Raw genomic sequence first — 52,320 nt, forward strand, 5'->3', positions numbered from 1 at the left:
ATTTTGATAAAATAAACACTAGTGATACAAATAAATTATTAAAAAAAAAAAATCATTCGTTCTCATATTCCAAGATTTTGATATTTTAATTTCGCCCTACACAAATTCATTCAGCCTTCTAAATCCGTTAATAACCGTGTTTAAGAATCTAAACTTTTTCTATCTTATCTTGGTTTCTAGGCATCAAAATATTTGTGTGAAGGAAACAAATGCATGTATAAAGACTGTCAAAATCAATGATTGTGTAGAAAAAGAAAAAAAAAAAATATATATATATATATATATTCTTTTTTTGTTATACAAAATTAATAAAAATTTGTAGAGAAAGTGACGTTTATAAATAAATATTTTTAAGAGATTGTTTTGATCTTATATGATATGTTTCCATTAAAAAAATATATATATAACCCACTTAAATTAGATTCTACTTAACTATGGATGACTATGTGTAAGCAAATTAAATTAGAAAAAATTCAAGAAAACACAAGAAAACAAAAAAAAAAGTGTTTCTATTTTCTACTATATATTATATTCTCAAAACCATCTCCTCATGAAGAAATATAGCAGCCAATTTCAAACAAACACTCAATTTGGAGAAAGGGATTGCAAATTTGGAAATGATAACCTTACACTTTGGGGTGTAGATGGACATGTTCTACCAGTCTCATGCAATGTACTTTAAATTGGAACCATCAAATTTGAAATGAAAGATTCTAAATTGTTACTAAAAAAAGAATATTGAATGGAATGGATGATTTTGTAAGTATACATCTCATTTAATTAGGACAATGAACGTGGTACCTCACTCTTTTTTCATATAAATTTAATTTTTTTTAATATCGAACCTCTAACTCAAGGAAAAAAAAAGTAATATTAGTGTCTTATCTATTTAATTATACTCATAATGAAAACCTTGTTTTTTTTTAACTATGTTCGAGACATTCTTTTTATTAATTGAAATATTGTATTTTATCGATATGTTGGTAAGGGCATGGGGTCTTGTGGTATCACCTATTGGAGATTCAACTCGCGTAAGATACATCGCATTAATTCTAGGAAAAAAAAAAGTTTTCAACAGGAAAAGACGGCATTTATTTTTGTTAGAAATAAAATTTTTTTTTAAAATCTTGATCCAATTTAAAAACAAAAAATAATTAAGCCTTTCCAAAACTACATTTTTCTCCGTTTTAAAATTTGACTAAGATTCCAAAAACGTTTTTATACACTAAGGAAAAAAACAAACTTATATTAGTTCCAAAAATATATAATCATAAAATAATCAAAATGGTTGCCAAAAGGAACTTAAAAAAAAAAGACACTAATTTAATTTAACATAATACAACATGAAAAGACAAATCTCACTAATTAAATTAATATTAAAAGGGAGAGGTTTAGGGATTAAAAAAAAGCTACAATTTAAAACGTTTTTATACAGCTTAGAGTGAACTGTTATAGATGTTGACAAAATGGATTCATCAATTGAATGAGGACTGAATTAATGGTGACAAGAGAATCGCATCCCTACTACCAAATAGTATAGTCTTGGCCTATTCCATTCTTTTTTTTAGCGGTTCTTTTTCTTTTAGAATGAATAGAGAAAGAAAATTCAAATTTCTCCTAATAATATAATAATTTTGAAACAAACCCAACCATCTGTCTAGTTAACGTCTATCTTGTCTTGAGTCAAATCAACATCGAACTTGATTTAGATCAACTATAACTAGAGATCTATTAGTTTAGCCAACGTGAACATAGATCAACAATAATTGACATGTACTCCTTTTATACAAACTAAATCTATCGCTACACAAATTCAAATTTTATAGTCTAACACACAATTTATACGTACCCTCAATATAACACACAATTTATACAAAATCAATAATTTTTCTTTCCTTTTTGGTTGACCTTAAAAGTATTCATAAGTTCTTTTCAATTTAAAATCCTACTCTTTTATAACCACAAAATTCACTATACAAAGTATTTTCTAACATCCATCATACTTAGTACTTAAGATTTTTGGAATTAATTAGTATCTAGAAACGAAGCTATATATATTCAAAAGACTTGTTGGCAAGACAGCATTTATATATGAAATATTCCCACTGAATTATATGACCACCTATCACCCTATCTACCCTCAATAATAATGTAATTAACTAGCCACCCATTATTTTGGCTTTCTTAAATCCATGTTGGTTCAATCATATATACTTTGCCCACACATATGCATATGATATGATATAATTCAACAAATTTCGACATTATTTCATGAACAATATATATATATATATACGCGTGCAAACATTTTTCATGTATTATATAATATATCATATGGTATATTTTGGATAGTAAATGAAAGCGGCCAAATGAAACCAGCCTATAATAGGGATTGGATGGAGATAAACTTTGAAGTATTATTATTATTCATTTGTTTGGTACATATCCAATATGAGAGAGATTATTATTATTGTTGTTGTCGATTTCATTGTGGGGTTTTGAATTTAATGCCACACGTGCGTGGCCTAATTTCTTTCATTTTTTTTTCAAAAAGAGACATTGTGTTGATGGTTGGAAACATATATATGGATGTTCTTCTTCTTCTTCTTCTTTTTCTTTTTCTTTCTCATTATTGTTTTTTTGGCTCTTCATTTTTCTTTTCTCTACTTTTTTAATTTGCATTATTATTATTGTAGGTCATACCTCCAATGGCGACCTTGTGTGTTCACACTCTTTTCAACCATACATGGAATTTTCAAACTCACTTTTTTGGTTTCTTCCTCATATTATACTTATTTTTGTTTATTTATTTTCATTTCTTTAGGAAAATGTAAAATGGGTCCAATGATTTAGTTTGATCAAATTGTTGCATCTCGTTGAATTTAAAAGAAATGTCTAAATACATGATTTAGATTTGTATTACCTAAGTTATGATATTTGACTTTGTTTATCTCATAAACTATGTAAACTTAAATATATTAATATAAATTAAGTTTTACCGATCATAAAACCTAGAAGTTAACACGTACATATGTTATATGAACTCTAAATTCTTATAAACTTTTTCTTTTGTATCATCCAAAAACAAGTTATACAAAATCGATATTTCAAACATCATGATTTCATACCATCCGAACTTTATTAAAAACCATAAATCAAACATTTTCTTTGAAATTTAAATTGCAGGAGAGAAATTAGAGGGCTATTATGTATCTTATTTTTCTTATTTCTACCAGGGCTATTTTAGGTTTAAGGGTTCAAAGGAAAAAAAGATGAACACATCATGCTAGTCCATTTTTTATGATTTTGTTTTTGGTTTTTGGTTGTTAAAAATAATGCTTGTTCACTATCTTTGTTTATTTATTTATTTTTTTAGTTTTGTAATACACTTCTAATCTCTTTTAAAAAATCCGAGTCAATTTTGAAATCAATAAAAACAATTAAAAATACCTACCTTTCTTTTTTCAGATCCGGTTAAGATGTAAAAGTTGACTTTATAAAGTGAAAAGATGAGGTAATGAAAATGTAATTAGAAAATAAGTTTAGTCTTATAAAATAGAATAAAATCATTATCAAACAAATTTAAAAGGTTAGTTTCTCTCATTTTCTAAGAGCAGTATAATCCCTTCATATTAATTTGGTCGCTCTTAGACTACCATCTAATGTCATATATATTCTGAATTCTTTCCATCTATCACAAACATCTTTCTATTTTCGTCATAAATATTTTAAAGTTAAGCTCATTTAGTGAAATTTTGACCAAGAATATTTTTAAAATGCATTTTTAAACAGTGTATTATTCAAATAAAAATAATAAAAAGAAGAAGAAGAAGAAAAAACTAAATTGGTAGTCACTAAACTCATAGAAGTGGAAATTGAATTACCAATCAAATGAATAAACAAAAAATAATGGAACTTTCCTATATAATAAGTAATAACAAAGTGTTCGTCTATTTAAGGAAAGTGTAATTATTAGAAACGCAATTACATCACCAAGTTCTCTTGTTAATTTCTACTTTTTTTTTTGGGTCAAAGTCATTGATCTTATTTCCTCCAAAAAAAAAAAAGGAAAACCATGTTTATCTGTATTGATGCAAGAATTTAGTTTTCGTCTTCTGCATCAATAGCTCCGACAAACACCTGCACACAAAAAAATCTGTACATCGATCTGGTGTCAAGTGTAACACACTACAACACCTAAATTAACAATGAATTTCGTCGAAGTAAGTAAAAAGTTGAGTTAGGAGAGAGTACTAGACACTTATGTCTCTTCTCTTATTTATAGAGGGAGTCTCATCGGATCAGTTCAATTGAATCGACTCGATCAGATCCGATCAACTTAGGTATGATTTGATTGAGAAGTTTGATTCAAACAATTTGACCTAAGATATGGTTGGACCCATATCAATTCATGTGAGTTTGTTTTGATGATTTCACGCATAACCATCTCAAAATTCTGTGGTTTGGGAATGAATGAAAAAAGAAAGGAAAAGAAAAAAAAAAACTTTTGTTATCTGGTTTACCAAAAAAACAAAAAAAAATGGATGTGGATTGGCTTATCCCGTGTGGCTACAAGACACCAAGCCTACCATGGGAAGCCACGTGCGATGGGGTTTGGATGTTGTGAAAGTGGGCCCCCCACTTAGTCAACTAGTCAACATCATCAAATCATGATTAAACCATCAACGGTTGTGGTGGTGCCATGTCATTTATTTGGATATGTGGCCACGTGTGATTGGGTTGGGAGCATGTGAGCTGGGGGTACTAGGTATTATTCAAACCCATTTTGGACTCACAGAGGCAGCTGGTTTTTTCTTGTCTTCTTCTGAATTTCATATTTAACTTTCAACTTTAAAAAGGAAATAAAAATTTTATCAAAAACAAAAAAAGGGACAGAAAAAAAAAAGAGAGAAGATAAGGGAAAGAAGATGACTGAACTAGAGGAGAATAAAGTACTTTGGCTTTGAATAATAATCCATTCTTTCTAGTTCAATTATTATGGTGAGAAATGAGAAATAAAAAATGAAAAAAAAGAAGAAGAGAGATTAACTGAGAGAAGAAAAGTAAACCAAAATAAAAGTCAAACAAAGGTGCGATAAGATTAATGAATTTTGCCACATCGTTTAAAATTATATACCATATAATTAAGTATGGTTGCAGTCGATAATACAAAAATAATAATGTACCATACATATATTTTGACTTAATTTTAAATTTTTGGGTCTAGCGCTCGTTTAATATAGTAGTAGTTGGCGACTTTTTATTCTTTTACTTTGCACAGCTTTTCGTCTCCTTTATCGTTGAAAGTTTTCCAAAAAAATGAAGGGTTAAAATACTATTTCGATTTTGATATTCTTTTACTTTTTTTTTTTCATTTTGGTCAATGTACAACTTTTGTTTATTTTAATTGTTGTACTTCCAAAACAATCGTTTATTTGTTTTTGTACTTTTAAAAAGAGATCGTTTTGGTCTCTTCATTTTAGTTTTCATCTCAAATTTTTTATTATAATTTTAACACGACACTGCACTCAATATATTTTTTGAAATGTAACTATAACTTTTTATTAAAGAGTTTTCATTATACATAAATTTGTAATAAAATTTTGCAAATAGGAATTTTCTATCATCAACAATTCACATCTCTATAATTATTGAATCCAGTCGAACCAAAAGAAATGTCAATTTACAAATATTTTATTTAAGGTCTAAACACTATTTGACTTCATTAAAAAAACAAATACTTTTAAAAAGATCTCATTTCTTTCCATCATAATTTTAGCATTTATACTTCACTTATTAAATTTTTTGAAATATAGTCGTAAATTTATATTTAAGGGTTTCTATTAGGTATAAAATTTGTGTTTAAAATTTGCAAATAGATATCAAAATTGGTTACTTTTTTAGAGTAGTTAAAATCAACAAAAGATGAAAGAATCTAAAATGAACGTTTTAAAAATAAATTGACCAAAATAAGCCAAAGTCGAAAGTAGAATGATTAAAATAGTAGATAAATTTTTATTTAACTATATCTAATCTTTGTATTTTCAAAATGTCATAACGATCAAGTTCTTCATCATGTTATCCTTCTCGTTATAGTTGAGTTCATATGAATGGGAAAATAATTAAGTCACCTTTAATTTTTGATCGTATAGGAGGTGGTTAGTTTCATTCACTCGTACATATTTTATCCATAGTTAATTTCTAATTAACAAAATTTGGCTTAATAATACAAAATTTTCACTAACTTGTGTGGTTTGGTTTCAATTTTGCCTTCGATGTTATCATTTGTTCCCAAATTTTGGTTAAATGCCTAATGGAAAATAAAAAATTGAGGATAAAATTGAAACTTTCAAAATATTTACAGTAAAATTAAAACCAACCACATATATTAGATGCAGTTTGTATAATTTATTTGGTTTCAGTTTTGCTGCTAACTTATGTACTCAGATTTTAATTTTTCGAATAAAATTTTAAAAGGTTCAATTTTAACGGAGTTTTTCTATTAGTAACAAATTAAAAGATAGGGTTAAAGTTGAAAATTTATAAATATTGAGGATAAAAATTAAACCAGCTACAAAAAGACATTTTTGTACAATTTAACCTCTTTTTTTTTTTGTACTAAAAAAACCTAATTTTTTTTTATTGAAAACAAAATCTTGTAACTAATTTAATAGTATTATTTTTTATAGTATAAAGAATAAACTATTCTAAAATAAAATTGTGAGGATTAGAAAAGAAGAACTAATTTGCAAAAAAGAAAATATAGTATATGGTTGAACCAATGATTTTTATGCATACCATTTTTGTTTTTTTTTTTTTTTGAGTTCGCGTACCATGCATGTAATTAAAGGATAAGATTCTCTTTGTTTTGAATTATAATTCATGGGTCCCTTTGATAGTGATATATATACTTGTAAAAACCTTTTCATAAATTTTAATCAAGTAATTTTTTTTAATTTTTTATTTATTTTTATTTGAGTTATGACTTCACAAGTATTCTTTAAAATAAAACAATTGCTAAATATATAGGACCTATTTCATATATACTCATTCGATATAGTATATAGAATTTAAATTTTCTCATATTTCATTTTCTTGAGTGTAGGCTTCCATTTTGATTCCTAAACTAATTAATTAGTTAGTCGAATCATTTGATTAGATTTCCTAAAATTTTAGTTAAGGGAGGAAGACATTTGATTGATTTATAACGTATATATTTTGTTGTTATAACTTCTTTTCAAATATTATAATCTACGACATTATAGTCTAAACGCAATATTTGAAATATCTTTGACTTTTTGTTTTCGTTGGGACAACAACAAACATTTAAATGATTGACCTTACCTTCAAGATAAGATAACTCTCTAATTGTAGAGCGGTGAAATAATAGATAGTTAAAGATTGAGAAAGGAAATTTTACAATGTCTTTAAAATATTTAAAATCTCCCCCAAAATATTAGGTTGGTACAATGTAGTTTTCAAACTTTTAATTCGATTAATTTTAGAATTTTAGAATAATATTATTCTTCATCTCAATCCCTTTTTATATTCTCATTCTAATTAAGTAAACAAACTAAAGAAGGTAGTCCACCTATCGAGGTCTCTATTAGAGTCTTATTTATTTAACAATAAATAGTAATTATCAACTTGAACATAATTTAATTAGTTAAGACATGTCATTGAGATCAAAAAGTCCAAGGTTCATAACTTTATTCCATTTTTTTTATCAACTAAAATAATCAATACCATAAAAATAAGTCAAAGTAATTAAATTAAGGCCAATTGGAGCGCTGTTAAGGCATCTATGTCTGACAAAAGGTTGTGAGTTCGAATTCCCACACTCATGTGTTAGCACTAAAAAAATTGAGTTAAGACAATAATAAATCTTTATCGAGAGAAATATGTTAGATTGTTATTTTTTTTAGTATTAAAAATTCAAAGATGAAGTGAAGATTTAAACTTATAATTAAAGAAGAAGATTACAAATATCTTCAGTTGAATTATAATAGATGAAATGTTTTGTTATTTTGAATCATATAAATTGATTGAATTTTCTTCTTTAAGAAAAAATGAAAATAAAATTGAACATATTTGGTGGACTTGTTTTTGGTGGAAAAAAATCTAAACTAATTATAAACTAATTACTATATAAATATAGGTGCTATAAAAATATATATCTACCTTGCTTTTTAACAGAATATGTGGAGGTGGGGATCAAACTCACAACCTCTTCAAATATAGATCAATTACTCCGTGCACATGCATACATATACATACATATATATAGGTGCTAATCCGAGAATAGTCTAGTAGCTAAGGCATTAGTAACTTTTCGTATAGGTCAAAAGTTCCGATCTCGACCCTATAATGCTATATTATCTATATATATTTGGTATACAGGTCATGTGCAATTGGCATATAAGCCCAACTTGCAGCCCAATCTGGTTGAACTGATCCATGAGCCAACTTTGTTTATTGGGCTTTAATGGTCCAACCTCTCACTCTATATTGGGCCTCTCTCTCTAAGAATGAGAGAAGTTTAAGTTCTAAGAGACTTGATTTGATTGATTAATAAAAAAATTGGGGATAACAATAGATATAGTCCTTTAAGATAGGTAATTTTTAAAAATGGTCAAATAACTTTCAATTTTCAATAATAGTCAAACAACTCTCTCTCTATTATTGTAAAAATAGGGTGAACAGAGGAACAAATACGGTGAAGGTGAACGAAGGAACAAATACGGTGAAGGTGAATGAAGGAACAAATACGGTGAAGGTGAATGGAGGAACAAATACGGCAAGGGTGAACATAGGAACAAATACGGTGAAGGTGAAGGGTGAAACCAAGGCAGAACAAATTAATTTGAATATAGGTCAATTAGTTATGATATCATATCTATGTTAAGGTTAGATGTTTCAAATTTTCACCTAGCATATTGAACTATAAAAGATCCACCTTTCTTTTAGATAAGGTCATAGTAAACTTCTTAATTTAACAAAAAGATTCAAAATTTATTTGTTTCCAAATTTTTTTTTTTTTTTTAAGAAACAAACGTGTCCATTTTAGTTGTCTCTCAACTTTCAAATATTATTGCAGTCCCTCAATTTTCAAATGTTATCTTCTAGGTTATCAACTTTTTACAAAAATTACTATTTTAACCCTCATCGTTAAATGTTTATTAATCATCTAACAAAATCTCAACACGCAACTTATTACATAGAGATGGCTTGAAACATTTGTCCTTCCAAATATCTACCAATCGACTAATGAAAAAAATAATAATAATAAAAGAAAGAAAGACATGGCTATTTGAAGTTTATGTTAAATAGTTAATTAAAAAATTTAACTCCAATGACTAAAATAAATTTACGCAAAGTTTAGATATTAAAATAAAAGATTTAAAAATTCAACTACCAAAATAAGATTTAAATATTTAAAAAATATATAAAATTCAATAATACAAATGAAAACTCATTTAAACTCCAGGAGACCAAAAATTTATATATATTTTTTAAACAAAGAAACTTAAATAGTTATCAAACATATATAATTTTTTTTAATCAAGAGCTAAAAACATAAATGGTTATCAAACTGGTTGAAAACAACTCAACAATTAAGATTAAAACTTCCAAAAAAGTAAAACAAAAGAAAACAAAAAGTTGAAAAATAAAAAATTACAAAATCTACATGTTGTATCTTACTCTTTTATTTTCTTTTCTTTTTTCTAGAATGGCTTGGCTTTGCCTCAGCTGCTTCACAGTCTTCATCTTCTTCTTTCACTTTCCCTAAAGTACAATGTACAATCCAATAATTACACCCATGCCCCCAATAAACTGAAAAAAAAAATTATTAAAAAACTTATGAACAAAAAGAGGAATAATATATTCTTCACACAACTTATTTAATTCAAATTTGTCATTTTAATCATAAAGACTATGAGAGATAGGTGAGGTGAATCTTATATATTTACATTTTGATATTTTTCATGTAAGTTTGCATCTTTTCAAAATTTTGAGATGATAGTTAATTAGGTAGGGACAAGGTTGGGTTGGGGTCTAAATGAAAAATTCCTTCCTCAATTTCATCACAAAATGAATTTTTGTAAAGGTAACTTTTCATTATTCAAAGTGGACCTAAAGAAATCTCAATCCAATTAGGTACTGGAGAAAATTGGCCATCCTAATTGGTGGGTCAATGTCTAGAACTAAAAAAAAAGCTTCTAAATAAAGTATGTTATCTTTAAATTCAAATAGATTTGAAGATATAAAAGATCAAGTTCAATGAAAATTTGTCAATCTAAACATAACTTAGCAGATAAAGTCTCCAAATTAGAGCGAGCAGTGAAAAAAATTCTCGATCGTAGTTAAATGGAGAAATAATTTCCACCTTACTCAAATATCGGGAGAAAAACGCCTACCCCTAATTGGTGGCATGAGATTTATGATGTTGAAAATAAAAGGAAATGGCATCTATAAATGAAGTCAATTATGGTTTACCTTCCGGTATAAATCTCCTCATGAAGAAATATTGCACCCAAAATGGTCACAGTAATGGTAGAAAGAGGATTGAAGATTGCAGGGAAGACAGGACCTCTTTTTGAAATACACCAAAGAAGGAAATGCCTGACCCAACAATTCCCTAAAACCCAAACACAATTACAACTCAATTTCATTCTCAAAATACCAAAATCATCCTTTTAACTTTAAAATTGGGAACATGGGCAAAATAAATTATATATATATATATTCAAACTACTTACCGAGAAGAGATAACAAATCACTTCAATGCTTGAATGTATTTTCCATACTTCAAGATTGTTTTGTTCTACCAATAGAGCAACAATGACTGATTTGTATCGTGGTAAAGAAACACATTCATACTGTCAATGATAAGTTGTCGGGATAGCTTGTTGATGCTGGTACCTGTTTCATTATATATATATGTATGATCATTTCTCGGTTTTCGTTTATTTGTTATATCTAAGAAGCTATCATCTTTCAAATTTTGTGTCAATAATAATCCTTGATCTGGCTAATAGACAATTTATGTCTATTAAGTCTCTAAAGTTTAGAAAAATGTCAAATAGGTCAAAATTTATTAGACATAAAATTGAAAACTCGTAATCTTATTAGACTCTTTTGAAAGTTAAAACACATGCGTGAGACGTGATTTTGATAAAATTTGGAGACGAAACATGTAATTTAACGAAATATATACCTGCAAAATGAGCCAAATTGACCCGCAACACAGCTCGCAAAAAGATACAAGCAACCCAATAACCAGGTATCATCCCTTTCACTTTCCACACCAATTATTTCAGATTTCACCATAAAACTTTGTGTGCCATTGAGAAGCTTTGGACCCCTCAGAAACGCCATGCACATGGCCCCACTCACACATATCACTGTCCCTCCTATCTTCGCCACGCTCCTCAAGCTTCGTATCTTCACGCTCTCCATTCTGCATGATGAATTTATTAAATCGTCGCTAAATTCAAAAAGTTTAACTACTGTATGATATAATTCCACCAACTTACCTGACAATGATAGCCATCACAAATGTCACTGCTGGAATTAGGTTCGTCATCGCCGTCGCCATTGATGAGATCGCTAAGAAATTTCCTTCGATGTAAAAGTTTTGGTTCATTGTTGCCCTATCATGGTCCCCAAAATCAAAAGAAGAACAAAAAAAGAACCCTAAACATACAAAATGACCCTCATTTGGATAATTCTCAATTTCTACTTTCTATCTTTAAAATTCTCAATTTTATACACTTTAATGTATTAAAAATTCTTAATTAACCTCTTTTGCTAAAACAAATATTAAATTTTGTTAACAAAATTTCAATAATATTATTAAATTTTATTAACCTACGAATAATACTTTCCTATTGATTGGACAATTTAAATTTCTAGTGAGTGGCTCCGTATACTTTTTAAAATAGAAAAAGTCTCTTTTTTTCTCCCACTTGTGTAAAAAATTTCTTGCCTAAGCCACCATGGAAGTATTATTCTTTAACATGTATGATGCGTATATTTCTTATTGATAGACAAATTGGTTTCATGTGTCAAAAAAAAAAACCAATAGATTAACTAAAAATCTTTAATCCATAATAAAAATAAAATAGAGAATTAGGTACCATCCAACATACTTAGCCTAGATGAAAAGAAAGAAGAAGAGTCATCTCATAATCTTGTAAATCATGCCCGAAAAGAGCAACGAGAAATATGAGAGAAAAGCTTTTCAAGTCCATGGAGATCCTTCTAGATTTGGGCCTGCCATGGCCAAAGTATATAAGAGAGAAAGAGAAGAGAGAATGAGAAGTTTTGAGGACGAGAACCTAGAGAAATAAGCAATGGGTGCAGCAGCGACCGTAGCGATGGCCTGCCGATAAACGACGAAGACTCGAGGGCTCATGCCTTTCAAGAGAGTGGCGCGGGAGGTGAGAGCCATGACAGCATAACGGAGCTGAAGCCCCAACACATCGCCATTGTTGTCGTCAATGTACTCTTCCATGCCCATCGCCTACCCTTTTTCTCTCCTCTCCTAAACTATCACCAAATTTTCAAATTTATATGTTTACAAGAGAGAGAGGGAAAAAAAATCCTATTTTTGTGGTGAAAAATAAAAAGTGGCAAAGATAATAGATGGTTCTAACTGCCAACTGCTAAACCAAGAATTAAAATAAGAGGGATTTTTCTTGGTAGGGATAGGGATGGAGAAGGCAATCTTGTTGCCATCTATAAACAAATGGTAGAAAGAAGTAGAGATTCAATATAAAATAAGGTAAAATAAAATAGCATGTATGTAGACTTTTTTTTTTTTTTCTACATTCAACGATAGGAACCTTGGTTGAATGTAGGTGAGAAACATACCAAAGATGGAGCCTATCGCACTTATACCATCTTAAGGATGAATAAACCACCACTCAACCAAAAACTTAAGCGGATAAGTTTGATAAATTTAATTCATTTATGAGTATCTCAACAATAGTTGAAAAACGAGACCATGAGTTCTTTTTATTTGGTTTGTGTTTCAGATTTCATTTTGGAAATATGTTTGAATCCACACCCTAGAAGTTATTTGAAAATTTTGTTTGGCTAATCATTTGGAAAAAAAAAATTGAATGTTAATTATTATCGGGTAAAACCGAGGCATCAACCAAAGTGAGCATAGCTCAGCGGTAATTGACATATATGTCCAACCAAGAAGTTGTAAGTTCGATCTCCCACCCCCATATGGTTCTTAAAAAAAAAACGAGGCACCACATGTTGCTGACACTCTTTACCCAAATTGCAATACGCCTCACCGCGCCCAATTTATACTGTGATTTCTCTCTCAATTTAAGGAAAAAGATTTCTCTTTTGATTTGGCTACATAATCCCAAAAGGGCGGACACGGAGGTACGTTCCGTCCGAGGCATTAGCAAGGGAGCAATAAGTCGCGCTGGAGGTCTAGGAAGACCACCAACATCATCTTCTTTCTATGACCCGACCCATGTGACTGGACAATTTTAACGCGTGGCACTTCCAAAAAGTTGAATCAGTGACAAAAAAAAAACCATCTTAATTAAGATTAAAATGTGAGTTCACCAAAATAAAAAATTGCTTTTCTTAGTTATCACTTGTCAACAGGATGTATACATACATTATTTAAACAAAAATGGTTCCTCCAAATCAATCTTAGAGTGGCTTGTCTCTGCCTCAGCTGTCTCACAACCTTCCTCTTGATCTTCTTTATCTTCTTCTTCAACACTTAGCTTCTCTGAGGTTTCTTCCTTCGCATAATCTTTTGCTTTTCCCCAAAGGACAATGTACAATCCAATAATTACAACCACGCCCCCCAATAAACTGAAAACAAGTTATTCAAAAACTTATGAACAACAAGAGGAATAATATTCTTCACACAACTTCTAATTGAAAATTTTCATTTTAATCATAAATACTATGAAAGAAAGGTGAGGTGAATCTTGCATATTTACATTTTGATATCTTTCACGTGAGTTTGCATCTTTTAAAAAATTTGGGTTCAGATCTAATGTGAAATATCATGTTCAATTTCAACATAAAATTAATTTTCGAAAAGAAAAATTTTCATTCACAGCGAAGCTATGAAACCTCAATCCAATAGGATTCCGAAAAAATTGTCAAAATTAAAAAAGAAAAAAGGTGTCTAAATGAAAATGTTGGACAACTTAACATAGTTGAATTGATTAAGACATATATCCTCCGATCAAAAAGTCGTAACCTCAATTCTCCACGTCAAATGTTGTACTAAAAAAAGCACGTAAAAATGAAGTAAATATTTACCTTCCGGTAAAAATCTCGCTCACGAAGAAATATAGCAGCCAAAATAGTAACAATAATGGTGGCAAGAGGGTTGAAAGTTGCAGAGAAGACAGGGCCTCTTTTTGAAACACACCAAGCTTGAACAAAGAAGGCAGCACCTGACCCAACTATTCCCTAAGAACATATTGAAACACAATTAGAATTTACCAAAATATTCCTTTTAACTCCAAATTTAAGAGATGGGCAATTTACTAACCGAGAAGAGATAAGAAGTCACTTCAATACTTGAATGTATTTTCCATACTTCAAAATTGTTTCGCTCTACCAATAGAGCAACGATGATTGACTGTATCGTGGAAAAGAAACACACCCATGTTGAGAAAGATAAGTTGTCGGGATAGATTGCTAATGCTGGTACCTGGTTCATAATATTAACCCTTTCGTATTTAGTCTTTTGTTCTCGAGAAACAACAATTTCTTTGTTTTTTGTTTTGTAATCTATTTTGTATTGGGATCTTACCCAAAATCTAAATGTGCAAAAAGGAAAAGTTAATAAGAATTCCTTGTTCTATGAAATAATATTTGAGAGGGGTGATTGGAGTTTATTTAATTAGCAAAATTGTTTTTAAGAATTAAGAGTGATTATGATCAATCGATTTGTAATTTTTTCTTCTAGAAATTCAGGAAAAAAAACAAATTTTTAAGAAAACAACATTTCCAACATGGCTTTCACTAGATTTTTTTCTTTAAAACATGAAATTATTTTGAAAACAATTCCCAATCAAACCAACTATTTACAAAACCTTACTTTGGAAATTATGAAAAAACAAGTTCAGAAAATAGGCCAGTAACCGAAACAAATTAAGAAGGAAAAAGAAACGAAACCAAAACAAAAACAAAAACAAAAGAATAAAAAGTAGTTTTCAAAAACAACTTTCAAAACAGTCCCACGAACTTGAACAAAGCAACTTTTTTAAGTACAAAATCAACAATATTTGTTCCAAAAAAAAACACCATGAAACCAAGATTTTTTTTCCCTCCAATTTCGGCCAATCAATGAACTTTTTTTATATAGTTTAATGATATTCACAGTAACTAAACTTTCAATATCGTGTTTAAGAAGTTATTAAATTTTAAAAAGTGTAAAATAGGAAAAATTATTTAACGAGACAACTTCCTTCAAAAAAATAAATAAATAAATAAAAATTATTATTGAATGAGACCACACCACATTGTAGCTACCTCTAATGCATTTTTTTGTAAAAAAGTATTATAAAATTTTCATCCCTGGAAATTTTTTAATTCTTAATTTTATATCTAATAAATATGCAAAATAATTTTGCTCTAATAAATATCTAATTTTTAAAAAAAAAATCTAATAAATTCATTAATTATTAAATACAAAATTGAAAGTCGGTTGACTTATTATATTAAACTTTTTTTTTCTAGTTCACAAACGTATCCCATACAAAATTTAAAAGTTTAAAGTTTAGCGGTTAAACTCTTACACCCTTCTAAATATTTGAAGACTAAACATATAACATCAAAATATATATATATAATCTTCATATAACATCAACTATATATGTGTATATATGAATATATATGTGTGTATATATATATGTATCTTATATATATGTATGCATACCTGTAAAATCAGCCAAATTGACCAGCAGCAGCAACACACAAACAGAGACAAGCAACCCAATAACCAAGTGTCATCACTTTCACTTTTCACACTAAATATTATGGCAGATTTCACCACGTGATCACCACGTGTGCCATTGAGAAGCTTTGGACCCCTCAGAAGGGCCATGCAAATGGCCCCACCAACACAGATCACTGTCCCTCCCATCTTCGCTATGCTCCTCAAGCTTCTTATCTTCACACTCTCCATTCTACAAGCGCCCGTTAATTTGTTAAATTACTACTAACTCAAATGTTAAGTATGGTATAATGTAATCTCACCAACTTACCTGAAAATGGTAGCCATCACAAATGTAATGGCCGGAATTAGATTCATCATCGCTATCGCCAACGATGAGGTTGCTAACAAAATTCCTTCAAAGTAAGCGTTCTGATTTATTGTTGCCCTATCCAAATCTCTCAAAGATGAGAAGAAGAGGAATAATTATGAGAAATAAGGCTAAATATATACAAATTGGGTACTAATGGTCGTCTAGGGTAATTAATAATCTTTCAAAATTCTTTATTTTGAGTATTCTCAAATAAATCATGGTTCATTATTGTTTTATTAATATATTGCATCTGAAATGGGTTTTTACAAAAGTACTTAATGGATCTATTTTAATCCATTATTGAGAGTACATATATACAATTACTTAAAAGATCAAGAACCATTGGATAGACTTAATTTAGGAAGATTTTTGCGAGAGCATTATGAATCATACCCGATTAGAGCAGCGAGAAATATGAGAGAAAAGCTCTTCAAGTTCAAGGAGATCCTCGTGGATCTAGGCCTGCCATGGCCAAAAATATGTAAGAAAGAGAAGAGAGAAGAGAGAAGAGAAAAATAGGGAAAGAGAAGTTTTGAGAATGAAAACCTAGAGAAGTAAGCAATGGGTGCAAAGACGATGGTGGCAATGGCTTGACGATAGACGACCAAGACTCGAGGGCTCGTGCCTTGGAGGAGGGCGGCGCGGGAGATGAGAGTCATTACAGCGTAAGTGAGCTGAACACCAACCATGGCCATTTCTGGCAAGTACTCTTCCACCACACCCATGATCTTCCTTTTTCCTCTCTCCTCTCCGAACTTTCTTTAACTTATATGTTTACGAGCGAGAGAGTCAATTAAAATGTGTCATTAAATAATTGTTCTGTTGGCACATTTGAACTTGTGGACATGCTACTTGAAAAACTAGAAAAAATTGTTAATGAGTGAGTCGAATTTTGTTAATTGACGAATTGGGTTTTACGTATCAAGTAGCATTATCTATGTATCACGTACGTGTCCAAATGTATTAATAAAACAATAATTTAAATTTAAAGGTACACTAAACTCTTTAAAGAATGCTAATCATTTTTTTTCTGAGAAAAACCTAGAGTTTTTTATATATATTAGAGGTAAATTTGAAAATTTTAAAAGATTAAACACTAAAACGAGAATTATAGGTATCATTTATAATAGAACTCTTACGTTCTTGTAACGGTGTGTAACATCAGAAGATCTTAATTTTTAATGCTGACAAAGAAATTTCTTCATTTCATTTGCATTTCGAATTTCATTTTGAGAATTATTTGTTTTTTTGTCCATGCTTCAGAAGTTAGAATGAAACAAAAAATAATTCACTACCCGACAAGGATTCAATGTTTAATTATAGCGCCTTTTTTAATTAGAATAAAACTCTTCTTTTTAGTACGATTGGATCTACGATGGAAGAGTATATGATGAACAAAATTATTACCTCCTTGGCTAACAAGGGTGCATCATATTTGTTGGGTATTTCTAGATTATTTTTCATGGAACATTGGAAGATTTTAAATTTTAAGGTTCCGATGACAAAAAAAATTATTCAAAAAGACTACAACAATATGACGATTAAATTTTGTAACGATCAATATACGAGAGAAACTAAAAATTGTGATTTGATTTGACTAAGTGACTAGAGGTACCACATCATTCAAACATTCATAGCATTTCCATCCCATCGTACTTAGACTCTTCCTTTTAATATTATGAATTCTTTTTCATAAATAATATTTTATAATGTTATTGAATTCTACATCATTCAATTAGAATGCTGACGTGACAGACAATAACTATTATGAAAATAATATTCATGCTACACCGGTATATGAAATTTTCTAATTAATCATACATTGAATAATAATACTTTTATGTGTAGCATGATTTGGAGATGCACATAAAAGAGGAGTGAACTAGGTTTTTTTTAAAGACAGAAAATTGGGAGAGAACAAGGAGAGGGAAGAGATAAAAGAAGTTTTCCTTTTTGTTTTATTTGAGAGAGAGAGGTAGTTGGAAAAATGGAGAGAGGAGAGAGAGAGGTTTTTTATGGATCACATTCAATTATTTTTCAAATGGAGAAAAGTAACATAAATTTAATAAATTATTGTGATGGGATCACACCCGCGCCCCATTTATCTACTCGTAGTTGTAATGGGAATGAATTGGAATGAAAATCAATCCAAATAAAATCAATCCAAATTGATATATTTTTCAAATCATGATGATGACTCAACGTGTCTAAAATCTAAATTTACGAGCTTCAAATCTATCTTTATTTTAAGATTTTAAATATAGAGGTGGATAAAATGAGGCATCAATGAAAATATCGATATTTTTTGAAAGTTGATAAAAATAAATAAATGTATAACAAATATCTAAGGGCCCATTTGATAACCATTTGGTTTTTTGTTTTTGATTTTGGTTTTTCAAAAGATAACCAATTCAATTTTTTGTTTTTTGTTTTTCAAAATTCTATGTAAATTTTAAAAACAAGAAAAAGTAGTTTTCAAAAAAGGCTTTTGTTTTTCGATGTCTTATTTCTTCCTCTAATACTCAACTTTTTTTTTCTTTCTTATATTTATAATTTTCATATTTTGAATATTTATTGTTATTTATCTCTCTCGAACATTTTTTGTATTTTTGTTCTTTTTCTAATAGACCAGTTTCATTTCTCTCTTTAAAAAATTAATATTTTTCCTAACTTTTTTCTCCCGAAAATTTTATATTTTATAATTTTTCTGTCTCTCCATAATCTATTTTTTCTTCTAAAAATTATATTTTATTTTCTCATCCAATTCTTTTTCACTATAACTTTTATTTATCTTTGTTTTTATTTATTTTATATAAAAATTATATTTTGAATCTTGTTTTTATCTCTAAATTTGTTTTCGCTGTAATTTTTCTATTTCTTTATAAATTTTTTTTTCTTTAACATATCTTTTCCTCTCGACTTTATTTTTTTCTCCAAAATTTTTCTCTTTTTGTCTTTAAGTTTTCTCAACCTATTTTTTTTCTAAATATTTTTATTTATCTCTGTAAAATTTATCTTCCAAAAGTTTATTTACATCTCTATTTTCATGTTTGTACATGAGGGGAAGACAAAGATTTCCATAGGGTTGAGTCCCAAAAGTAGAAAATGCATGTCCCGAGCTTGTCCCCGTCCCTGATTCCATTTTTTAAATAATTAATATATATTTATTACACTTTTTTTATATTTAAATTCTAAAAATAATTAAAAACAATTATAAAACCGATAATTTTTCTCGAGAAGATCTCTCGAACCCAAGAACGAGGTGGAGACGGAGACTAAAAATTTTCACGAGCCCGATAATGGGGGAGATCATCCTCACTCGCACCCATACCATCTCTACTCTACATAAAATTTTCTCTCTCTAATATGTATGTTCAATTTTCTAACTTTTTAAAAATAAAAAACTAAAAATGGTTACCAAACATGTTTTGGTTTTTTGTTTTTTAAAAACAAGAAACAAAAAGGTTATCAAACATATGGTTAAAAACAAAAAACCAAAAACTAAAAACAAGAATACGCCAGAAAAAAATGGTATTTTTAGTGGCCCTAAATTAACAAATTAACATTATTTTACCTACTTAAAAAAAACATGATTTTATCATTTTTCAAATAAGTTAAAAATTGTTAATATTAAAGTTATGTCCATATTAGTGGTATTTTTTATATTTTTTAATTTTGCCATTTTTAGTGATACTATGAAAATATTGATTCACTCTTTGTATTGATTCACTCTTAGTATTAATGTTGAACCTGTGGACATATAGCTAAATATGTCAATGAAAATATTATGTCAATGGAAAATATTATCTTGGCAAAAATTTAATACCATAATGAAAATACTATTTTGAAACTATTTGTTAAAATTGTGGTAATTTTTATCCTCAAATCGTCCATAATTATAACCATACTTGCCACTTTTTCTTAAACTTTTCATGAATTGAATTTATATGCCCTATACAAATTACCCTTTTTTTTAAACAATACAAATTACCATATTACGAAAACTACCGTATTCTTTTTTATACTTTTACTAGTTTCTTTTTTATTTTTTTTGTAATTGATCTTTAAAATAAATTATTTTTATAAATTTTATAAATATTATAAATGTACAATATCAGTAATAAAAACAAAAAAAAGGCTGATCTCATTAATTACAATGTAATATTTAGAATAAATAACGTAAAATGAATACTTATTCTAAAGATGTTACAAATTTTCTTTTTCTAAAAAAATAGAGTATAAATGTGACTTTTTTTATTGGGTTTTATATTACATTTGATTGAGTTTGCTTTGGATTATACTTTCAAAATTTATGTTAGGTTTGAAAACACATACTTATTTTTTGTGTTTTTAGCTGTATTATTGCTTTTCTTGTTGATATTCCTTACGTCTTTTTCTAAATACTTTATTACATTCATGTCTTGATCTCATGGTGATAGATATGGGGTTCGAACATTCGATCTCAAAAGAAGAAGTAGATGTCAATTAATATCATGGATGAGCTATAGGGTGACGTTGGTCCATATTTTTCTTTTATATATTTAACATTTACAAAATATATACATATATTTTATATATATGAGCATCGTTGGAAAGGTTTATCGGAAAAGCCATGCAATTCACGTGCTGTTCACCCACTGGCCTTTGATCTAAGTAAAATAATGCAGGCCATGGCCCCATCCGATCATGTCACTCCATTATTATTATTTTTGTCCTTATGGGTTTAAGATGCAGAGCGGCCAATTTTCTTCTCGATACGAGAAAAATGACACCAATCTTGATCATCCAAATGCATGAATAAGTTAATATGCAAAAAAAAAAAAAATTGAATTCGAGAGTGTTTTGTGTATAGATAAGGTATTAACAATGATTTATTTTCCCATGTTAGTTTTAAAAAAATGGTATTCATAAAAAATTAATAATGATAAAAATATTTTAAATTGTTCCATGTTTTACTGATGATTATTTTTTAGTAAATAATGAGCAATAATCATGAGTGACATAAAATCATTAAAAATCTGTTTGAATTTAATTTGGCATTCGAAAATAAACTCATCACCTCAAAAATATTGGGAAATTCAACCTATTGAATCCCCAATTTTCAATTTTTATTATAGTATTTTTTTTCTGTTTTGAAAATATTAAAAAGAATTGGCTTGTTATGTCAAAATCACTTCTAAACATGCTCTAAATCAAAGTTTGATTTTATAAAATTGTAAAAGTGATTTTAGCTATGTCAAAATAATCACTTCTAAACATGCTCTAAATCAAAGTTTGAAATGCTCAGAAATATCGATGGAAATGATGATGTCAATGGGACTAGTGTGTAAAATAGTAACATGTTTCAAGAATACCATTAATATCTACTAGAGGAGCAATAATGCAATCAATTATAAATACAGAAGTTGCGGTCAATTTAAGGTATGAATTATATATCAAACCGTTCAATGTAAAGACGGTTTTCAATGCTAGAAACGACTCCCGTAGGCTTTCTTTCCACGTCTCTTTAAAATTGCAGTCAAGGTAAAATCTCTTTCTTTTTTTCTTTTAAAAAAGTTCGAAAAAAAAAAGAGACAAAAAAGGCTAAAAGGATAGAGAAATGTGTTAGGGAGTAGAAAATTATAAAGATACGTTAGGGAGGAAAATATAAGTTAAAAGAGACAAAGATAAGTTACAAGTGAAAAATAAAAGTTAGAAAGAGATATGTTTGAGAGAGGGAGATAAATTAGAAGAGTGAAAGAAAAGTTATATAGAGAGTCGAGATAGTCGAGGAAAAGAAAAAGAGAAAAAAAATTACTTAGACAAATAGAGCTATAGCGAGAATTGCATTTTAATGGACAAATATTAAGGAAATATATTTGGTAACCATTTTTAGTTTTGTGTTTTTAAAAAGTTAGAATATTGAAAATACATATTAGAGAGAGAAAATTTTATGTAGAGTAGAGATAGTGTGGGTGTGAGTGAGGATGCTCTCTCTCATTCTCAGGCTCGTGAAAATTTTTCGTCTCCGTCTCCACATCGTTCTTGGTTCCGAGAGATGTCCTCCAGAAAAATTATCGATTTTATAAATACTTTTAATTATTTTTAGAATTTAAATATAAAAAGAAGTGTAATATATATTGATTATTTAAAAAATGGAATCGGGGACGGGGTTGGGACGTGCATTTTCTATTTTTGAGACCCAACCCTACGGAAATTTTTGTCTATGAAAATAGAGATGTAAATAAACTTTTGGAAGATAAATTTTAGATAAATAAATAAAAATATTAAGAAAAAAATAGCTAAAGAAAAGTTAAAAGACAAAAAGAGAAAAATTTTGGAGAAAAAAATAAAGTCGGGAGGAAAAGATATGTTAAAGAAAAAAGAATTATAAAGGAGAAAAATTATAGTGGAAACAAATTTAGAGATAAAAACAAGATTAAAAATATAAGTTTTATATAAAATAAATAAATACAAAGATAAATAAAAGTTACAGTGAAAGAAAATTGAACAAGAAAATAAAATATAATTTTTAGAAGAAAAAATAGATTACGAAGAGAAATTTTCGAGAGAAAAAAATTAGAAAAAATATTAAATTCTAGAGAGAGAAATAAAACTGATTGGTTAGAAAAAAAACAAAAATACAGAAAATTCTTAGAGGGAAATTAAATCAAAAGGTTATCAAACGGGCCCTAAGGTATCTCATCCAAATTCTATTTAATAGTATTACAATAATATTTTGTCAAATATTAGTATTAGGGAGAGTGACTAAAATAAACGTTATATAATAAGATTTAGAATAAGCAAATTCAAGGCTTAGAGAGATTTGTAGAAATTTCTAAATAGACACCAGAAATTTGTAATATAACATGATTTTTAATAAATTATTTTACATGTATTATTAAGAAAGAAAAATACAATCATTTAAAAAACACAAGCAAAGAAATAATTAAAATGTACAAATACGGTATTCGTAGATTTTTCACTCGCTCACTTCAACCTCATTTAAAAAAGAGTGCTCAATTCATGCTCTACCTAAAGTCAACATTTGACTGGTTCATGCATTTCCGACCCACCCATACTTTAATCAAAATATATATATATGACTTAAAGAAAAGAGATAAGTTACATTTATAAATTTTTGATAAAAGTTGACGAATGGAACATTCAACACAACTTAAATTTTGCAAGACAGAGTATTAGTCAGGAAAAGACAGCATAAGCTACTGGTTTTTGGAGCTGTTTGATTCTAGGAGGTGATGTTCCATCGCGGTTTTAGGATAAGGGTCGGATTTTTTTGACGTGCAGCTTTTTTACTACATCAAACATTCATCTGGAGAGAAATAGGAAAATGTTTGAGGTCTTGAGAATCCTAGAGATAGGTGCGTAGGAATTTTCGGGTTCGGGCTTTCTTCTTTTTGTACTAGTCATTTAGAGTGTTTCAAAATCTAAGAACAAGACGCAAGAAAATATGTAAAAGCAAAAAACGACCTTAAAATTTAACAACAAAACTACATATATAGCTGTCGCAACATTATTGTGATGCGAAGATACCGACATCCTCCTCTAAAGGGTCTCTTTCGAGAGATGAGGTTTGGAGTCACTAAGTAAGTTGTCGTAAGGTTTCTATTTGTGTTCCAGGCATGAAATTCTGTGAGGGGGTGAAGGTATTTCTCCGAGACATTACAGACAGGAAAAAGGACTAAAGGGAGAGATTTAATAACTGCAAAATGTCATACCAAAAATTGATGTTACAATAGCCAGAAATCTAAGCAACATTCACAAAGTGGAAGAACATAATCAATATCAGCACTACAAATCATAATGAATATCTCCAAAGAGAACAGCAGATCAAAGTCGAAAAAAAATCACGATGCTCCGAAACGGGAGGGGGAAAACAATTTACAAAGAGGGGCATTCGGAATATAGGCAAACTAAACAATGAGAATGCTTACAGAACTATCGGTTCGGCTTGATATCACTTCCATTGCCGATGGTAGGCATTGTCCTCTCTGTTGTTCCGAAAAGCACAGCAGCCAACTGAGTAAACGATAATGAGGAACACGAGGAATACGATGTTCACGACAGCGACCTTCTTCCAGTTACTCTTGATGTTATCCAGCAAGCCAGCCTTGCAGGCCTGGCAGTTGAAGCACAGAATGTTGGGGTCATTTTCCCAAAAATTACAGTCGGGGTTGGGCGAGTTCGTAGCAGTCTTGTTCCAGAAAGTTGGGCTCACATAATCAAAATTGCAGTCATTTGAAGGCTTACAGCAACCAGACTGCACATAAGCAAGCAAATTAGAAGTCGATCTACATTCAACATATGAAGGACATGATCAAAGAGCTAGAACAGTCAAACTAGTCTAATTTGGCCCGAGACTAAACTTCACAAAAATGAAATGCCAAATCGTATATCTACTCAGAATGGAGAGAACTGGGAAAGAACTCGATATTTATGGAGTTTGATATTCAAAAACAACAAATAAAGCAAGAATATGCATCTGCACACTATCAAGCTGCCACTGGAATCCACCAATAGAAAGTTCCAAGTCACGAACGTTTGAATCCCAGTTGATTAGTCAATCTCAAATGCAAGAAAGTCAATGAACAGAAAGAACGATAGCATATCAATAACAGAACGATTAAGACAATATTGCAATAGTTAACAGCTTTCCTAACGGATTCAACTGTCAAGAACTTAAAATGGTGTCTCAGTAACAATATTGAGCAACCCAAATTCAGAAAAATCAAAAGCAAACTAACCCATCAAACATAATGCCATTACTAGAACTATAAATTTCACATGCATGAAACGACCAGTATCATAATCCCTCAATCTTGCTTACAAACAATTTTGTTGATGAGAGGCTGCACACAGACTAAACCCACAAATTTCTTGCAAAGTAGCAGCACTCCCAGAAGCACAGTTCCATGTCCAGAGGTAAAAATGCAAACTCAATTTTCTCAAACTATTATTGATCAAAAGGAGGCGCACAAATGACAGATCCATACCCAGAAAGTTCTAAAAAGTGGCAAATCAACAAACTAAAAAGTCAAGAAAGAATAAAGGTTATATGAGTATGACAGAAATAATTGGTGGCATAGAATAAATATAATGCAAGAGCCATTTTGCTTAAAGGATGCTCTAAAGATGATCAACTTTTTGAGAGAGAAAACAATAGTGATAATACTGTAGAAAACAGAGTTTCAAAAAACAGTGGCTGTTTATAAAAAAAATTAGCTCAACTAAAACCCCCAAATAAGAGAGAAAGGGCATTAGGAGAAGCTTGTGGATAAAGAATAAATGAAATATAGTACCAATCAGAAGAGGTTTTTAGATCCAGACATTTACATAAAGAATAAATGAAAGAAAAACAAAGAAATTCAAACAACAGAGATCCATATGTCCTCAAGATCCACAGAAGAGATCTCCAACAAATCATATCCAGGAGAAGAAACCAGACACAATCACCCAAAATCTAGATTCACAAATCACAACTAAGATTAAGACTCAAGCTGAAACGAAAACAAAACTAAATTCAACAACAGGGTTCTCAAATTAAGCCGATCCCCAATTGAAATCCAAGTTCAAACGTCCCATTTACATCATACCTGAAGAGCAGACAAGTGCTCCTTGTAGAAATCCTCAACAGTATCCTTAACATACTTATCCGCAAAGCTGGAACAGATCTTGCCATCAATCAAACAGCTCTTAATTTTGTTCCAATTTTTGGCATTACTAACCCTCTTCTGCAGCCAATCCGAGTAATCCCCAAGCCTGTACTCCTTATAACCCCTATTGGACAAAACCTCGCCCGCACCCTTGTTAGTGACCACAAAAGCGAAAATGGTGAAGGCAAAGAGGATGACAATGAGAACAAACATGACGAGAAGGTAAACCCAGAGAAGCCATGAGATTCTACAGCAGGCACCGAGAAGACCGGCGAGAGAAATGAGCATAAGAAAGACGCCGATGATGATCACAGGCTTATCCAAGTACTTCTCGCACTCGGTGCTTCCCTGTTTGCTGAGCCAAACGCCGGCCCAGAGGATGGGGATCGAGAGCAAGAAGGTGATGAAATTGAGGATTCCGACGAGGTTATTGCTGATGCGAGGCATTGTGGAGGATCGAAGATTTTGCCAGTGGCGAGATTTTGACGAAGGAAGAAGAAGAAGAAGAAGAAGAAGAAGCAGCAGCGAAAACGGTCCTCAGAGAGCGGCTATATAATATAATATAATAATAATATGTTCACGCGCTATTTACGTTTTGGAAACTCGCTGGGAATGGATGCCACGTGTGATGAAATAAGTTTGCCCTTTTTCTTCGCTTTTCAGGGAGGTTTGAATTTGGGGCAGCTCTTGTTACTTTGGGTCAAATCTTTTCTCTCTCTTACTTTAGAGAGAGAGGAAAATATAAAATGAAAAATAAAAAATAAAAAATAACAACAACAATCTCTCTCTCACTCTTTTGATTTTAAATATGTAAAAATTTATAAATGTAACTATCTTTTTAAGTCATATATATATATACATATATATATTTGGATTTTTAATATAAGGAGTCTTGATTTTGAAGGACCTGTAATTGATTACAAGTGATTTAATGAATAACATAATTGTAATTTTTTTTTTTAATATATTTTTGGAAATGGATTTGAATTGAATTATATTTCTATATATTTAGTAATATATTTCGAGTTACTAACTAAATTTTAGTTCAATCTAAAATATTAGTAATTTATTTATTAATAGATGTTATAAATTTTATAGTATTATTGTTTTAAAATATTGTATAATATATAATATATTATGTTTTGCTGCTTTAATTTTAATAAAAGTAAAATGAATTTATTGCCTAAAATAATATATTTATCAAATGAGTTTATAAAATATTTTAATTTCATACATATATTAAATAATCTATATCTAAACAAGTGAATTTGGAAACAAGAAATGTAATCTAAATTCATTTGATGTAGTTTTTTTTTTCTTTTTTCCTCTTTTAATATAATTTATTTAAACAAGTGAATTTGGAAACAAGAAATGTAATCTAGATTCATTTGATTTTTTTTTTATTTCCTCTTTATTAATAAATAAAAACAACATTTGACAATTGCTTCTTGATTCTATTCTTTTATTGAAAAAAAATTATAGTAACATATTTGGGAACAATTTTTGTTACTCATTCGCTAAAATTCTAAATTAAAAAATTAATTTTTTTAATATGAAACAAATAAAGAAATTGAAGGTCTCAATAAAGTTCTCATTTTTTGTTTTTTATTATTTTTTTCAATAAAAAATGTTATCACCATAATATCTTGCTTTTTTGGTAGATTATTAAGATGGTTGGTTTGAATTTCTCACCCACTTTTTTCCCCAATGATTTACCCTCTTGCCAAAAGAAAGAAAAAAAATTACCTTTTTGGTTTTTGTTTGTTATAATTTTTTTTACCTTTTTGTTTCTAATTATTATATTACCTAACCTATGGGACAGCAAATAGTTTTCTTATTGGCTCATCAAGATGTGATATTCAAGTAATTTAGGAAAGCCAAATCACTGCTTTAAAAAAATTAAAAATAATTTACATATTTGGATATATATTTATTTTCAATTAATTTAATACATTCACCAAGTGGAGTTTTTTTTTTTTCTTGTTTTTGAAAAAAGTAAATTAACTAGTGGGCATGATAGAATGTCCCAATTGCCCTTTTTTTAAGAATAATGTCCCAGTTGCTCTTGCATTTATTATAATATTTTTCTTATTATGAAGAGTGAATATAAATATAGAACTGCTCTGTCAAATATATATACACGCACACACAAAACAATTTGTTGATAAATTGACATCAATTTTTTTAAAATTTATTTTTTCTTTTATTATTTAAGAAATTGCTCTAATAGATGCATTCAATAATGTTTTCTAATTTTGTAGATTTTTTTATAAAATGGGATAATTAATCAAAAATCTCCGAGGAATTCCAAGAATTCTTGTTATACGCTCGTTCCAACCCTCAATTCTCTTTTCTAGGCTCATCGATATTGAATCAATCGAACGCACTTCTAATACTTGTTCCACTTTTGGAAGACCCTGCCTTAGATCACCAGATCGTGATTTTTCATATATAAATGTAACTAAGGTATCTCCTTCGTAAAGGATTTCTCCATAAGTGGCTAAATAAGGCTTAGCTGATCTTATTACTACAGAATCAATTTGAATAATTATAATTTCACCTGATTTTAGGTGTGGTCTATTTTTGGCTATACATACATTTTCAAAAAAAAAAAAAAAACTGTTCAAGGCTAATTCTTGCAGGTGTTAGCAAGATTATATTTTAAATTATTTTTCAATATAAGGGAGGATAAACCAATACGTCTTCTCTTCTTAAAATAATGGTGGATGGAAGGTAGAAATAATAAATAATTAATACACCTTAATTTTGTAATTATTATTGGAAAATGGACATATAATACTTAAATAACAATATAAAAACCAAGTCTACTTAGGAAATTCAAGCATAGTCCACCCTTAAAGTCAACTTAATCTTTATTTATTTTTTCCCTTTTTATACTAGATCTGAAATTGACATAGAAAATGAAATAAAAGTGATAGTCTAAGTCTCAATGCTCATTGGTAAATCTTTTTAACACAATTACTACTGTTTTAAGCTTAAGGATGATTTTTAATGGATAAGAGAAATCATGCCAGAAAAGCAAAAAAGAAATATCATTTTTTTAACAAAATTAAGAAATATCTCTTTTACTCTACTTAAGAAGCAAAATACATGAGTATCTCCAAATAATTTATAAGATTACATATAAATTTAAATTTAGACTCAGAATTTTCTTAGCCATACATATTTAATCTCTAAAAAAGAAAAGAAAATAGTCAACATATTCGAGTAGGGATTCAAACCGTCCAAACTTTTAGTCATGATATATGTTAGTTAGTTATATTCAAGTTGACCTTTAAATTTTAAAAAGATTCATTAATTAATTTTGAATTGTGTTTAGTGTAACATTATGAATTGACAACATGAACAAATTTGTAACATTTAAGTGTCAAACATCTAGGGAAAAAAAAAAGTAAATATTTTTACTATTAAACTATACTTTAGTCAAAGTGCAGTAATTAAACTAATAAAGTAGCATATGTAACAAATCTTCTCTATAAAGCAACATATCAAATCTTTTATTGAGCATAAGACTCAATTTGGTCCTTTTACATCTTGCCATAAACTCTCAAAAGACTTTCTAACTTCTAAATTTGAATTTGAGAGGCATCCAATGGTATAAGATTCCTTCAATCAAGAAGCTCTTCTTTTCATGCCTTTTTTTGTTTTTGACTTCGATTCACAGCTAATGGATTATGGAAGTTTTAGAAAAAAGCTCTCTTCTGACTTTGATTTATAAATCAATTCACAAAGCCCCAAAAGCATATTAAAGGGATGGCCATGGGAAATTGGAACCTTTTGACCACATCAAACAGGTAGAAATTCAGTTTCAATCTGAACTGGTCAAGCTTATTTTTAAATCTCAAGATCCCTTTGGTATGACCAAATAGAGACTTTATTGACAAGAACTTCGAGTCTCTTGGCTAGAGGTTTAAGTTTGAACCTCTAAGTAAACTTAATACACAAAATTTTTAATATCTTTCGAGTTCGGACCTTAAGACGGGCATAGGTATCCCTAGATATTGGGGAGCATAGCTCCCACCCCTAGTTAAAAAAATAAATAAATAAAACAAAAAAGGACTCAAGAATCTGATTTGATTGTTTATTTTTGCAAATGGAAGGATCTTATCCAACATATTTCTCCAAAATCTTCTCCTACATATCTTAAACAAATTATATTTATAGTTTAATTTCCAGATACCTAGATTTGTTTCATGTAGATCTTCTGTATTTACCGCCCAATAACAGCAAAATTAATCGAGATAAACTTTAAATCTTATATGAAAAGATGATAATGCAATTGTGTGCGTTGATAGAAATCCTCAACCAGAATGACCTATAAAAAAAGATAGTGACATACGAGAAGTTCGAACCTCTGTTCTACCTTCCCAACTTGTCCCTCTCTAGTTTTAAATAAAGAAATTCAACCTCTTTCCAAACCCCACCAACCAACATGGAAATTCTCATTTTTTTCACATTCTACCAACAGCCATTTTCTATACTAACAATTGTCAAGCAGCCAAACAAGAACTAATGTTAGGCAAATAACTAATGAATTGATCAAATAAGTAATAGTAATGAATCAATCTAAAACTAAGGCCCAAAAGAGGTTTTTTAGAACTCAAGAACTTGTACAACCTATAGAACAGATCCCGTTCAAGTGAGGTTGTTGAAGGCCCAAAATAGTTCTCATACACTAAATAGAAAATAAAGATTATTAGGACTCTGCTGATGGGTGAAATCTCACTATTGCCCATTTTTTTAATTTTCCTCTTCCCTATATCATGCTCAATCTCTCGCCCTTCTTCTCACATTGTCTTAGGAGCCTGTGATATAAATGGCAACGAGCTTAAAATGACCTTGTTCTCCCTCTTACATGTGAGACAATATGTAGATAATGAGAGAAAAAAAAAAATGGATCTAAACTATTTCACTCTCTTAATATTGTCCAATCGATAACCTGACTTACGGTTCATATTTCTTTGGCTTAATACATCTCTCAGGTCTTCATGTGTCACCCCCCTTGCGAAATTCTGTCCAGTTTCTAGCTAATCCATGATTGCTTTCATCTGTTCTAAGCAAAAATTAAAAGAAGCATGTTCAGAAACTAACAATAAAACAGTATAGAGTAAGGTGGCATGAAGAGATAATTACACACAAGACTGAAAATGATTCATGAAATCAAATTAACACGAAAGGGTTGACAAATGCCAAGGTGCAACGGCATCGATTGAGCTTGTCTACAATCAACAATTGAGCCATAACTACTCAACAAGACTTGAAACAAAATATTATCCTTTATTGTTTTCTGAGATGCAATGAAAAATTATGGAACTCCGAAATAGCTTTCTGAGAGAACGAACAGAAATTGTCGATCTGTGCTTTCCGGGTGACGAACATTCATTCTTTCACAGAGGGCCAGGGAAAGTGCCGTTCTCTCTCTGCTCATTCCATTTTTCAACCTGCGGAAAGGATTTGGTTATTCACATGCCGGGAACCGCTTACTTGTAAAAGATGCATGAATTTCAAGGTAAAAATAACTTCAGTAGCTGATAAAATTCTTAACATCTAACCTGATGCTACGGGAGGCACAGAAATCAAAAGAATATTTTTATGGCCCATAGAGAATATTTTATGATTGGAACTTCGAATTCAATCAAGAGTGTCAATATTTCAAGCAACTCTGATATTGGAAAAAGCAGAAGAAATTCTTGCGGCCATGCACACAAGTGCTAGCACAAATGCATCAATATGAGCCGGAAAAATGGACCAGAAAATTTAAATTTACTTTTAGCAACACCAAATACAATGAATCTCACCCATTCACCGGGGCAAAGGGCCCGGTAATACTTTGCAAATCTTTCACATTCACCAGACTCCTCACCCTTGGCTGACAGGCACCTGTACAAAGTTTCGCATATTTAAGGGGAAAACTAACAGTGAGAAAGACTGTGGACCCTTTTGTTTTCCATTGGAACTCTTATCCCAAGTTATAAGAAAAATGCACCTGTGGAACTCAATGTAACGAGTGAAACAGTGCCTGGTTTGATTTGTTGTAGGGAATCGGAAGTCAGCAGGTGCTGTTTTCAGCTCTATCTGAGATGACAAACAAGAATGGATAGGACAAGAAAAGAAAATTAGAATGGAGATTGAAGAGAACATGAATATCTGGATGAAGGACTGCCACTCATCTTATAATACTCACTTCATAGATCTGTTTAACAGATCGACAAAGAGATACACATCATTGAATTTTCATCTGAATAGAAATGAGTAGTTGCTAATCATTTTCCTAATAACATTCTTCCAATATGAGCGAACAGCACATTCCAACACTTTTTTTTTTACAAGAACTCAAGCTTTCATTGAGAGAAATGAAAAATATACAATGGTATACAAAAAACATCCCGACTAGAGAACGACCCCTAGGGGTAGGTTCTTGTGGCAGGCTTGTTTCCTTGCTACTACGTGCGAAATTTGGTTAGAGAGGAACGATACCTCCCTGTGAGGTTGATTTCTAAGAATTTTGTAATTATCAGTTAGGTGTGGTTAATTTGGGCTAGAGGCCCCTGTGCCTTCCATACCTCAATCCATGACAAACACCAAGATACAAACTGACATCTATCTTCAATTATTGGCAAGAGCAAGAAACATTATCGCTAATAGTCAACTTTCGAAAACTATTAGTAAAGCGCTAACGCGCCCCTACCATCTTTCTAAAGGTGAGCACAATGTCAAGTATGAAGTATGGATAGACACAATATAAACATGCAAAACAGAATTCTTTTTAACATAAAAATATATTTCATGCCTAAAATTATGCCCAATTGACAAGGTTTTAAGAGATTCTGCTCTTTCTCTATTATTGAGTATTGAGAATTTTATTTACTATCCTTTTTCAACTTTTAATGGAGATGAGATCTCATCCTTCGCATGTCTTATCATCCATTATTATTAATGGAAGTATTTTTTCTTCCAAAAGAAACTGTTGACTATTTTTCTATTATTTTTATTGGGTGTTTTTAGCACGGATTACCAGCTTTTCAGTGAATCTGGTTAGGTTTCTATGGCAAATATGGAGTTCAAAATAAGTGGACTTAAGAGGTTGGCAGGATAAGCACTGAACACTGTCCTTTGAAAATATGTTTCTTAACGCATCAATTCTTTCTCCCTATGACAGTTTACTATACTAACTAAGGCCATGGTCAAGGAATTTGTATTTGGCAGGATATATGGTGTTGCATCTCCTCTTTTCAAATTCTTTTTCCCACAATTATGTCAGTTATCTTTCAACAAAAAATATTTGAATTGAAATTGAATCCTTGTTTTCCTATCGATTCAATGATAATCAATTCAAGATTTGATCTGCCTCTTAGAAGAAACTATAGTGAGATTTAACATATACAGTTCCCTGCTCTCGTGAGCACTATTCACGATGTAAATCTTAATTTTAGTAATGATATAACAATCAAGAGGGAGTTTGTAGTTTTTTCAACTGTAAACAAGGAAATTCATTCTAAAGTTGATATTCTACTTCACATCTTTATCAGCGACATCAACAAAAAAACGTTCTCCTTCTCTTTTTCCGGCTGTTAAATTTATTTATTTACCAATACTTTCTCATTTAAATAAAGAAAAGTCATTGTTTTTTCCTAACAGTTCTGCAGCTTCCAGAGTCATTGTGTCCAAAAATAACCAAAAGGTAACACATAAAAGTTTCAATATATCCAACAAGCGTTGAAGAATTTCATGGCTTAAAATCCTAAGAATTTTAAGTCCTACAACTATGTGGGAAATTGTGCCAGCGAAGCTAGTTTACAGAAAGCACCGAAGAAAAAGCAGCAACATCATTCCTTCAAACTAGAAATTCAGATTATACGTCTAATACGAACAAAATCACAGTTAAAAAAGATAATAAAACAAGGGTTACGAGGAGACATATTTTTCATATAGATAAAACGACAATTGCATCCAAATCGCGGGCACCTATTCCGCCCGTCTATGATTGGAAAAAGGGAAATGATAAATACAGAGTATCAAATAAAAAAGAAAAAATTGATTCACTATGGTTGATTTTCGTGCAACTAAACAGAGAGAGAGAGAAACGAAGCTTACTTCGGCCATGGCTGATCGGATTCAAGCTCCGAGAAATGGAGGAGATCAAACGGAAGACTCCGCTTATATAACTTGGACGAAGGCGCAGTTTAAGTTGAACCAAAAGTGCTCTCGATCTTGTATTGTACCAAAGAAATCATATAAAAACTCCTAAATGGGCCGATTTTATATGGGCCTTCGTTGGGCCGTCCAAGACAGACTGTTAATTTAAAACTTTCAAATAATGTCAAATTTAAATTTAAATTAATTAAAAAATTGTCAATTTAACTTGAGCCTGAATTTAAAAAAAAAAATTGTATTTCTGAAATTTTGCCATTTGTTTAGAAAATATCACGTCCTTTCATAATCTTTTCAATATTACCATTGACCTTTTTAAAAATATTTTTTGAACAAATATCTGTTAATATTTTAAATATTTTAAATAGAAAGTTGGTGTGACACATTCATATTTTTTTTAGACTTAATCTAAAAGACTTAATCTAAGCAAACTTCCATGCTAACTGTCATATCATTCCCAACTCAGTCATGTCAACTTTTTATCCAAAATCTTAATAGATATTTGTTCAAATAGTCTTTTATAAAAGTTCAAGTACAATATTGAAACTTTCTTTTTGGAATGATAGAGGTGTTTTGAAACAAGTGGTAAAGTTTATTCACCTCGAAACCGACCAAATGAACATCGGACCTAAAAACTGGCCAAACGAACATCTATAGATCGATTTACAGTGATAATGTCTTATTATATTTGTGAGACTCTCTCTTCATCTTTCTATTTAAAACAGTCAACAGAATTTGAAGTAACACCAACCTACATAAATCAAATAACACATTCTTATAAGGAAGATCAAATTGTATCTGATCCACATCATTGATACATCTCTTCCATTAATATATTTACAAAGAGATAACAGATATTCCAATCTTACTTCCAAGCTCACCAATTCCATTTCAGTCAATCAACTTGTACCCAAATGCAGAAAGTTGATTTCTTCAAAATAAACCAAGAAGGGAGTGAACTATTTCTTGGCAAAAATTACATCAAGTTTGCCATGAATGATAAATGTTAAAATGATGGTATTCTTTGTGTTTGCAAGATACTAAAAATGTTAACAGGGGGAAACTTGGAACTAAAGATCTGTATATTTTCTACTAACAAAAGATGGATGGCAGTTAATCTGATCAAACAAACATGGCCTTGCACTTATCTCCGAGTGATGGACGGATCGATCGTTGCTTCATAGCCAGCACTTCCGCCAACAGGGGCAGCCACACCTGCAACCGTTCCAGCGGGGGCCTGGCTGTTATCAATGGGATGAGGAATTTGACCGTCTCCTGGGGCCATAGAAGCCATTGTGACTGGCACCCTTCCATACAAGTCGGTGTAGCCATTGGCACCGGACATGTGCGGTGGGTACGACGGATCCAAATTTATGTATGCACCACCATATGCATTTGGTGCTACAGAAGCAGGGAGTTTCATTTGCAAGTGTCAATAAACATCCAAAGATAGTTAACTGGAAAGGAAAATGCAAAAAGAACTGTACCGTATGCCCTTTTCTCCGCGTTCAAAACCTCAGCTCGCAGCCTCTCTACTTCCCTTGCCAGGGCAACCAGGTTCATTTCCGTTGCTTTCATTTGCTCCACTAGCTCTATATTCAAACCTTTTTCGTGCTCAAATGTAGCCCTGCTTACCAAATCGATAAATATCAAAAAGAATCAACACGTTAAGTTGGAAATTGATATCAGAATCAAAATATCTATAATGCATATCATGTAGAGAGAAACATAGGAGTAATGTCGCCCCAGTTCACATAGCACCATTATGCTGCCAAGCGCCAAACAATTATCTGGTACGTTTTAAGGAACACAGTCAATAGTCTTAAGCAGCATTAAACTGTAAAATAGGACAGACCAAGAGGTTTATTTGAATTATCTAATCAACAAAAAGGCAGTCTGAGGAGGAGGAAGATTGTTGCTTAGTCGAGTTGTAAGAAAATCAAGGTCACTCTCATGGCATCAAACAAAGTTGGTGGTGGATCAAGGGCGCTCAATTACCATATCGCAAGAAAAGACAAAACCCAAAAATAGGAATAGTGACTAGAGTGAAGTTGGAGCAATGTATCCGGTACTAGAAGGTACAGTTGGATCACCTCCTTTGCAACGACTCGAATGGACGGTGAAAAACTGAGCTAAATTTCAAGATGGAAGTTCTCTTTCATTTTTAACTAAAAGCTGTTGGACAGCCTTCTTTGCATGGGCCTTTTGGTACTTTCATTCATTTAGTAGCTAACGTTGTAATTACTGAAATTCAGAACTGTAAACGAAAAGCAGCACAGATCATAACTCACCGTAGCCTTTGGTGCTGTTGCCTCAAATCCTCGAGCTCGGCATGTAAATTGGGTAGATTCTTTGTATCAGACTCTGTTTTATGCAATTCCTCAGTCGCTTGTTGAATTTGGAAGGTCAATTCTTGTCTATCTTTGACCAAGCCCTGTGCCTCCATGTGTGCCTGTTGCAAATCCTTCTTCAACCCCTCTCCGGCTTTAATACTTGCCTCCATTTTTGCAATCTTATCTACCAATACTCTCATCTGAATATCACTTTCTGTCTGAATGCTTCGAATATGTGCCCGCATGGTTTGTATTTCCTTCTCGGCAGCCACGAGTTCTTGCCTCAAAGTGACATGAGCTGTTGCCAACTTATGATTTTCCCTTCCAAGTTTTTCTATGTCAGATGTCTGAACAGTTAATTTATCTTCTAATAATTCAAGAGGATGCAATGACTTGGATGACTGGTGGCCAGCAGTGGAGTCTGATCCAGGAAATGGACCATGCCGCATCAACCCTGGAGCCCGAACAGGACGTCCATTGTATAGCGGTTGAAGTGTTCCTCTTGAGGACATTTATGATTTACCGGATGCCCCTGTCAAACGCTGCACGAATAGTAAAGCACGTGGACACTTTCACACACTGCTGGATGCTTGAACCAAACACACATACATAAAACAGAATGCAAAATTATGATAGAAATAAGTAAATCAAATAAGACCTTGATAGTATTAAGAGAAGAAACTTGTTGCTTAATTCTAAAGACAAATAAACAAGTCTTAGATCCAACCAGACCAATATATAGACTCAACAGCTCAAAAGGATACATTAAAGGAGGCCAAACTCCAAACAACCTCCCAAGACCCGTAAAAACTCTTCTATTTCTCTCTAACTCAATATTCCGAAGAACCGCCAGAAATCCTGCTTGCCAAATGCCAAAGAAATGTTTCTAAGACAGGGTAAAAACAACTTCTGCCAAACATATTGTAACAAGATTCACTCAACCAAGGCCACCCTGAATACTGGGAAATAGCTCCAACAATTGCCCCAAAAGAAGAACACCTTCAAAAGATATGGTCAAAATCCTCAAAATCCTATTATATAGAATGCACCACTAAGGCCTAAAACTAAAAGCAAAGAAGGAAGACTTAACTTTATTGAAGATTTTTTGAATGAAGCATGGTTTTAACAGTCTTACTAAAAAATACCAGAAATTTGACATTTTAAAGTGAGCAATATTGCACGAACCTTGCCAAAATTGTCTTGAGTAATTGTGATAAACCAGTTGATAGAATTTCAAAATTAAACAAGAAGCGAGTTAGAGATGAAATTCACCTCTCTCCCCTTACTGATGAAGGATCAAATAATATCCTTTTGACATGATCGAGGGAGTATTGTCATCCAAAGTTAGAGTTCAGAAAAGGTCAAACATCTTAGAAAATAACTCCAAAAGATTTTTATGAAACAATTAAATCCATTATTCCACCTTTTATCTTACATAATCGGGAGTGTCCAAATTAGCTTATGCACACCTCGACCAATCTCACAAAACAACCATATAATATAATCTTATTATATTTGATTGCCACAAAAACTCATAAGATATTAAATCCTGGGTAGGTAGTCTTTGTGGTTCGAACTTATTTCCTTTAACCTCTCTTATTTTTTCATTGGTCCCAACCACCGCTAGGTCAATCCATGGTGGATAAATCCACTTTGTTTTCGTTCTCCCATTGTCTAACTAAGTATTTTGTATGAGAACCTACCACCAAAAAACTCTGAAATTAAGAAAACAACTAGATTCGTTTTTTAGAAACCAAGTTCATTGAGAAAAATGAAACAATATACAAGGCATACATTTATTAAAGTAATAATGAAAATAAAAATAAAGGACCAACAAAAGGAGCCCAACCTAAAGGAAATGACTCCAATCCAAAAGAATCGCATGTTCACACCTAACTGGTAATAACAGAAATTCCTCAAAACAGAAGCCCATGTGTTAAATCTAACCAAGTCCATGCATTGCATCCTCCCAAGTTATTCAAACCCTCCAAACCTAAAGAAAGCAACTACATTCATGAAACAAACAACAATACAAATAACCCACTGCACGACTCATTAACTAAATGTAAAAGCAAATAAAACTTGAAACCAACCTAATTAAAAACTAAGTGTCTTCGCATAAGAAATCTAACACAATGAACTAATAAAACAAAGATTAAATACTTTGTGATTAATAATATGGAAGTATCTTATCTAAACCAATAAAATCTTCCTACTTATATTCCAGTAATGGCTGGTTCAAGTGAGAAAGCACACAATGTTCAAACATGTCATTAGGTTGAACTCAAACTCCAATTTAATATTTCCTTAACAAATAATTAGAGATAGCTTTCCCTGCTTCTTGCTAGCTGCATATCAACACAGGAAAACTAAGATCAATATGCTCCGTTGAAAGGGTTAAACCTCTTCATGATATAATGTAAATAAATAGTTTGTTTATTACCGACTTATGCACGCTTCGACTAATTTGATAGGACAACAGCCAAACCATGGTACTCCAAAACGGCCTTTATTTTCTTCACTTGACCCAACTACCATAATGCAAAATAATACTCAGTATCAAAATCGAAAAGGGCAGGGCAAAGAGTTCCCAAAACCTAGAAAGGAAATAGAAAATCCCAAAACAATCGATTGTGCTACCAGGCTCTGGGGAAGTCAGAAAAATCAGTTTTTAGGCAAGCTTAATAGTTTCCGTAAGCTGTAAAAAGCGAGACCAAAACCATGGGAGGCGAGAATAAAGAAACCTCGCATCAGAAAACTACAATTTAGAGCCATGGATGAACAAACACGGAAAGAGAAATTAAAAAAAAAATAGAGAAATTTGAGACGTACCAGTTGATTTTCTTGTCGTAATATCGTAAATTGAGACGAAGGAAGAGCAACAAACAGGAGAAATATAATATCCAACGGAAGGAACACAAGAGATTTGGAAGATGTCACTTCAGATTAAACAGATTTGCAGACACAGAGAAAAGATTAAAGAAAGCCAGATTTTCCTTTTCTTCCTAATCAGAGAGTTAGGGTTTTGATTTTCTTTGAAAATCCTTTTAATGAAATTGATTTGATTCGAGTTCATTTGTTTTCTGCTTTCCAAAATCTATATTTCATTAAAAAAATTAGAAATTTACCAGTGTCATAACTCAAGTTTTTCTTCTTTTTTTTTTTTCTGAGATAGACGGTGCGACTAAAATATCCTCTTCGAATTCCACCACTTGATGCACTAAAAAAATAGTTCAAATTTAATGAAGGATGTTGCCTTTCATTTATGAAAATTGCCTCTCAAATTTTAAACTTCGTCTTTTAATTAATAATAGCATAATTTTTTATGAAATTTTAAAATATTTTGCTGCTCTTCTTCTCTTGCCTTATAAATTATAATCATCCTCTCTTTCATATTTCTTTTACCATCATTAAACTTAGATAGATAACAAATTTAATTAGTAATCATCTCAAGAAATGGTGAGAAATGACTCAAGTATCACAATATTTCATATTTAGAATTACGATCTCCACGGTCACCTATTTTCCGTCAAATAATAAAAGTTGTTTACTTTAAATTCAAAGTGCATGGTTGAAGAAGAAGATCTTCCATCAACTAAATTATGTAGTTGTAGATCTTTCACTAAAGATGATATTAAAAATCCACTTCATTTATTCTTATATTTCAAGATTTTGGGATAATAAGTATCAAGAGCATATAATTTTTCACCTTTGTCTAAAGACTAAAGAATTATTTTGTAAGGATCAAAACCTAATCATAACATATCTGTTAAATCAAATTGTGGATAAAAGTTTCACCTTCTTCCCAAATGGCGGGATTTTGGGTAATTTTCATACCATCAATTATAGTTTAGCTAGCTCGGTGCAAAACTAATCATTCTTCATTATTTTTGAGTGGAACAAACACTAAATAAATGGTTGAGTGTTAATTATCGCTCCATTAAAATTTCTTGCATTCTTACAATCCGACGCTTATAAATTAGATTTATCTTCTTGAATACTCATCGCCTCTTGTTTTAGAAGTTTTTAGTTGTTTTTGTGTTTTAATTTAACAGGAGAAAGCTTCAAACCATTTACTATTATTGTTTTCTTGCTTTTTCCTGTAGACTCAGATGGAATAGGGGTTAAGGCTGGAGTAGGTCTTGGGGTTGAGCTTCTCGATGGTGGTGGTTTAAATTGGGAGTATATCTCTAATTCAAATTCAAGTTCGAGCTCAAGTTCTAGTTCTAGTTTCAAGTCAAGTTCAAGTTATAGCGCTCGTCTAGATCTAGTTCAAGTTCAAAAGCAAGTTTACATTCAAACTCCTCTTCCTCAACCATGTATGATTTAAACTCAAAAGCAGAATCAATAACCGGCTCTAATACTAGTCCAAAGAATCGAGAAAACTAAAGGCAATTCCATCACTCGTTTAGGCAACTAAAGTCAATAATTCTATCAGAAAGTTAAACTACTTTTGATGTAAAAATTGGAGAAGAAACTCATCCCAAAATTTTTGAATAAGTAATTTGCATGACAAGTACTTTATCTAATTTCTCAATACACGTGAGTTTGATCTTTGAATCAAAATCTTGAATATTTAAATATTAATCAATATAGTCTCATAATAAATTGGGTTTTGGACCAAGTTTGTAATTACAAGTCCAATTCTCATATCACCCAATTATATATTTTAATTATCAATTTATCTTTAATTTAATTTAGGGTTAATATATAATTAATCCCTAAATAAAATAGATAATGACTGGGCCGTGGACAATGTCGTCATACGATTGTAGAAATGTATGGAAGGTATGATGTCAACCCATATTCGAGTTTTATGTCATATCAATTTTTGTAAATGAGAAGAGTAATCCAATTATATTTTATAAATTGATTAGATTTTAGTATTTTCAATGTGAGATCCATACTATCTCATTTTATTATTGATAATATACTATTGGAAAAAACATTACAATATAAAAATAAAAATAAAAAGAATTGCACAACACTCAAATGTCGTGTCTCACACCTAATTCTCGATCAATACATAGGATAAAATTAATGATGTAATACTATTTTTGTCAATGTCTCTAATGTTCAAAGTATTTAGACAGACAATAAATGTTGACCACCTAAGCTTGAAAAAGATTCATGACTTGGAAATTCTTTTTCCTCTCTCTCTATTTCCTTTAAATAAATAATTGGAACCATTTCTTTTACCTTTTAAACTTTTTCCACAGTCTTTTTTTTTTTTTTTTTGAGAATCTCCACAGAATGTTTAATTGGTTTACTAATTATGATTTTACAAGATCCATATTCTTTTGAAATTCCAACAATGTCAAAACACTTATCCATGTTGACGAGGTAAAATAAGAAGAAAAAAAATACATGTATCAAAGTTTTCAAAAAATACATGAATCGACATTATATGTCTTGAAAAAAAATAATGTCAATATTTTAATTTTATAAAAATATGTCTATATTGATGATATTTTATTGATATTTTTCATATTTTGTCGACTTTTTTGCAATACTATGGTAATGTCATTTACCTTCATGTTGATATCGAATCAATGGACACATGGAAATATCTAACATGCGACATATATTTAATACCTTGGATTAAATTAGAGTGGTATTTTATACAAATTTCAAGAATAAAAATATAATATTTAAATTTTATAAACCACAAATAGAATAAATACAAATGTTGAAACAAATGGTAAACATCACAAAAAAAATTTGTGTAATATTACCTCTTATAGACAAAATAATTTGAACTATTAAGTTATGATAAATACAAAAGTTAAAACTCGAAATTAGAAAAAGAAAAATAATAATGATAAAGCAAAGGAAAGAATAGCAAAAAATATTAACTCTCACGGGCAGAGTGAATAAGGAAAGTTCTCTTAATTTATCCTAATTCAAAAAGTCTATATAAAATACTTAACCCTCAAATTTTAGAATTAAAATATTTTAAATACAAAATTAACAGGTAAAAACTAACCAACAAAATACAAAACATGTTCTCATTAATTTGTTGCTAAAAGCAAAAAAATTATAATCATGTAAGCATTTTTTATATATGTTTTGTTTGAGAAACTCTCATAAAATTCTTTTTTTTATACAATTAAATATAGAGTTGGTTATGGAAATCTACCACGCTTAAAAATAGAATAGTTATTAATATCTTAACCAACCATGTAACATGTTAAGTTTGACTCTAAAGCCAAACTAAACATAGTTCAAGGCACCTACGTCTAACCAAAAAATCATGAGTTCGAACCCTACCCCATGTTGTATAAAAAATATTGTTCAGACATATTTATGTAAATTTGAAAATTAAATATTAATTCTAATATCTAATCATGGATATTAGATAGTGCTCTGAGTTCAACCACACACCACTGCCAAATAAATGAAAACTATTTATATATACATAATTGAATATTTGCCACTTCTAGAATGCACCAGTTGACTCTGTCTTTAGCTATATTTAATAATCAATTTATTCATTATATAACTATTATTAATATTTTTTGTTATACATCATCATCTTCATTTTAAAAATAAATAAAAGCAATAGAATTCTATTTACTAATAAATTTTGAGTATAATTGCCTATATCTCTAGCGTTAACCAATAAATTTTGAGTTCGATTCCCAATTCATATATTAAAAAAATAATTTTATATTTTATTTTTACCAATGTCTTTAAAATCCATGTTGAATATATTAAAAACTAAAAGTTACTTTAAAGTTCTAAAAGGCCTTACCAAAAAGAATTGAAACTAAAAAAGATACTATTAGCAAATAGAGTTTTTTTTTCAAATAGAAAGCTAAAAGTGTGAAATATTTTTAACCTAAATTATTGTTTTGAACCAAAAGTTCGTGAGTGCAATTTTTAAGGTGAGAAAATTAGAAATATGTATGTATAATTGATAGTATAATTAAGTCTCGACTCAAGATAATAAGAACGGTTAATAGTTTCTTTCAAGATTGTTGTTTTTCTCTAGCCAAAGAGGATGTTCTCCCAACTCTGGTCTTTACACATCCATCGCATATAAATCGAGCCCGAAAATTGTATTATTATTAAGCTAAAATAAGTGAGGAATTATAGTACAAAGAATAAAGAGAAATATGATAATTTTCTTTATACATAATTTATAAAATAACTTATCATAATCTTTGATATTTTTTAAGATAACATGGATCAATGTTATAAAAAAAAAATTAATACAACAATCAAGATCGTAAAGTTAATGGATTAAAAAAGTATGGACACATTAAAGAATGATTCAATTCACTTTATGGAAATTGTATTCATTAACTATTTCAATCGAATAAAATCAAATTATTAAGGTCCTCTAGTAATCATTTTGCCTTTCGCCTTTATGTTTAAGGTAAATTAATTTCAATTTTCTTCTATTTTAGATAATATTTTAGAATTAAAAGTAGTTTTTTAATTATTTTGAAATTGATTAAGCTTTCAAAACAAATAAAATTATCAAATAAATAAGATGATGCATAACAAATTTATTGTTTCTTGTTCGTTCTTTCTTTTTTTAAGAAAAGAAACATATTTATATTAATTTCTTATTTATTGTTCTCTAAATTTATAAATAAAAAATAGTAAAAAATTTATATGAAAATTAACTTTTTTAAATTAAATGTTTTAATTATGTTTTTTAAAAATTTTGAAATGAGAAACAATAAACTTTGATTTTGTTGTTTCTAAGGTTTTTATACAATTTTACAAACATTTCTAAACCATTAGAAACAATAAACATAAATAGTTATCAAAATAAAAATAAGAAACAAAAAACATAAACATTAAGGCCTATTTGGTAACATTCCTATTTTTTTGTTTCTCATTTTCAATTTTATTAGAAAACCTAAGTACTTGACAATTTTTTTTATTTCTTATTTATTTTAGAGACATTCTAAAAAATTATATAGAGATTTTGGAAACAACAAAAACAAGCCTACTGTTTTAAATTTGTTTCAAAATCCAAATAAAAATATTCATTTTTTTAATCCATAGGCGTTGGGAGCTAAAAAAACTCATGCTCGATCTCATAATACTGGGGAAAAAACACCATAATTTGCATTAAAATACCTTAATCCAAATCAAGATCAACATTGAATTATAATCCATAAAATAAAATTATAATATGAACCAAATTTATTCAACTAAATAGGTTAGATACAAACATAAATATAAAGTTAGATGGGAGATTCAAATTCAAATGTCACACCTTACATTAAAAAATAGATAATTAAATAAATATACATTCTTTACTCCATGAATTGATTAGAATTTAGAAGCAAAATTTGAGAATTTCGATTTTCACAAAAAGTTATAATAATTAAAAAAAATTGAGAAAGAAAATTCCAAGAAACTTCCACGTACTGAGGAGAGAGAGGGGAGAGCATGTTCCAATTATCTGCAGCTGCCAGCCATTCTGTCTATATATGGCGAATTCTATTAAAAAAAAAGAAGGAATTTTAATAATAATAAATAAATAAAATACAGATCAATCATGGTGTTTCACATTGTGGACCCCACCACCTCGGTTTGCTGAGTTGTTCTCTATTTTATTTTTCCTTATAGCATTTATATTTTTATTAATTACAGAAATATGGATAATTCATTTCTACCACATCAAGAATCACATTATTAAATTGCCGTGAATGTTCGACATTTTAAAATATCAATAAATTTGATATCGATGCAGGTGTGTGTTATATCAAATCAATTACATTGCAACGATAATTAACATATATTTCAAATCAAGAAGTTGTGAGTTTGATCCTCATCTCCAACAAGCATAGATCAACACTAATTACATATATCTACAACCAAGTGGTTATGAGTTCGATTTCCCACCCAATCTGTTATACTAAAACTAATATATATTTATTTATTTATTTATGCAAAAAATGAATAGAAATTTCCACAGTATCTTAAAAAATTGATAAAATATAAAAAATATGAACAAAATATCATTAACATGAACATAATATTAATATTTATATGATTTTTTTTATAATTTCTTTATAAACATTCACGACATCGACATTTATCAATATTTATATAAAATTAAGACATTGTTATTCTCATCAACATTAATATTTAAAACGTGTCCAAAAATTCAATTGGAGGGTTAATAAAATGTGACCAGTCACAACTATACGCACAGATGCTCCTTTTAGGGTAATCGATTAATAATTTTGTTGTTAAGATCACATTTTTACATAATCTAAACAATTTATCCTAAATAAAATATCTATCTAATTTTTAACTGATAACTTTGATGGAAGATAGATATCTTAACCGTTATGTTTTACTGGACAATTATCTACATAATTTAACGCCAAATATAAAGTTTTTAGAAATTTCAAAAGCTTAAAAACTAGTATTGTGCGCGGCCATCATGTTGTCGGGTCTGAGCTGCCTGACTTTGCTGCGATGATGATGCCTTTTTTAATCAATTCAAGTCCACTTATCTCTAATTCGTGAATTTAGCCGATACAAATCTATATTATAGCACTCAATTTTTTCTATTCGACAGTTGGATCTAACCGTTAAGAGATACTTTATAGGACAGAAAATTGAAAGCTTTCGTGGAAGAAATGGTAAAAACTATACCTTCACAAAACTTATCGGACAATTATATATACAAAATTTAATAAAAGAAAAAAAAACTGAAAATAAAGTCATGAAATAGTTCAAACCTGGACACAAAATTATCAGCATAAAAAAAAAAAGAATCCATACTAAACAAAATGCCTAAATCGAACTGAGAAATATCCAAAAGAACACTCTTTATTCTGTGTCTAACTACAAAATACTCATAGTTAGCCACAAATATTTTTCAAAACATAAAAACTTAGGACATTAATCTTTTTACACATGCAAATTTCAAATTCAATTAATAAATTACAATTGAGTCCTCGATCAAATTCCAAATATTAAATACAAAAGATAAATTTTATAGCATATATCTAATATTTATTTTAAGAAATGTTATAACTATTCATCCTTTTCAAATATAACTGTAGTTGAAATTTCTTTTAGCGTATTTTAGATTATGTTTTGAGTTTGAGTTGGAATTAAATAATACTATTTTTATAAAATTTTGAAAATTTATATTTTATTGTTTACTATTTAGTAAATAATAGTGTGAAAACAAGGAAGACCATTGGATTCAAAACTAGTAAATTAAAAAATATATATACAGAAAAAGAAAGTAAATCGACAAATCCACCGGCTACCCGGTCTGTACCCGGTCATTCAAAATACAGTCCATCCGGTCAACTCAGGTAACTTCTCCGTCAGTCGTGTCCGCTTCTTCCGGTTATCGGTAATAATATATATATATATTTTTTTCGACTTGCAAATTTAATTATTTTCCCCAAAAATTATTGAATAAAATTGATAATCGATTTCATGGAAGCGAGTGAAAATATAATAAAATAATCACTTTTTTCACAAAACAGCCAATGGGAACGGCGCCCATGTTATTGTCCTTTTCAAATTCTACTTTAAATGCCCATCCCACAATTACCCAAAAAATAAAATATATTTTTATTTTATCCTTATTTGTTTCTCATATTTGCAAATTGACCCCGTCATGTATTTTTCAAGTTAGACGAAATTCTTGCTTGTGACGTCGCATTAATTTTATTTTAACAAATATTAAAAATATGATTATCAATATTTATGTATCTCAAAATCAATTGACAAAACAGAATTGTTTCAAAAAAAATAACGAAACAAAACAAAGAGTAGTAGTGATATATATTATAAGATACATTATTTCTTTAATGTAAGATTTTGACAACAATCAACCATAACTTTAATTAACTGTTTTCTTTAACTGTTTTCTATTTGTAAAAAAAAAATTTAACTGTTTTTTATTTAATTTTAAAAAATTTCAAAATATGTCTTTTTAACTTTTAACCAATTTCATGAATTATACTACAAATAAAGAGAGAAATCTGTTAAAAAAGAAGGTGCAGCCTTCTTCGAATATCTTTCATAAACCACACGTCTCTATATTTTGTCAAATTATCCGTTTTTTTTACCAACTTAATCACATCTCAATTTGTTTTATCTTGTATGAGTCACAACTCGTTTAAATCCACATTTTCTCATTTGTTATATAACATTATCTCTTACAATAAAATAAAAGTCGCTTGTTTTCTTCCTCCAATTTTTCTATCCCATGTTGCCCAAAAATATCCAATAGACATATCACGCAATCATCTAGTAACCAACCTAACAATCAAAAGTCTAAATTAGATTTGTAATTTTATCTGTTATTAATAAATATGTTTAAATACTATTTTGGTTCCTATATTTTTAATTTTTGTTTATTGGTTAAAAGATTCATTTTAGTATTTGTTCTTTCAACTTTTGTTTATTTTAGTTCTTAAAATAGTTTTAGACCATTCTTTTTATTTATATGTCAGATATGTTAATTATAATTTTCAACACGACAGTACATTCAAAATATTTTTTAATATCTAGTCATAATTCAGTATTAAAATGTTTCTGTTATATTATAGTATTCAATTAAATCAAACTAACCACTTTTTTAAGATTACAAAGACCAAAACAACCCACTGAACCGAAGAAATAATTCACAACTAAAATTGAAATTAAAAAGATTTGGAAAAATAAAAAGTCGTAACTCCTTGAATTTTATTAAAAAAAATCGTTGAATTTTATCACTTTTGAAAAAAGAAATTAATAATTTATTTTGTTGGTAATTTCGTTCTGTCATTCGCCAAAGAAAAACTAAAAGAAAAATAAAATTAAAAATCCAATCTGGCAGTCCTTTTTTACGCGCATTCACGCGGACGTGGGTGACCACTATATATAACCCGCCCTCTCCCCTTCCTTAATTAGCAGATGCAAAAACCTCCTCTTCCTCTGCATCTGTGAAAAAAGAAAAAAAAAAGGAAAAAAAAATCAAAGATCTAAAAAAAAAAGAAAAGAAAAAAAAAATACCCATCCCCCAACCCAATGCCTTCGTTAGAAGACGAGCTGTTCCCGTCGACGCCGGGGAAATTCAAGATCGAGCGCGGCCACGCCATGAACCGCCAGTTCCACCGCTGCTTCGCCTCCACCAGTACCATGTTCCTCTGGGCCCTCTTCTTGATCGCCTTAACCGCGTCGTATCTCAGTTTCCAAAGCTTCGTCGATTCCGGTAGCCGGTACTTCTCCGCCTCCTGGGGCGGAATCCAGTGGGAGAAACAGGTCCGCAACTCCGCCCAGATCCACCGCTCCGGCGGCCTCTCCGTCCTCGTCACCGGCGCCGCCGGTTTCGTCGGCACCCACGTCTCCCTCGCCTTGAAAAAACGCGGAGACGGCGTCGTTGGACTCGACAATTTCAATTCCTATTACGATCCCTCTTTAAAAAAGGCCCGAAAATCCCTCCTCGCGAGTCACGGGATTTTCGTGGTGGAAGGCGATTTAAACGACGCCAGATTGCTCGATAAGCTCTTCGACGTTGTCGTTTTTACCCACGTCATGCACCTCGCCGCTCAGGCCGGAGTCCGTTACGCTATGGAGAATCCCCACTCGTATGTTCACAGTAACATCGCCGGTTTGGTCACGCTTCTCGAGGCTTCTAAATCGGCGAATCCGCAACCGGCGATTGTTTGGGCTTCTTCGAGCTCCGTCTACGGTCTCAACGATAAAGTCCCTTTCTCCGAATCGGACCGGACCGACCAACCGGCGAGTCTCTACGCTGCCACCAAAAAGGCCGGCGAGGAAATCACTCATACTTACAATCACATCTATGGGCTGTCGATTACCGGGTTGAGATTCTTCACGGTTTACGGGCCGTGGGGCCGGCCGGACATGGCGTATTTCTCGTTCACCCGGAATATTCTCCAGGGGAAGCCGATTACGGTTTTCCGTGGGAAGAACCGGGCCGATTTGGCACGGGATTTCACCTACATTGACGATATTGTGAAAGGGTGTCTCGGGTCGTTGGATACGTCCGGGAAGAGCACCGGTTCGGGCGGAAAGAAGACCGGGCCGGCGCCGTACCGGATTTTCAACCTGGGGAATACGTCGCCGGTGACGGTCCCGACGCTGGTGAGTATACTGGAGAGGCATTTGAAGGTGAAGGCGAAGAAGAACGTGGTGGAAATGCCCGGAAACGGCGACGTTCCGTTCACGCACGCGAATATCAGCTCGGCCCGGCGGGAACTCGGGTATAAACCGACGACCGATTTGCAAACCGGGTTGAAGAAGTTCGTCAGATGGTACTTATCGTATTACGGCTATAATCACGGCAAACCTGTAAATTAAAAAAAAAAAAAAGCAATTTATTTCCCTTCTTTTTCTTTTCTTTTCTTTTTAATTCTCTCACTCTCTCTCGCTCTTTTTTTAATATAATTTTCTAGGATTTTCTATTCCATTTTCCCGGAAAATGAAATGGATGAGAGATGGGCAAAAGTAAAACATGGTAATATTTTTTGTTTAAAGAAAATTCCCAAAAGAGAATATTCTTTGCTTCGAGGGCAGTGAAATTTGAAGATGAGCTTGCCCTATTTCTCTGTACTCTTTTTTTTTTTTTTTTTTTATGTGTAAAGGAAAAGGAAGCTTGAACTCGTTTCTTTAGTCAGCGATTTCCGTGAATTTTATTTAGATTTATTTTCTTTTCTTTTTTAAATTATGATTTGGTTTAAGGGCGTGGAGTGTACGCGCTTGGGAGGAGCGTGGTTGTGGTGAGAGAACAAAGTGGGCCCGACAATATTTATATACTTAGAGAAGTGACAGCTAAGAGAGGTTTTTGGTTGACGATGGAGGACCGTAATATCCGGTGAAAACGTGGGACCCACTTTTCGCTTTCGTAAAAATAAAGTCGTACGGTAGCCGTTGGATTCGGCTGAAAATTATTTTTCAGTCAGATACGGTGTTTTTCCAGCTGGCAAAGTGGTCCCCACACGCCGCGAGAGTTCGCTTCCTCTGCCGACAGGTGACGAAGCTTCTCGGGGGTAATTCGGGTACTTTTCAATTTTGCAATTGCTGCGCGCTCCCATTCTTTTTCTTTCGTACTCGTGTACCCACAAATTCAACTTTTTTTTTTTAATAACAATTTTGATTAAAAAATTTTCAATTGATTTCGTTTTTGTTGTTTGAAATTTGAATATAATTATCTGTTTTAATGGAGGCCAAATTCTTATTTCAATTAAATTGTTTCTAGAAAATCCGCCACATTAAAATTAAATTCTAGGAGGTCTATTGATAATCCTGCATTCAGAATGTTGTTAATATCATAATCTAAATGGTACATCAAAGCAAAAGTTTCTAGATCATGTATTTATTTATTTTTTTACTAAAACGATCAGATTTGGTAGGATTTTAGAGAATTTCAAATTAAATTATTTATTTAACTCTATCCTATTTTAGTATTTAATTAATAAATTTAAATTAAGAGCCTAGACTTTTATTTTTTATTTTTTCTTCATTTTCAGACGAGATAGAGAATTTCAAATCATGAACTATCCATAATGGTTCATCTTAAGTCATTAGCGACAAGAAAAAAGAAACGTTCACCCCAACATCATCCCAACTTAGCTATAATAGTCAAAGCATCGTTATCATCAACCTGAGTTCACCTCTTTGAACTTAAATATAAAGTTCACATTATTCATTAGGATTCCTTCACATGATCACCTCTTATGTCGCAAGATTCGGTGATACATTACATAATCACTCAAATTCATATTCATAAATATGCAACCAATTGATAAACATATTATTTTATTAAGTGGGTCCACATTGTCCTTTTATATCTTTAACAGATATCTTCAAACAAAAATTTCAAAAGGAAACAAAACACATTGGCCTTTTTTTTCACCTTCATCCAAACTTTATTTAATTGTTGTGTATGAAAGCTTTTATGAGATGGAGGCATATGTTCCAATAATCTTTATTTCCCTCTTTAAAGTAGTAACCATCAAGATGGCTTGTCATAAAAGAGAAAATGATGTACATTTTCCATCATTATCCCTTCATTTTGTTATTTTTTTTTTCAATTTTTTGAAATCGATGTCGTGTGGCTCAAATTTCTGTAACGAGTCTGGTTGCCTAGACTAAGCAACACTACGACCAGTACATGGTTCAACATAAGACTTCATAGTAGGTGATACAAAAAAATCTCATCTCCTTTGCCACTGCGTCATCTCCAAGAGGCATCCCTTCATTTTATTTGAATAATTATTTTATGATTTAAATACTATTTTGGTCTCGATGCTTTTAGTTTTTGTTCATTTTGATTTTTTACTTTCAAAACGTGGTTTCTACTTGTAATTTTTGTTCATTTTAGTTCTTATACTTTAAAAACATAGAGTTTAGTCTTGACACTTATTGGTAAAATTTTAACAAAAAAATTTATACACAAAAGCTCATTCATGTAAACTTATAGAATGAAGAATCATGATAAAATTGTGATATCGAAATAAAGGAGACAAATGAAAATGAATAAACCAAAATGAGCATTTTTAAAAAGTACATGGACCAAAATAGATATTTTGAAAATATATAGACTAAAATATATAAAAGTTGATAGTACAATAACCAACGTGAAAATTGTTGTACTAAAAATGTAAAAATAAATAACCAACCTAAAAATTTATTGAAAGTATAGAGACCTAAATAGTATTTAAACTGAATTTTATTTTCTTTATTGGTTTTAAAAAATATATATGTAATAAACAATAACTTTGATTTGAAAAAAAAATCAATTCCCTTGAGGTCTAAGTCATACATTGTGAGAAACTTTATTTAACTTTAATTAAATATTTTATTGTTTTTTCAACTCAATTATGAGTGTTTTGCCACGCTCTTAAT

General features: G+C 30.6%; 5 protein-coding genes and 1 pseudogene across 14 annotated transcripts; 1 reads left to right on the forward strand and 5 right to left on the reverse strand.

The window, feature by feature from the left end:
* Positions 1-9,601: 9,601 nt before the first annotated feature.
* Positions 9,602-12,530, reverse strand: LOC111020882 (WAT1-related protein At4g30420-like; annotated as a pseudogene). Its single transcript, XR_015793066.1, has 6 exons — positions 12,342-12,530; positions 11,538-11,654; positions 11,219-11,461; positions 10,761-10,923; positions 10,498-10,639; positions 9,602-9,786 (listed from the first exon to the last, which is right to left on the reverse strand). The product of XR_015793066.1 is annotated as a WAT1-related protein At4g30420-like (transcript).
* A 1,016-nt stretch (positions 12,531-13,546) lies between these two features.
* On the reverse strand, positions 13,547-17,072 carry LOC111020864 (WAT1-related protein At4g30420). Its single transcript, XM_088127898.1, is given in 8 exon segments — positions 13,547-13,851; positions 14,311-14,324; positions 14,326-14,463; positions 14,546-14,635; positions 15,938-16,187; positions 16,266-16,394; positions 16,701-16,769; positions 16,854-17,072. Coding segments are annotated over 8 exon segments (1,071 nt in total). The 5' UTR covers positions 17,033-17,072; the 3' UTR covers positions 13,547-13,649.
* Positions 17,073-24,001: 6,929 nt separating this feature from the next.
* Positions 24,002-26,486, reverse strand: TET9 (tetraspanin9). Its single transcript, XM_022297692.2, has 2 exons — positions 25,901-26,486; positions 24,002-24,567 (listed from the first exon to the last, which is right to left on the reverse strand). The coding sequence occupies exons 1-2, from the start codon at positions 26,405-26,407 to the stop codon at positions 24,265-24,267; spliced, it is 810 nt and encodes a 269-aa protein (XP_022153384.1). The 5' UTR covers positions 26,408-26,486; the 3' UTR covers positions 24,002-24,264.
* Positions 26,487-31,123: 4,637 nt separating this feature from the next.
* On the reverse strand, positions 31,124-34,218 carry LOC111020894 (cytochrome c oxidase subunit 6b-2). The gene is made up of 4 exons (XM_022297697.2): positions 34,076-34,218; positions 31,968-32,056; positions 31,780-31,861; positions 31,124-31,422 (listed from the first exon to the last, which is right to left on the reverse strand). Exons 1-4 carry the CDS (start codon positions 34,082-34,084, stop codon positions 31,369-31,371), a joined length of 234 nt encoding a protein of 77 aa, XP_022153389.1. The 5' UTR covers positions 34,085-34,218; the 3' UTR covers positions 31,124-31,368.
* A 670-nt stretch (positions 34,219-34,888) lies between these two features.
* Positions 34,889-39,702, reverse strand: LOC111020850 (protein FLX-like 4). Of its 9 annotated transcripts, none has more exons than XM_088127956.1 (5): positions 39,594-39,702; positions 38,909-38,996; positions 36,424-37,007; positions 35,620-35,759; positions 34,889-35,533 (listed from the first exon to the last, which is right to left on the reverse strand). In XM_088127956.1, the coding sequence occupies exons 3-5, from the start codon at positions 36,975-36,977 to the stop codon at positions 35,277-35,279; spliced, it is 951 nt and encodes a 316-aa protein (XP_087984082.1). In that variant the 5' UTR covers positions 36,978-37,007; positions 38,909-38,996; positions 39,594-39,702; the 3' UTR covers positions 34,889-35,276. The 9 variants fall into 9 exon arrangements, with proteins under 9 accessions (XP_087984082.1, XP_087984080.1, XP_022153331.2 ...); XM_088127954.1 differs by lacking the exons at positions 38,909-38,996; positions 39,594-39,702 and adding exons at positions 38,315-38,458; positions 39,298-39,568 and having other exon boundaries at positions 36,424-37,464; XM_022297639.2 differs by lacking the exon at positions 39,594-39,702 and adding an exon at positions 39,298-39,568.
* Positions 39,703-48,355: 8,653 nt separating this feature from the next.
* GAE1 (UDP-D-glucuronate 4-epimerase 1) lies at positions 48,356-49,808 on the forward strand. Its single transcript, XM_088127404.1, has one exon. The coding sequence runs from the start codon at positions 48,478-48,480 to the stop codon at positions 49,771-49,773; it is 1,296 nt and encodes a 431-aa protein (XP_087983530.1). The 5' UTR covers positions 48,356-48,477; the 3' UTR covers positions 49,774-49,808.
* Positions 49,809-52,320: the final 2,512 nt, after the last annotated feature.

This window comes from Momordica charantia, assembly GCF_013281855.1.
Source record: "Momordica charantia cultivar OHB3-1 chromosome 8 unlocalized genomic scaffold, Mcharantia_2.0 BLBB01000008.1, whole genome shotgun sequence".
NCBI lineage: Eukaryota > Viridiplantae > Streptophyta > Magnoliopsida > Cucurbitales > Cucurbitaceae > Momordica > Momordica charantia.

Excerpts from the sequence above, each read along its gene's own strand:
- TET9 (XM_022297692.2), bottom strand. The coding sequence starts at position 26,407 with ATGCCTCGCATCAGCAATAACCTCGTCGGAATCCTCAATTTCATCACC. Across the intron at positions 24,568-25,900 it reads AGCACTTGTCTGCTCTTCAG|TCTGGTTGCTGTAAGCCTTC; the intron begins GTATGATGTAAA and ends GCTTATGTGCAG.
- LOC111020894 (XM_022297697.2), bottom strand. Across the intron at positions 31,862-31,967 it reads CGTTACATTGAGTTCCACAG|GTGCCTGTCAGCCAAGGGTG; the intron begins GTGCATTTTTCT and ends AACTTTGTACAG. Across the intron at positions 31,423-31,779 it reads CCCTTTGCCCCGGTGAATGG|GTTGAAAAATGGAATGAGCA; the intron begins GTGAGATTCATT and ends TCCTTTCCGCAG.
- LOC111020850 (XM_088127956.1), bottom strand. The coding sequence starts at position 36,977 with ATGTCCTCAAGAGGAACACTTCAACCGCTATACAATGGACGTCCTGTT. Across the intron at positions 35,760-36,423 it reads CAACAGCACCAAAGGCTACG|GGCTACATTTGAGCACGAAA; the intron begins GTGAGTTATGAT and ends TTTGGTAAGCAG. Across the intron at positions 35,534-35,619 it reads CGCGGAGAAAAGGGCATACG|CACCAAATGCATATGGTGGT; the intron begins GTACAGTTCTTT and ends CTGCTTCTGTAG.
- GAE1 (XM_088127404.1), top strand. The coding sequence starts at position 48,478 with ATGCCTTCGTTAGAAGACGAGCTGTTCCCGTCGACGCCGGGGAAATTC.